General features: G+C 39.6%; 2 protein-coding genes across 7 annotated transcripts; one reads left to right on the top strand and one right to left on the bottom strand.

The window, feature by feature from the left end:
* Positions 1-3,141: 3,141 nt before the first annotated feature.
* On the top strand, positions 3,142-27,853 carry LOC109438109 (uncharacterized). 5 transcript variants are annotated; one of them, XM_019717715.3, is made up of 6 exons: positions 3,155-3,258; positions 4,899-4,990; positions 5,570-5,596; positions 10,244-10,370; positions 10,661-10,756; positions 23,934-27,853. In XM_019717715.3, exons 2-6 carry the CDS (start codon positions 4,982-4,984, stop codon positions 26,447-26,449), a joined length of 2,775 nt encoding a protein of 924 aa, XP_019573274.2. In that variant the 5' UTR covers positions 3,155-3,258; positions 4,899-4,981; the 3' UTR covers positions 26,450-27,853. The 5 variants fall into 5 exon arrangements, with proteins under 5 accessions (XP_019573276.2, XP_074190904.1, XP_019573274.2 ...); XM_019717714.3 differs by having other exon boundaries at positions 5,540-5,596; XM_019717717.3 differs by lacking the exon at positions 4,899-4,990 and having other exon boundaries at positions 3,142-3,258.
* Positions 27,854-41,104: 13,251 nt separating this feature from the next.
* Positions 41,105-71,845, bottom strand: LOC109438111 (uncharacterized). 2 transcript variants are annotated; one of them, XM_074334859.2, is made up of 5 exons: positions 71,497-71,837; positions 67,031-67,072; positions 62,573-62,699; positions 62,191-62,286; positions 41,105-45,059 (listed from the first exon to the last, which is right to left on the bottom strand). In XM_074334859.2, exons 2-5 carry the CDS (start codon positions 67,043-67,045, stop codon positions 43,108-43,110), a joined length of 2,190 nt encoding a protein of 729 aa, XP_074190960.1. In that variant the 5' UTR covers positions 67,046-67,072; positions 71,497-71,837; the 3' UTR covers positions 41,105-43,107. The 2 variants fall into 2 exon arrangements, with proteins under 2 accessions (XP_074190960.1, XP_074190963.1); XM_074334862.2 differs by lacking the exon at positions 62,191-62,286 and having other exon boundaries at positions 71,497-71,845.
* Between the last annotated feature and the right edge of the window lie 244 nt (positions 71,846-72,089).

Below are 72,089 nucleotides of genomic sequence, written 5' to 3'. Positions count from 1 at the left end.
GGGATAAGGTGGAAGGTGAGGGGATTAGAAAGCACCATCAGTGTGGTTACACGATTGCCACAGGGTTACGAAAGTCAATTTGGGGAATGTAATCAATAGTGTTGTAAGGATTTTGTAGGGTATCCGATGGACACTTGTCTCATTAGGGAGACCACCTCAGGGATGATGTGGATGCCTGATCACTGCACTGTACACCTGAAGCTGAAGCTGAACAATAATGAATGTCAACTACACGTTTATATATGTATATATATATGTATGTGTATGTGTGTATGTATATACACACATATATATATATATATTATGTATATAGTTACAAGAAGCAGAGTACCGCAGTAGGAATAGAGACAGTGGAAATGTAATGGTTGTATGTAATGTCAGAGGGGTAGTAGATGGCGGCGGAGGGGTATCACTGTGTGAGGGATATAAATGATAAATGTCTAACTATTAAATTGTTTTGTGCAACTGAAGCTAATAAAAAAGTTTTAAAAAATATATAAAATAAAAATAAGTCAAAAATTTATTTTAAAAAAGAATTTTAAGCAACTATATTATTTTGACACAAATCAGAAAACATTAGTTCTAAAATTTTATCAGTCAAAAGTGGACATGCAAAGTATTTTAATATGACATAGCAAGTGAAGAGTGTGTGGCTATTTTGGATATTTTATTACAATTCCAATGAGAACAGAAATGTGTGGGAAGGAAAAATCATGAAATAGTTGTGCAATAATTCCAAAATAAACATAGCATTTATACGTTGCTGAGGAATGGGACGACTTGATGGCAGTTTAACGTATTTTCTTGAGTTAAATATATCAATGGAAAAACAACAAACAGAGACACAGACCTTACACTTTCACAAATATTAACTCAAAATGGATCATAATCATCTTTGAAATGAATCACAAAAGTACAAAACTTCTAGAAGAAAACCTATGTGACCTTGAGTTTGGAAATCAGTTTTTAGATAACATCAAAAGTGCAATCCATGAATGAACAAGCTGATCAGCTTGACTTCATTAAAATTAAAACACCTTTCCTCTGTGGCAGAGTGTCAGGAAAATGAAAAGAGAAGTAACAGACTGAGAGAAAATATTGGTAGAAGACATATCTGATAAAGGAATTTTATCCAAAATACACAAATAACACATAAAACTCAACAATAAGAAAATGAACAACCCAAGAAACAATGGGTGAAAGGGTTGAACCTACACCTCACAGACGAAGATGTACTTATGGCAAATAAGCATATGAAAAGAAGCCTGGCATTGCATGTCATTATAGAATTGCAAATTATGACATACCAGTACATACCTGTTAGAATAACCGCAACCCAAAACATTGGCAACACTTAATACTGGAGAGGATATGGAGCAGAAGAACTCTTTCATTGCTGCTGAGAATGCAAAATGATACATTCACTTTTGGAAGACAGTGTGGCAGTTTCTAATAAAATTAAAACTAGTCTCTACTATACGACCTAGCAATTGCACTCCTTGGTATTTACACAATTGATTTGAAAACTTATGTTCATACAAAAGCCTGCACAAAATGTTTATTATTCCCAGTTGCAACCACTTGGAAGCAACCAAATGTCCTTCAATAGATGAATGAAAAAACAAACTGGGTACATCCGTACAATGGAATATTATCCATGGACTTTAAAAAAAAGAGCTATTAAGCCACGAAACGTCATGAAGAAAACTTAAATGTATATTTTAAGTGAAAGAAGCCAGTCTAAAAAGGTTACTTAGCATATAATTCTACCTATATGACATTCTGGAAAAGGTAAAATTATTGAGACAGTAAAAAGATGAGTGGCTACCAGGAGTTCAAGATTGGAAAGCAAGAGGGCAGTGGTTGGACAGACAGAGCATATGAGATTGTTAGGGCATGAAACTACTCTATGATAATGGAATGCTGAACATTATGCTAGATGACATTACGCATTAGGTAAAATCCATACAACCGTACAACACACAGAGTGACTGCTAATGTAAACTAGTTTGGACTTTAGCTATAACAGTAATAATATATCATTCCTTAATTGTACAAAATATACCACACTAAAGTAAGACGATAACAGCAGAAACTATGCTTGGGGTGATGAGAAGGGGTATTTGGGAATTCTTTGTACTTTCTGCTTAATTATTCTATAAACTTAAAATTGCTCTATAAAAGTCTACTAGAAAGAAAAATTATGTTATTGTGTCCATATAGCTCTAATTTGATGTATACGCACATTGAGTTTCAAGGACGGTTTATCTATGGACATGCAAAATTGATACAATAATAATTTTATTTAGGATTGCATGTGTTGTCAAGTGTTACTTGTGTCATTTGAACAGCTAGTTTATCACCTGCCCACCACCACCCTGCTGGTCACAGATGTTAGTTACTATTCTATGTTAATGCTGGCTCCATTTTGTAGTATCTATTGTATTACACAGCTGAGAAAGAGATGGTTGTGTTTGTGTACCTTTACTTCTCTTGACAGCTTGATACTTCTGGAGAGGCATTAAACTCTCTAACCTCACTCCATCCCCTCACATCCCAAGTATTTTCCTGCGTAGTAAAAAGAAATTAAAACACTCCGAATAGTAGAAATAATAAATAAGCGCCATATACATGTATTACATAGATTTCATAATTCTTAACTTGTTGCCATTATTTCCTTTCCCTAATTGCTTTGCTTAATTTTAAAAAAATAAATTACAAACTCGATTTCATAACTGTAAAGATACCAGTATATATCTTTAAAAAATAACAATTTCCAACATCGTCCAAATATTATCTCACCTTCCCAGGTAATGATTAATTTTCCTTAATATTTCTAATATCTAGGTCATATACATGTTTCCCCAATTTTTGGATCTTGAACCTGTTGTTTTTCCAACCAGGATCCGAGGGAGAATCACGTTGTGCAATGAGCTGTAAGGTCCTAAAGTTAAAGTCTAGCCCCAATCCTCCGTAGACCCTGGAAAATTTTCCAGGGATCAGGTCCAAATGTCGCGTCCTCCAACTGGCTAAAGAAGCTGAAACGCTTCAAAAATTACTTCCTGCGGTTTCAAGGTTTAATGGGAAATGTAGTCCTCAAAGTGTGGGCTTACTGCGAAGCGCTCCGGCAACGGGGCTTCGGCCGCCGCTCTGCGCATGTGCGCCCCAGTAACGCCTCCTCTTGTCCACTCGCTCGGGCCTGAGAGGCCTTCTCAGCGTCGCTGGATTTGTGCAGCAGCAGAGGCTGCGAACCCGGCGGTGAGTGCACTGGGCCCCTGCGGTCAGGTCGGCTGGTGTCTGGGTCACGGGAGGGGCAATCCCGGGGACCTCCAGTGTGTCCTCCCCTCCCCCTGCCCCGTGTGCGTGCGGGGTGGGCCCGGGCGGACCCGGCGGCGCAGTGGGGCTGAGCCCCGGTCAGGAGAAGGTGCTCGGTGCGGCGGGTGTGGGGGCTGCAGACGGCGGGAGGGGAATGCACCTTTATGACGTTCACATTAAACTTGAGGCTACTAATAGGGCATCGCATTGTGACTCTGAGAATTAGATAAGGTGTGATGTGCAATAAATACATTTTGTCAAATGCTTGTAATCACTGTGTAAAGTGCTACCAAAAGACACTTTGTTCCCTTCGTTTGTTTCATTTAACCGTCACAACAAGCCTACTTGTCAGTATAAACATGCCGTTTCCCACAGTGAAAGGACTTTCATGGGGTGAAATGATGTACCCCGAGGGCACAAGCTGGTAGGTGAGAGAGGTAGGACCAAAATACAGATTTTAACTACCCATCTCTTGCTCTTCCTAATATCCTCCCTGCCCCAAACCCAGAGCTCCAACCTTTGGGGCACTTAGCAGAGTAGCCTGTCCTCAAATTCCCAGAGACATCATTGTGAAGTAAATGCGGACAGAATCTTGCCACGTGGTAAACATATCCTGGGATGTGTGGGTTTTCTCCAGAGCCCCTGGGTGGGACTGTGAGGCTCTCGTGCCTTCCTGCACTGTCCAGGCTGCCTCCATCCTCAGAGGCCCAGTCTGACAAACCAGTGCAGTGCTGGCCGGTAGCAAGGTAATGCAAATGTAATATAAAAATATAATTTAGAAATGTTCAGTAACAAACAGTACAAAGAAGAGATGAAGCTGATTTTACTGATTCACTTAATGCAGTGCATTCAAAGTACTATTTTGACTCGTGGCACTAGCCACACTTCCGGTGGAGCAGCTGCGTGCAGGGAATGGGTACAGTGCTGCACAGTCCAGTTTTCATGAATTCCAAAAGGGTCAGGTTTAGGTGTTAGATAAAGGTTTCAAATGAAGTGAATTTGTTTCTCAGGCTCAGGTCCCAGCCCCTCTGGAGCAAAGTAACTCTTAAGTCAGGAAGAGGGAGGTGCCCCAGGAATAACTGCCCCTTGGGGGAACAGCTGTGCTGACAGACTTCTCACCAGAGCTGTAGAGTAGAGGCAGAAGTGTCTAGAAGGAGTAGGTCCTGATTTGCTCCACCAGAAGCAGTTCTTGATACCCGGGGAAGCCTGAGTCAGACTTGGGGTGTCACCACACCCAGAAGCCATCACAGACTGTGACGGTGGATACTGTGGACCAACTTGCAGAAGGTGGTACGTGGGGTTGAGAGGGATGGGTGCCTGCCAGGTGCACAGGAAAGGTCACCTGACTGGATGGCTGGTGAGGACTGATGTCCAGGGAAGGTGTAAGCAGCCAATGCTGACGAAATCCTAAACAGCACCTTATTTCCTTTGTTCTGTCCTCACTCTTTCCAGATTCTGAGCTGCTCTCACACCATGTCCATCCCCTCATGTTGTATCTAAACTTACGCTCATGCTCCCTCTTTCCTGAACGTGGAGTTAACAGAATCAGAGTACAAGAAGGGTTTTCTATATTTGCCACTTAGGGAACCCCCAAAATATTGGGCCCGCAGTGAATGATTTTTGTAGTCACGCCGGGCAGAACTGAACAATAAGCACACGGCTGTTTATGTCACCGGTAAGTTCCATAAACATCTTAACAGTTGGTTTTTAGAAACCACAACCAATTTAGAACAAAAGTTAAACAGTATACTTCTTGTATAAATTATCCCATCTTTATTTTAGTTGTCTGGGGAAACTGTAATTCAAGGTGTAAAGACAACAAGAACTTGATGAACAATCCAGCCAAGAGTCCTGGATTGACATTAGTTTTAATGAAGGTAGGGGGACTTCTGGCAGATCTGAATTTGTTTAACCAGCCCTCTGTTTTACTTACTTTTTTTTTTTCAATTAGTCAGAAGGGGACATCAATTGTGAATTCCTTGACAAAAAGCAGTTGACCTCCCTCGGTGAAAATGCAAGGTGAAGCCCACGTGCTCATATCAGAGATGCACGTGAGCAGGTGGTGCTGCTTCTTCCTGTTCCTTCTCCAGAATGTCAGAGGGACGTGCTCTCACATGGAGGCTTTTCCTCCAGGTGGTATTAGGAGATTTGTAGGCAGGTGAATATAGGAGTTGTAAGGAAGACCAGGTTTCTCATGACCCCATTTCACTTTCCTCCTCACCAGTGGAACCTTCAGTTTTTCATCTTCTTCCAGGAGCAGCAGAAAATGAACATGGCTCAGGTGAGTTCAGTTGTCAATACCCTGTTTATTAGTGGAAATTATAAAGGCTAAACTGTCTCTGTGTTAACATGGAAAAGTAGAAATAGAGATGGATGAGATGCAGTCAGAGAATTTGTAAAAATAACAGCAAAGGTAGCACATGGAAATATGCAGATTCTGTGATCCTACAAATTTACCAAATTGGAGCTTGAAATTTATTTTTGAGATTGTTCATGTATGTCAGTGTCAGAAAATACTTCTTTAAAGGCTGACATTGGTGAGAAGATAAAACAAGCTATTTCCTTATAGAATGTAAAGACAATTGAAGATAAAAAATATCTTTGTTGATTTCAAGTAGGTGATTTAGTTAACAGCTTTGCAGTAATAATCCTAAAATAATACAGAAATTTGCCTCTACTTGTTCTGCAATAAAAATAGGAAACTTAATGCTAACTATATACTTGGTCAATACTATTTTTCATAAACTCAAGCACGGGTTTAATTAAGACATTTTTGTGATGAATCAACTTGAATATCCTTTAAATTACTCTGCATAAATATTTCGAGTACCCATAATATTTAGGTTGCTCAGTAGACAGTTTAAAATTCTATTCTCTTTCACATATTCCAACACTTCCCACTCATACTTTAAACTTCTGCTTGATGCCTTGGTTTCTCTCCCCACTTGCCTGTGATCTTGTGATCAGAGACTTGATTATAATCAAATCCATTGGGGCTTGTCTAATCCTTTCCTTACTTGACTTTTCTGTATCAGTTGTCTCTTCTTCTCGCCTCTTTCCTTCTGGAAAGTTTGTCTGTTAGTGTCTGTGACACCCTTCACTGGCACTGCCCTCACCCTGCTGCCATCTTCATGGAGTCGTCATCTCTCCCTTGTCCTTACACGGCTCACCCACAGTTTCCATCCTTGGTCCTTTAGTCTTCTTTGTTGTCCTGTAAGGACTTCATCCTGTCTCATTTTTTTTCAAACAGCTTTATTGAGATTCATTCATGTACCATGCCATTCACCCATTTAAAGTGTAAAATTCAATAATTTTTAAAAGTACTCACAAATATATGCAAACATCACCACAGTCAATGTAGAGCATTTTCATCACCATAGAAAGCAATTCTGTAAACTTTACTGTCCCATCATCCTGTTTCCCCCTCCTAAGCCCCAAGCAACAACTAATCTACTTTCTTTCTCCACAGATTTGCAGAACTACTTTCTATGTTATTTCATATAGGTCAGTTTTGCCTTTGACATATTGTGTTTTTGTTTATTTTTCAAGGTTACAATTTTTACGTTTTTGCTGGGTATAGATTTCGTGGTTGACAAGAATTCTTTCTCTGTAGCTGTTGAAGTCTCTTTCACCACTTTGAATAGGTCACCTCACTGCCTCCTGTCCTCCATCGTTCTGATTAGACATCAGCTGTTACTGCTGTTGCACATGATGAGTCACGTTTTCTTGCTGCTTTTAAGATTGTCTGTCTTTTTGACGGATTGATTATCTGTTTCAAGGTATGGCTCTCTTCAAGTTTATCCTACTAGAAGTTTGTTGAATATCTTGGATGTGTAAATTAATGTTTTTCATCAAATTTGAAGACTTCTTGACCATTACTTTTTAAAATATTCCTTCAATCTATTTCTCTTTTCTGTCTGGGACTCTCATTGTGCATTTATTTGTAAACTTCATGCTATCCCGTAGGTATCTTTTATCATTGGTTTTCCTTTCTGTTTCGTACACTGCATAATTTTAGTTGACATATACAGTTTGTTCATTCTTTCACATGCTCAAATCTGCTCTGGAATTCCTCTAGTGAAAGTTTTGTTTCAGTTATAGTACTTTGCAATTCTTGAGTCTCTATTGGGTTCCTTTATATAATGAATATCTCTTTATTGATACTTTTTATTTAGTGAAATATTGTTCTTATACTTGCCCTTACTCGTTAGATGACCTTTCCTCAAGGTCAACTTCTTTGACCGTATTTAAAACAGCTGATTTAAAGTCATTGCCTAGTAAGTCCAACATTTGCTTCCTCAGGAGCAGTTTCTATTGATAACACTTTTTCCTGCATGTGGTCTTCTTTTTTCTCCTTGCTTGGCAGTTTTTGTTGTTGTTGTTGTTGTTAATAATTGGATGTTTCAAATAAAATAATGTGGCAACTTTAAAAATCAGAATTTCTCCCCTCCATAGGGGTCATTCCTGAAATGTATTTGTTTAGTGACATTTCTGAACTAATTCCATGAGCCTCTATTTCCTGTGCTCTGTCGCAGTTGAAGTCTCTTCATAAATTTCCTTCAATGCCTGGAATCAGTACGTGTCCCAGTCTTTGCTCTGTGCATGTCAGGCATTCCTTCAGCGGTCAGTCAGGCAGTTCACAAGTCTGCAGTAACCTTCACTTCCTTCTTATGCCAAAGCTCATGGTCACCTAGAGGTGACAGCTTAGGGTCATCTCACGTGTTTTCTGAGCATGATCTCATCCCTGGGTATATGTACAGCTCTATTCTTCTATGTAGCCTTGTAAATTCTAAGAAATATATCAGAGCGTTTCAAAATCTTAATTAACATCCCATTCCCCAGCATTTTCTCTTAAGCTTCTCGATTCTGCCATTTTTTGGCCCTGCTGTTATCCAGCACCTCAGATAGCCACTAAGTTAAACACATGCCTTTAAATGTTTTGGATTCTGAGGATGAGGCTTTTCACACATACTGTGTGAATCTCAAGTTACAGACACTAGTTTAGTTCAAATAGAGATCCTTCTAAGTAGGCTCTTTCAGAGAATCACCAACAGGTAAAATGACTCCAGCTTTATGGGAATGACGCTTTCATGGAACTTGAACGCAGTTCTGCCCCACCTGTAGTTGCCAGGCTGCTGGCTGCAAACCTTTGGTTCTCAAACTACCGCAGAGTTTGATTGGAATAGAGTAAATTAAAAGGATACAATGTCACTGTTTTTACTGTAATTCATTTTTCTTGCATATTTCTACAGATTGCCTTTGTTCTATGCTTTTTTCCAGGTGTTTTTTTTTTTCCATTGTTTCTGTAGTGGAGAGAATTTTCTAGGATCCCTACTTCAACATTTTCACCACTGTCACTTATTAGCTTAATTTATTTTAATCGAGTTTATTTTTATTAAACCAGATATTCAACATAAAACAAAAATAGAAAAGAATAACATTTCTTACTAATTTTTTTGTTTCGGAAAATATAAATTTTCTTTATTTTTTTAGATGAATGAAAATGAATTTAATGAAATGTGTTCCTGTTGTATTATTCATTTGTTTTAGTTCACTGCTACTAGCACTGAGCTGCACAGAGAGAAGGTTTTCACTCAGTAACACTGAAGACTTAAATGAACATATAAGTGGATACATAACACTGGAAAAAAACTTGTGTCTGTCCCCTATCTGTTAATCTGCTTTTTATTTTATATTTTCATTGTGATAAGAACAGTTGACATGAGATCTGTTCTCTTACAAATTTTTATGTGTCCAATTCAGTATTGTTAACTAGCAGCACAAGGTTGTATAGCATTTCTCTACAAATTAATATTTTTCTCAAGTGAAATTTTATATGGCAGCTCCCCACTTCTCCCTTCTCCCAGCCCCTTTGAAGTCTGTTGGTATGGAAACTTTCCCTTTCTCAGTTTCCAAGACTCTGACCTCTCACGGTTCTGTTATGACCTTTTAGAAAAGTTCTTCTCTGGCTTTGTGAGCTGTAGGTTTTCTTCCTGGCTCTTTAATATCCACGGTCCCTCCAAGACTGGTTTTGGTACTGTGCTTTCCGCCATCCCAGTGTGCTCAAGGTGCTGTCTGATGGCCTCTGAAACCTTCACTTACCACCCAAATCGCTCCTAACTCCTTAATGCTTGTCTTCATCCTGGACCCCCCTCTGTGTTCTACAACCATGTGTGTGCTAGTTTAAGGGACAGTTCCAGCTTCATGTTCCACAGACATTCGGTAGCAACAAGACCAGATCTGTCTCACTGAAAATCTACCACTGTTTTTTCATTTTATGTCCCCATATCAGTCTTTGCCCCCAGCATTGAAGAAGCTGCTCATGTTGCTTGACTGGGTAGCTGTATAAGAAAGTAGTTACCACATTGGGTGCTGCCTCTGCTCTGTGGTTCCATCCCTACCTTATATCCACTGCTGTTACTTCACTGTACACAGTTGTCTTATACAGGTTCTGTGATTCCAAGGCCTTGGTAAGTTGTGCTTTGCTCTTCATAAGCTCTAGATTTATATATTGTATGTTCATTTAGACAGAAGTTCAGTCGTGTATGTTATCTCCTGAGCTTCCATGTACCCCTTCCATGGCTCCCAGCATTGTTGGTAGTGGTGTCTATGGAGGGATTGAAAGTGCTGGAATTCTCTAGGATCGTCCCTTGGGATGTAGAAGAAGAGTTGTAGGAAGTCTGTTTATACTGAAATTGTTTTGCCTTAAAAAAACCACAATTCATAAATATATAGAAATTAATTATGGTATATTAAGAAGCTTTTTAACTAATTGAGAAACTCCAAAGTTTAAGACAATTTAAGTAAAAAATAGACATGCTTTATATCTATTTCTTTTAGAGCCTTAAGCGTAAGCAGGAAATAGTAGTTCAAAGGTATTTGCTCTGTCACCTAATTCTGAACTTTTGAACAAAATGTGTTACCACAGGGATCCCTGTCATTCGAAGACGTGACTGTAGAGTTCACCCAGGAGGAGTGGCCGTACCTCGGCCCCGCTCAGAGGGCCCTCTACAGAGATGTGATGCTGGAGAACTACAGCCACCTGGTCTCCGTGGGTGAGCAGACCTTACCATCTGACTCCCTGTGGAATACAATTCCTTTTTTTAAATTATCAAATCACATGCACCTTCTATAGAGATTAACGTTATTCAGGCTTTTGATTACATGGCCGAGGTAACTGAAACCTTTAGAGAAACAGAAACAATGTTTGTGTCATTACTTTCCCATTGAAAATAGTAAACGGGCGCTTTCATTTTGCTGTTGCTGCTGCATCTTTCTTCACAGTCAGAAACCAGAAAGCCCATGGATCGAGTCTACATATCCCTTCAAATTGTTATGTTCACAGGGTATTGCATTACCAAACCCCAGGTGATCTTCAAGTTGGAGCAAGAGGAAGAGCCCTGGTCCTTAGAGGAAGAATTCCTAAACGAGAGGTACCCAGGTGAGTGAGCACGGACAGAAGGAATCTCCAGGGGTAGTTAGACCTTAGAGGGAAACACTTCTGACAGTTGTTTTTCTCTTTAAACAGCTTTATTAAGATGTAAGTCACATATCACACAATTCATGCATTTAAGGTATATAGTTCACTGGCTTTTAATATATTCATAGGTATATATAAACATCACTACAGTCAGTTTTCTTCACCTCAGAGAGAAACCCCATACCGTTTAGCTGTCAGCTCCCTATGTCCTGTCCCCTCTAGCCCTAGCAACCATTGATCTTTCTATCTCCGTAGATTTGGCTATTCTGGGCATTGCATATAAATGCTATTATACTTTATGTGTTCTTTGGTTATTGGTTTCTTTCACTTTGCATTACAAGGTTTATATTATTGGATGTATTAATACTTCATCCTTTTAATTGTAAAATAATATTTCATTGCCTGGATATACCACATTTGTTTGTCCATTGATTTGTTGTTGAACATTTGGGATTCTACCTTTTGGCTATTATTGAGTAATGCTGATACAATCATTATTTACAATTTTTTGCATGTTTCCTTGTAGTTCATAGCTAGGAGTGGAATTGCTGGGTTCTCTGGTAACTCTGAGGAACTACCAGGCTGTTTTCTTGAGTTGCACCATTTTATATTCCTAATGACAGAGTATGAGGGTTCTGATTCCTCCACATCTTCACTAGCACTTACTATCTGACATTTTGATTGTAGCCATGCTAGTGGATGTGAAGTGCTATATCATTGCTGTATTAGTCAGCTGGGCTGGCATAACAGAATACCATACCCTGGGTGGCTTAAATAACAGAAATTTATTTCTTATAGTCCTGGAAGCTGAAAGTCTAAGATCAGGGGGCCAGTATGGTTGATCTCTGGTGAGGCATCTCTTCCATTCCATCGTAGGGAGCATCACACACACTATAGTCAGACTGCGGGCAATGTAGACACTCCACTTCACATAACATGTACATCTTAGGGTGTGAGAGGAAGCCAAAGTACCCGGAAAAACCCCACGCAGACATGCAGAGAACATGCCAACTCATCGTGGAAAGTGGCCCTGGCTAGGAATCGATTTTTTTGTTCTCATCAATGTTGCCACGAAACAAAATTTAATGAAAAGAAATTATTTGAGGACCTGCTATACTTCTTCTGATAAAGTAAGAAACATATGGATATTAAATAAGTATTCCTGTAGAGAATATAAATGATATTTGTATTAAAGTAAGACATATATTTATATATGTATATGCTGAAATCAAAGGACAAGCCTTTCAAATTCCCAAGGAACAATACGATTGTAAAAATACAGTTTTAGTCTAAATGAATACAGTAAATCCAACTAATTAGAATCACTGCAAATAATATTCTCTCAGCATACTTTGATAAATCTAGTAATTAATGATAAAATGAGTAAAAAAAAAAACTTTCAATATGGAAGTGTAAAAAATTATCTTTTAAACAAAGTATAACAAAGGAAATCCCAAAATTGCATGACATTTATAAAATAAGAATAAACGTGCATATTTGAAACCTTAGGATATACCTAAATTAGTGAATAAAGGTAAATTTTTAGCATTGTATTTATATTAATAAATTAAGTAAGAACAATAACAAAAATACTAATGAAAGGAGAAGAATTTAAAAGTGAAAATAATAAACTGGGAAACAAATTGTAGAATGTTCTTAGTATGAAAAACAATAAAATGGGTAAAACTTTAGCTTATGCTAACAAAGACAAAAGAAAAGCACTTTTTATATTAAAAAATTCAAGTGGGGATCCATTTGTAAACATTTAATGCATTAGCAAACTAAATCCAATTAATAAAATACAACGAACTTGCTCTACCACATATCAAGGATTTATGTAAATCTCTGAGTAGTTAAGTATTGTGCAGCTAGGAGTGGGATAGTTTAATAAATTAGTGAAACAGAAAAGAAAGCTTAAGAAAAACATGCTTTATAGACAATTGGTTTTTGACACATGGCACTATCCCTACAGAACAGTGGGGAAAAAATTCTGAGGAACCTTATGGATCAAAACCAAAAAACTGAATTCAGGTACCTAATCACCTGGTTTTCAAGGCAAAACTAGAGAGATTCTATATGATGATCAGGAAAACGTGTTCATGAGTGTGCTGAGGGAAGGAATTAATAAGATACAAAAAGGCTTAACCAGGGGAAAGATGGGGTAAATATATTCCTTCCTACTTCACCCACTAAGTTCAGTTAAATGTGTACTTGTACACGTAGTACATCTATACATATAGGTGTGAGTGTGTGTGTGTTTATATATATATATACATATATATGTATATATATATGATAAGATTCTGAAAGATGGAAAGAAAAGTGAAGATGAGTTAGGGACGTTGGCACCTGATGAAACACTGGGTGCCACTAGGAGGCCTGTGGGGGCCTGCTCTCACCCCTGCCCAGTGTTAAAGTGGCATCTTCTCCAAGTAGGGAACCTGGACTTCTCTCCTCACTTGGCAGTAGTGAGGCTGCACCCCACTTCTGTTGGCGTGGTTTCAGAGGAGGCTGGCTAAAACTGAACATCAACTTTGATACAGTCCAATTCTTTAATTTTCTCTAAGGACCATGGTTTTGTTGTCTGGTCTAGAAACATCAGAATTCAAAGGAACACAGATTATTCCTGTGTTTTTTCCTAGAATTTTTTAAATTTCACATGTTATGCTTTGTGATCTATTTGGTGTTAATTTTTTAGAAAGTGTGAGATATATGTCAAGTTTAAATTTTTGAAGCGGGAGTCCAGTCATTTACAACCATATGTTGGAAACATCATCGTTTTGCCATTGAACAGCATTTCAAAACCTGAGAAAACAGATGGGAATATTTGCATATTTCTGCATATGTATATATTTTACATAATTCTGTAAGTCTAAGATTATATATTTCTGTGGCATCTCTAGTCTTTTGATTCACCTACATATCCTTATGCCAATAGCACATTAACTATATAACGCTAGCTTATTCATTAATTCTTGAAATCACGTAGCGTGAGTCCACCAACTTCCATCTGTATCAGTTTTGTTTTGCTTTTTTTTTAAAGATTTTATTGGGGAAGGGGAACAGGACTTTACTGGGGAACAGTGTGGACTTCCAGGCCTTTTTTCCAAGTCAAGTTGTTGTCCTTTCAGTCTTAGTTGTGGAGGGCGCAGCTCAGCTCCAGGTCCAGTTGCCGTTGCTAGTTGCAGGGGTCACAGCCCACCATCCCTTGTGGGAGTCGAGGAATCAAACTGGCAACCTTGTGGTTGAGAGCCCACTGGCCTATGTGGGAATCGAACCGGCAGCCTTCGGAGTTAGGAGCATGGAGCTCTAACCACCTGAGCCACCGGGCCGGCCCTGTATCAGTTTTAAAATGAGCTTCTTCATTTGTCCATAAAAGCATCCTGGCCTTTCAGCATTGAAATCTATAGATCAAATTGAAGATAACTGACATCTTAATAATGTTTGGCCTTCCAGTCCGTAAATAACATATACCTCTCCATTTATTTAGGATTTCTTTAATTACAATTTGTTTCAACAGGAGGTTTCAGTACAGAGATACCTAGTGGTGTGTGTGTGTGTGTGTGTGTGTGTGTGTGTGTGTGTGTGTGTGTGTATATGTGTGTACTCGTGTGTGTGTATGGGCAGTTGTGCGCTATGGTAAATTATGATTATCTGATTTCAAATTCCAGTTGATCATATTTGTTATATTATTGGACTCTGTATATTGGCTTTGTATTTTGCCTTTGCTAAAAACACTTACTACTTAAGGAGCTTTTCTGAAGATCTTTTTGTGATTTTTCTGTGTAGACTTCCCCTGTATCTTTCATTTTTATTCTTGTCATATTTCATTGGTTGGAACTTCCACTACACGCTTAAGGAGAAGTGCTAAGAGTAAACAGTTCTGTCTTTTTTCTCAATCTTAGGGTTAAAGCATTCAGTCTCAGCTTTTTGTAGATTCGTTGTACTAGGTTAATGAATGAATTTTGACTTTAGTAAAATAATTTTTTACTTTATATGATTGTGTGGTTTTAATTCTTTAGACTGTTTATATGATGGATTAACTTTTTTTTTTTTATGGATTAACTTTTAAATATGTGAACAGTTTGCATTCTTGGGATGAATCCCACTTGTTCCTGATTTATTATTTATATTTACATATTGCTGTGTGCTTTTTTTTTTTTTAGTAAGTGACAGAATTTATTTACCGCCAGTGCGCTCTTTTTCTATTTTTTTTGTTTGCTTGTTTCAGGTGCATGAAACACTGTAAGAGTTACACATTTATCATTTATATTCCTCACACAGTGATAACCTCCCTTCACCCCATCCACTACCCTCTGACATTGCATACAGCCATTACATTTCTACTGTCTCTATTCTTAATGCTGTACTCTGCTTCTTGTAAATATATATATATATATATATATATATATATATATATATATATATATATATATATATATAAAATTGTAGTTAACATTATTGTTCAGCTTCAGGTGTACAGTGCAGTGATCAGGCATCTACATCATCCCTGAGGTGGTCTCCCTAATGAGACAAGTGTCTATCAGATACCCTATAAAATCTTTACATTATTGATTACATTCCCCAAATTGACTTTTGTATCCCTGTGGCAATCTTGTGGTTACTGATTGTGCTTTCTAATCCCCTCACCTTCCCCCTTATCCCCACCCCGCCTCCCATCTAGCAACCCTCAGTTTTTCCTCTATATCTCTGAGACTGTTTTTGAATATTTAATTCATTTATTCTTTTATTTGATTCCACATATAAGTGAGATCATACGGTATTTGTCTTTCTCTGTTTGATTTATTTCACTTAACATAATGTTCTCTAGGTTCACCCATGTCATTGCAAATGGCAAGATTTCATTCTTCTTTATGGCTGCATAATACTCCATTGTATAAATGTACCACAGTTTCTTAATCCAGTCGTCTACTGATGTGCATTGCGGTTGTTTCCATGTCTTGGCTATTGTGTATAATGCTAAAATAAACACAGGGGTGCATAAATTTTTTTGAATTAGAGTTTTGGATTTCTCCAGATAGATACCTAGGAGTGGAATTGCTGGGTCATAAGGTAGTTCCATTTTCAGATTTTTGAAATACCTCCGTATTGTTTTCCATAGTGGCTGCCCAATCTGAAATCGCACCGACAGTGCACAAGCGTTCCCTTTTCTCCAAATCTTCACCAGCACTTGTTTGTTGATTTATTGATGACAGCCATTTTGACTGGGGTGAGGTGGTATCTCATTGTGGTTTTTATTTGCATTTCTCTAATGATTAGTGAGGTTGAGCATTTTTTCATATGTCTGTTTGCCATCTGTATGTCCTTTTTAGAAAAATGTCTCTTCATGTCCTCTGCCCATTTTTTAATTGGGTTGTTTGTTTTTTTGGAGTTGAGTTGAGTGAGTTTTTTATGAATTTAGAATATTAACCCCTTATCGGATATATCTTTGGCAAATATCTTCTCCCATTCAGTAGGATCCCTTTTTGTTTTGCTGATGATTTCCTTTGATGTGAAAAAGCTTTTTAGTTTGATGTAATCCCACATGTTTATTTTTTCGCTTACTTCCCTTGCCTCAGGGGATAGATCAGTTAAAATCTTACTCCAGGTAATGTCTGTAAAGTTTCTTCCTATATTTTCTTCTAGGAATTTTATGGTTTCAGATCTCACATTTAAGTCTTTAATCCATTTTGAATTTATTCTTGTATATGGCATAAGGAGGTGGTCCAGCTTCATTTTTTTGCATGTGTCTGTCCAGGTTTCTCAGCACCACTTATTGAATAGACTATCTTTACTCCACCATAAATTCTTGCTTCCTTTGTCGTAGATTAAACGACTATATAGGCATGGATTTATTTCTGGGCTCTCTATTCTGTTCCATTGATCCATATGTCTGTTTTTATGCCAGTACCATGCTGTTTTGATTACTGTAGCCTTGTAGTATAATTTGATGTCAGGTATCGTTATATCTCCCACTTTGTTCTTATTTCTCAAGGTTGCCGAGGCTATCCGGGGTCTTTTATGGTTCCATGTAAATTTTAGGATTATATGTTCTAATTCTGTGAAAAATGTCCTTGGTAGTTTGATAGGAATTGTGTTGAACCTGTATGTTACCTTAAGCAGTAAGGACATTTTAACAATGTTAATTCTTCCTATATATAGCATGGTATGTGTTTCCATCTATTTGTATCTTCTTTAATTTCTCTCTTCAGTGTCTTATAATTTTCTGAATACAGAACTTTTATTTCTTTCATTAAATTTATTCCCAGGTATTTTATAGTCTTTGAAGCAATTGTAAATGGGATTGTTTTCTTAATTTCTCCATCTGATATTTTACTATTGGTATATACAAATGTAACTGATTTCTGAATATTAATTTTGTATCCTGCTACTTTACTAAATTCATTTATTAGTCTAATAGTTTTTTGGTAGAGTCTTTAGGGTTCTCTCTATATAGTATCATGTCATCTGCATATAATGACAATTTTACTTCCTTCTTACCAATTTGGATGCCTTTTATTTCTTTTTCTTGTCTGATTGCTATGCCTAGAACTTCCAGCACTATGTTGAATGGAAGTGGAGAAAATGGGCAACCTTGCCTTGTTCCTGATCTTAAGGGGAATGGTTTTAGCTTTTCCCCATTGAGAATGGTGTTAGCTGTGGGTTTATCATATGTGGCCTTCATTATGTTGATTTATGATCCCTCTATTCCCACTTTCTTAAGAGTTTTTATCATAAATGGCTGCTGGGTTTTGTCAAATGCTTTTTCTGCATCTATTGATATCATATGATTTTTATTTTTCATTTTGTTAATGTGGTGTATCACATTAATTGATTTGCAGATGTTGAACCACCCTTGCATACCAGGAACGAATCCCATTTGATCATGGTGTATGATCCTTTTAATGCATTTCTGAATTCTGTTCGGTAATATTTTGTAGAGGATTTTTGGATATATGTTCATTAGAGATATCGGCCTGCAGTTTTCTTTTTTTGTAGTGTCTTTGTCTGATTTTTGGATCAGGGTGATAGTGGCCTCATAAAAAGTGTTTGGGAGCCTTCCCTCCTTCTGGATTTTTTGGAAGAGGTTGAGGAGATTAAGTCATAATTCTTTTTTAAATGTTTTGTAAAATTCACCTATAAAGCCATCTGGTCCAGGGCTTTTCTTTTTTGGGAGATTGTTGATTATTGATTCAATTTCCCTGGTGGTAATCAGTCTATTCAGGTTTTACGTTTTCTTGAGTTAGCCTTGGGAGGTTGTATGCTTCTAAAAAATTGTCCATTTCTTCCAGGTTGTCAAATTTGTTGGCATATAGTTGCTAATAGTAATTTCTTAAAATTATTTTTATTTCAGTGGAGTCTGTTGTCACTTCTCCTCACTCATTTCTCATTAATTTGGGTCCTCTATATCTCTTTCTGATGAGTCTGGCTTAAGCTTTGTCGATTTTGTTTATCTTCTCTACAAAAAAACTCTTGGGTTCATTGATCTTCTGTATTGTTTTTCTGATTTCTATTTCATTTATTTCCACTCTGATCTTTATAAAGTCTCCTTCCTTATACTCCCTTTGGGCGTGTTTGCTGTTCTTTTTCCAGATCCCTTTAGTGTGAAGATAAACTATTGATTAGTGATTTTTCTTGTTTCTTTAGGTAAGCCTGTGTTGCTATGAATTTCCCTCTTAGTACTGCTTTCACTGCATCCCATAGATTTTGGGTCATTGTGTTTCCGTTTTTGTTTGTCTCGAGATATCTTTTGATTTCTTCCTTGATCTCATGGTTGACCCATTCGTTATTCAGTAACATGTTATTCAACCTCCATGAATTAGTGTGTCTTCCATTTAATTCCTGTAGTTGATTTCTAATTTCATAGCACTGTGGTCAGAGAAGACAATTGGTATGATTTCAGTTTTCTTAAATTTATCAAGACGTTTTTTGTGGCCTAATATGTGCTCTATCTTGGAAAATGTTTCATGTGCACTTGAGAAGAATGTGTATTCTGCGGCTTTGGGGTAAAATGCTCTGAAAATATCGATTAAATCCAAGTGGTCCAATGTGTCATTTAAGGCTGTCGTTTCCATACTGATTTTCTGTCTGGAGGACTTGTCCCTTGTTGTCAGAGGTGTGTTGAAGACCCCTACTATGACAGTGTTACTGTTGATCTCTGTCTTTATGTCAGTCAGTATTGTTTTATATATTTAGGTGTCCTATGTTCAGTGCATAGATGTTTACTAGGGTTATGTTCTGTTGTCGGATCAATCCCTTTATTGTTATCCCGTTAGTGCCCATCATTGTCTTTTAATATATTCTTCATAAAGTCTGTTTTGTAAGATATAAGTATTGCATCTCCAGTTTTTTTCTCATTTCCATTTGCATGAAATATCTTACTCCAACCCTTCACTTTCAACCTGTGTGTGTCTTTTGATCTGAGGTGAGGCTCGTGTATACAGCATATACAAGGATCTTGCTTTCTTATCCACTTAGCCACCCTGTCTTTTGATTGGCACATTTAATCCATTTACATTTAAAGTGATTATTGATAGGAACATAGTTATTGCCATTTTTTTTTTTTTTTGTAGTTAGATTGTTTTCATCTTTCTTCTGTTTTCAGAAGAAATTTAATTATTTCTTTTAATATTTCCTGCAATGCTGGCTTGGTGGTAATAAATTCCTTTAGCTTATTCTTTTCTGGGAAGCTCTTTATCTCTCCTTCAATTTTAAATGAAAGTCTTGCTGGATAAAGTGATCTAGGTTGTAGGCCTTTGTTTTCCATCACTTTGAGTACCTCCTGCCACTCCCTACTGGCCTGCAATGTTTCTGTAGAAATGTCATTTGATTGTCTTATAGGAGTTCCCTCTTATATAACCTGCTGTCTTTCTCTTGCTGCTTTTAGGATTCTCTCTTTGTCTTTAACCTTTGCCATTTTAACTATAATGTGTCTTGGTGTGGACCTGTTTGGGTTTATCCTGATTGGAACTCTCTGCATTTTTTGGGCTTGTATGTCAGTTTCCTTCATAAGTTTGGGAAGTTTTCGGACATTATTACTTAGAATATGTTCTGAGTCCCTTGCTCCCTCTCTTCACCTTCTGGTCTCTTAAACCATTTTCATTATTTTTAATTCTTTTTTCTTTTTGTTCCTTTTGAGTGATCTCTGCTATTTTGTCTTTTAAGTTGCTGATTCGATCCTCTGCCTCATCTAACCTGCTGATAATTCCTTCGAGTTATTGTATTATTTAGTTCTAACTGGTTGTTCATTATGATTTTTCTATCCTTTATGTCATCACTAAGCTCCTTAAACATTCTTATCATCAGTGTTCTGAACTCTGTCTCTGACAGGTTGGTTACCTCTATTTCATTTGGTTCCAATTCTGGAGGTTTCTTCTGTTCTTTTATTTGGGACATGTTTCTTTGTTTCCCCATTCTGGCTGACTCTGTGTTTGCTTCGATGTATTACATAGATCCCATAGGGTTCTTGGTTTTTGCTGGTTATCTTATGCAGTATGTGTCCTTTATATTTGACTTGCACCACTTCTTTCTTCTCCTGTGCGTGTGCTCCAAATGTGACTTTTGTGTTGTGTATATTGTCCTATTAAAATTTATCTTTAATTGCTTTTGGCTTGTCAGTTGATCTTTAATTGCTTTTGGATTGACTCCTAGGCTGACTATTTCTGAGACTTGGCTTTACCCACAGTGGATGTTCTGCTGCGTGAAGGTAGACCACTTAATGAGGCTTGGCCCCTATGGGCTCTTGTCCTTCTAGAGAATTCCCTCTGGATGTGTCACTTGTAGGTCAAATCCAGTAATACTCTGGTTTAGTCTGGAGTTGGCCTCTGGGTGTGTTGAATCTTGTGCCTCTTGAGCTAGGCCCTGGAGTAGGGCAATTTCAGAACAAAGCAAATCACCAAGCATAGCAACAACAACAATAACAACAACAAAGAAAAAACCAAATACAGTCGCATGTAGAAACAACCGATAACCCACACTCAACACAGGCAAAAATATCAAATATACAAAAACAAAACAAAACAAAACAAAAAAAGCAGTGCCAGTCTTCGCTTAAGCCCACCAAGTAATCTCCAGGTTGTCCTCTGCTGTACCAGAGTCCTCTGCGTCTTGTGCAGGCAGAGCTGGTCACCTGGTGCCCAGAGTGTCCCTGGGACTGCAGTTTTAGATAAGTGGAGCTATAGGGTCTTCATGGTGGTTTTTGCAAAGTCAGTGCAGTTTCTGCTCTTGCCTGCACATATGCACACTGAGAGTAACACAGCCAGCCCTGTGCCCAGGTCTTCTGAGTCTTAGGGCACTTCTTCTGTGTGTGTGTGTGTGTGTGTGTGTGTGTGTAGGGCGGGAGATTTCTGAGCTGCTGAAAGCCCAGAGCTGTGTCTGCCATCTACTGCTGACCCCTCGGAGTGTCTCCGTAGTTGTAATTGCCCTGCCCTATGCAGGCCAGAAAAGGTGGGGCTGGGTATGGAGGAGTCTTCTCTCCCAGCCCAGCAGTGTCACACTCTTCCCAGCCTCTTCCCTGGGTCAGAGCTGCAAGCTGGGTCTTCCCAGATCCTGAGTGCTACAGCTACTCTGTAATCTGACACTACTCAGTTCATGGGCAAGCTTGAGTCTCTGGAAGGGCTGGGGTAAGATTGGGAGAGTGGTGGGAGGGGTCCAGGTTTACGTCCTTTGTCCAATCTAGTGCCCAGCTGGAGGTCTCAGCCGAAGTTACTGCCTCAAGTGCTGGATATGCTGCTGTCTTGGCAGGAGAGATCAGCTGTGGGGCACAGGGAAAGAGCCCACCTCCTGGCTCTTGTGGTCTCTTGTCCTGGGACCCCCTGTGTCTCTGTAGACATGGATGCGGGCCACAGTCTCCACTCATCTCCCTTCGCTCTTCCCCTGCTCGCCCAATTTGCCCACCTTCAAGTAATCCTCGTATGAGTCTCTTGGCTGTTCTGTGTGATGAGTAGAGAGTCTTTTGATGGGTTATAGATTTTCAATTTGTGGTAAGTTCCAGAGAACTCAAGAAGACCGCCTCGTTGCTGCCATTCCTATGACATCATCCCCCCATTGCTGTGTTCTTTTAGCTTCTATTTTTTAGTGTTTTTATTTTTATGTCATGGGGAATATTGTATTCGTCTGTAGGTTTCTGGGTTGTTTTTTTTTTTTTTAATTTTCTTTTGTTTTGCTGTGAGGATAATACAGGCCTTATAAAATAATTTAGGAAATATGCCCACATCTTGAATGTTCTTGAGCAGATTATGTAAAATTGATATTATTTCCTCTATAAATGTTTGCTTGAATTCACTAGTTAATACCATGTAGTCCGGGACCTGCTTTTTTTTGACTACATATTTTTGACCGCATATTCAATTTTTTAAATAGATCTACATGAGTGACTTTGGTACTTTTTTGTTTTTAGGAAATTTGTCCATTTTGTGTAAATTTTCAAATTTATAGCATAGAGTTTCTCTTAATATTTTTTATTATCTCTGTAATATCTGTTGTTTCAGTACTTATATCCTGTCTTGATTTTATTTCTGATATTGATCATGTGTCTTCCTGTTTTTTCTGTGTTGGTTTTTATCATTGTCAGTTTTTTTTTTAATCTTTCCATAGAAGTAAGCTTTGGCTTGATTGATTTTTTTTTGTTTTCAGTTTCATTTTATTCTCTAATCTTTATTATTTTCTTCCTTTTCTATTCATTAGGTTTGCCCTCTCTTTGTATAGTTTCTTAAAGTGGAAGCGTAGCTAACTAATGAGAGGTCTTTTTTTCCTAATGTGATAGATTTAAGCTGTAAATTTATCTCTGAGTACTATATTAGCTGCATGCCACAAATTTCTGTGTTTTGTACAGTTTTTTGTTTTCGTTTACATCAAAATCTTAATGTTCTGTGAGACGTCATCTTTGACACGTGGTTTAATGGAACTGTATTAACCTACAACTATTTTGTATTTTTCCAGGTAACTTAGTGTTACTGATTTCTAGTATAATTTCTCTATGGCTTGAAATCATACTCTATGTGATTTCTCTTCTTTATAATTGTAAAGATTTGTCTTACTGCCCAAAATGTGGTCTGTTTTGATGAACACTTCATGTGCATTTGAGAATAATGTGGATTCAGCTTCTTTTTAATATATTGTGCCTTTAGGTTTTGAGAGCATGGCTTTTACAAGTGCTGCTTCATCTCTTCTAGCTGCATATTGGGCCTACTGTATCTTCCTGTCTCTTTTTTTAACTGTGCTTTTTTTGTTTTCCTTTTTATTTTCCTACATGCTATGAGTTGGCCAGGAGTGCCCTAAATGAACAGATGTGTTGCTCTTGCCCATGCAGATTTCATAGAGTAGATAGGAGTATGTTTCCAGGTGGAATTTTGGTGGTGACATCTTCCAGACATCTTCCAGATGTCTGAATGGGAATTTCTGAATGGAAATTTCTCAGGATTCTTCATGATCTTTCCGATGAGTTCTTGGTTTGCCTCAAGGATAGTTTTGAAAGTGTGTACGAATCCTTTTCTATCTGTATTGCAACCACAGAGAAAAGTTTTTGTTTGTCTTTTTTTTGTGTGAGGAGGTTGGCTTGAGTATGATGGATAGTGTCAAAAAGGTTTTCTCTTCTATTAGAGCACCTTTTTCTCAGATCTTTAGCTGGATGAAATAGGCTTTTCTTGGAGGTCTTTTGTCTCTGCCTCTTGTTGGCTTTGGATTGCAAGTTTCTCTAGCACTTGAGCACCCCATATAAGATATATGGGAAGCAGAAAGCAAATTGGAATTCTTTTCCATGTCATTTCTTAAGTCCAGGAGTCCACCGTCTTTCCACTGTGCAGCATCTTCGTTTCATAAATTTTTTGTTCCCCCATGGATTTCCAGTTGTAAGAGGGAGGACTTGAGAAGAATGGGGCTGCTCCGTCTTGGACAGCACTGGAAATAACTCGTTTTTTTCTTTTAAAACATAAGTAAATAAATAACAACATGGATGGTGTAGAGAGAGATAAACAGAGACAGACACTGACTGTGTCTGTCTTTCTGTCTGTGTGCATGAATTCTTAATTTTGGAAACATGAACTGAAACTTTATAACACATGACAAAACATTTGGCTATAAGCTCCTCTCAATAAGAAATGTAAGATTCATATGCTGTTTTCCATTTTTGTCATTTTAGGATATTACCAAGTTGATGTCCACATTGAGGGGAACCGGGAAAATCAAAAGAAACCTCCGTGGCAAGTAATATTCAGTGATAACAACACACTGAGTAAGAAAGGGCAGAAAGTTTTAGGAAAACCAGTTAATTTGGATTTAACTCCACATTTTTCAGGAAAAATGCCCTGTAAATGTAACTCTTGTAGAATGAATTTGCCACTTGTTTCTGAATTAATTGTTAGTGATACAAACTGTTCAAGAAAGAAGGCTGATTACATGAATGTGTATGAAAAGTTGCAGCTTGATATTAAACATGAGAAAATTCATACTGGAGATCGGTCTTGCAAATATAATAAAAATGGGAAAGCTCTCAGTCATACGAATAATCATCAGAAATTTCAAACTCTGGAGCAGCCTTTTGAATGCAATGAACTTGGAAAATTTTTACATGATGAGACTGTTCTATGTGTTACACCTCAGAGTTGTCTAACAGGGGAGGAACCTTGTCAGGATGATGAATTTAGGAAAAACTGTGATAAAGCAGTTGTATTTAACCAAATGAGAGCTGGCACAAAAGAGAAATGCTTTGATATTAATGACTATGGGAGATCCTGTGACAAAACCGCCATTGTGGAATACAGTGAAGTTCACAGGGCTATGACAAACTATGAATATAATGAAAGTGAATATAACTTCAACAGGCATTCACCCTGCACTCAACCTCAGCAAACTGTCATAAGACAGGGTGCTTTTGAAAGCAGTATATGTGAAGAAAACTTGAACCAGAGCTCAGTCTGCTTAGTACATCAGAAGATACAAACTGGAGATAAGTTCTATGTTTTTAATGGATGTACAGATGCCTTCTGCCAGGAATTAGACTTTACAGTGCACCAGAGGACTCAAACAGAAGAGAAATTCTACAAGTGTGGTAAATATGGGGAATATGGTAAATATGGGGAATGCTCGTATCAAAATTCACTTCTCAGTGTACATCAGGAAAGTTACACAGGAGAGAAGTCATTTGAAAGTAATGAATGCAGGAAATCCTTTTGTTCAAATTCACTCACTATTCATTATCCTGCTGCTCATATAAGGGTCAATCTCTGTGAATGTAATGAATGTAGGAAAACTGTCTGTCAGACGTCAAACCTCAGTGAACATCTGACAGTTCACACAAAGAAGCAACCTTATGATAACAATGGATGTGGGAAATCTTACAAGAAATCTGCCCTCTTAGTACACCAGAGAATACACACAGAGATGAAACCCTATCAAAGTAATAAATATAGGAAATCAATCTCCAAGATGGCACAGCTCAAAGAACCTCAGAGAATTCACACAGGAGAGAAACTCTATGAATGTACTCAATGTGGGAAAACTTTCTCCAAGACATCACATCTCGGAGCACATCGGAGAATTCATAGAGCAGAGAAACCTTATACATGTAATGAATGTGGGAAAACTTTTTCTCACAAGACACACCTCAGTGCACATCAGAGAATTCATACAGGGGAGAAACCCTATGAATGTACTCAATGTGGGAAAACTTTCTCCCAAAGGACACACCTGTGTACACATCAGAGAATTCACACAGGGGAGAAGCCCTATGGATGTAATGAATGTGGGAAAACTTTTTCCCAGAAGACACACCTCAGTACACATCAGAGAATTCATACAGGTGAAATACCCTATGCATGTAGTGAATGTGGGAAAACCTTCTCCCAGAAATCATACCTTAGTGGACATGAGAGAATTCACAAAGGGGAAAAACCTTACGAATGTCATGAATGTGGGAAAACATTTGTCTATAAAGCAGCCCTCATAGTCCATCAAAGAACTCACACAGGAGAGAAACCCTATGGATGCAGTGAATGTGGGAAATCTTTCTCCCAGAAGTCATATGTCAGTGCACATCAGAGAATTCATACCGGGGAAAAACCTTATGAATGTAGTATGTGTGGGAAAGCTTTTGCCCATAATTCAACTCTGAGAGTACACCAGAGAATCCATACAGGTATAAAATCCTATCAATGTAATGAATGTGGAAAAACTTTCTCCCAAAAATCACACCTATGTGCACATCAGAGAATTCACCGAGGGGAGAAACCTTATGGATGTAGTGAATATGGGAAAACTTTCTATAAGACATCACACCTTAGAGCACATCTGAGGACTCGCACAGGGGAGAAACCCTATGAATGTAGTATATGTGGCAAACTTTTTGCCCGTAATTCAAACCTTAGAGTACATCATAGAATTCACACAGGAACAAAACCCTATGAATGCACTGAATGTGGGAAAACTTTCTCCCAAAGGACACACCTGTGTGCACATCAGAGAATTCACACAGGGGAGAAACCCTATCAATGTAATGAATGTGGGAAAGCTTTTGCCCAAAATTCAACTCTCAGAGTACACCAGAGAATTCATACAGGGGAGAAACCCTATGAATGTAATGAATGTGGGAAAACGTTTGTCCGTAAGACAGCTCTTAGAGTACATCACAACAGAATCCACACCAAAGAGAAAAAATAATAAATCTGGGATATCCTAAAGGAACTCACAACACAGTGGAGAAGCTCATGGCATATGGACTGGCAAGTTGTTTAAATATTTATTTTTGTGCTAGGCACATAGCCTGTCTAAATTTCCCAGTCCAGGTGGGGCTGGTCATGGAATATGATGCTGTTACATTTAAGCTAAATCGGACCTTAAAAAGTCACCTTGTATTGTTCCTGTCTGTGTTATACTGGAATGTAGAAATTTCCATGGCAGACTTTGGTGCTGTGTATTGAACATAGAACAGCAGGTTTAAAAAGCTAGAGTCTGAATAATTGGGTGAATCAGAATCCCCCACTGACAGATCTTCACCAGTTTGTTTTGTTTGTTTTTTGTTTGTTTGTTTGTTTGTTTGTTTGGCAAGATTTAAGTTTCTGCTCTGTTGAGCTCTTAAAGATTTGTGTCTGTTGTTTAAATGCATGTAGTTTAGGCAACTCTGTTAAAGGGGTATGAAATGCTATAAATATAGTAAATGTCAGAAGACCTATCAGGAGTCAGCTTATCATTGTACTTCAGAGACTTCACATGAGAAAGAAAACTGTCAATGTTCTGAATAATTAGAAGACTTCGTTAAAAATCAGAGAAATCTGAAGGAAAAACAAAAGCCTTTACCGCCAAGTAAACTTCACTAAACATGAAATAATTAAGATTATGCTAAAACCTTGTATTTTGATAACTGTAATTTTTGAACATATACTGTTTGCATCAGAGAATTTTTTAAGGACATGTATCAATAAATTCTTCACCTAGAATTGATGTACCAAAACTTGTGATTTATATGTAATACTATGTTTTATAGTAAATACAGAAGAAAATATTTACATATGCACAAACACTGTGGAAAGTGAAGTTTTAAAGATGGAAGAATAATGTGAACTCTGTGGACAACACCAATAAATGTTTGTGACTAGTATGTGAGCTATGTGGTACATCGGTATGAGAATGTAACAGATTTCATTACTGCTTCTAGTAGGAGGCAGTAGCCAAAACTGCTCTGGACCTGGTCACTTTCTTTTGAGTGATAGTCTATGTGCTGCTTCTCTTGGCTTCCCTCAGCTTAGTGCTGTTAGACTTTCATCTGCCTGCTCTGTCTGAATATCAGTCTGGCCCTGTGTTTCTAGGACTTTATCAATCCATGAGATTTCTCAAGGATTCTTTGTGTGTGTATGTATGCGTGCACGCACGCGCGTGTGTGTATGTAGTGGATGGTGATTCTTACATGCTCTTTGGCCTTCATTTTACGCCTGCTAGTGGTTCATTTTGTGCTAATTAAATAGGAAGTCTTTGGGAGACAGGGGCTTATCACTTTGTGAGGGGTGTAAATGTCTATTACATTGTTTTGTGTACCTGAAGTTAATTAAATAAATAAATAAAAAGCAAGTTGTCTTAGCCCCCTTGTTTACACGTAGCCTGACAATCCTGTCTAGGATTTTTGCAAGCCCATGATGCTTGCTCACACTGCAACATTGCAAACCAGTTAATTTCTACCATTCTTGGATAGCAAGGTTTAGAATTGGAATAAAATCAGGGCTACTTTCATGTCAGAAGCACCACACTGGTATTGAAAAACACTCAATTTGGGGAAACAATGTAGTATAGTCTTAACCAAAGAAATACTTTGTCAGTCTGTCATCATTTCAGGCTACATGGTTTGGTCAGCACTGAGAAGTAACTGAAATTCTCCTTTTTAAAACCTGGACCATTGGGCCGGGCCGGTGGCTCAGGCGGTTGGAGCTCCATGCTCCTAACTCCGAAGGCTGCCGGTTCGATTCCCACATGGGCCAGTGGGCTCTCAACCACAAGGTTGCCAGTTCAACTCATTGAGTCCCGCAAGGGATGGTGGGCTCCGCCCCCTACAACTAAAATTAAACACGGCACCTTGAGCTGAGCTGCCGCTGAGCTCCCAGATGGCTCAGTTGGTTGGAGTGCGTCCTCTCAACCACAAGGTTGCCGGTTCGACTCCCACAATGGATGGTGGGCTGCACCCCCTGCAACGAGCAACGGCAACTGGACCTGGAGCTGAGCTGCGCTCTGCACAACTAAGACTGGAAGGACAACAACTTGACTTGGAAAAAAGTCCTGGAAGTCCACACTGTTCCCCAATAAAGTCCTGTTCCCCTTCCCCAATAAAATCTTTAAATAAATAAATAAATAAATAAATAAATAAATAAATAAATAAATAAAACCTGGACCACTAAAAACTCTCAGCCGTGGACATGTTGTTTACTGCAAGTATGATCTGATAGATTCAGAATGTGGAAAATACTCAGGTCAGCGGATTCCCTGAGTAAGTTTTCTATTCCCTATTTTGTGTTGATATGGTGAGAGGAAAAATGATGATATAACTTTAGCACTAATTGAAGAACAGGTATTTCTTTGACAGTGGCTTATCAGCACTTAACTTAGTGGCATCCCTGCCGAAGGAAAGAGCCAGGAGTGAGAGCCCACTGCTGGATGAAGGCTGTATCATGGGATCTCCAGGGCTGGCACATGCACCACAAACTGAATCAGCATTCCTTTTTTCTTGAAAGTTCCAGCAGCTAAGAAAATGTTTGCCTCTCAGTCTCTTCAAACCTTGAAACAATGTGAGCTTATAACCAAAAGGGAAATAAAAGTCAAAAGGCATCTCTTTCTACATGCTTGATTTTTCAGAAAACTGGTGATTTACAGAAAACTGAAGGAAATGATCTAACCTGGCGTACTTTAATTTTTTTGTAATTCACTTCAGTTTAGAATAGTTGTAGATTTAAAGAAAAGTTACCATAGTAATTTCCTATATATTCCTCACACAGTTTTTTATTACACTGGTACATTTGTCATAACATTGATACATTATTAACTAAACTTGAATGATGAGCGGGGAAAAGAAGGAGGGACACAGGCTAGAATGAGGCTAATTAACTTACTTAGTAATATCTAATCAACTTATTTAGCAATATGCAATAGCAAAAGACAAAGGGAATTAATAGACTGTTAATGACAGAAAAATAAAGGTGGTTAAGACTAAACTATATACACTGATACCCATGTCATGTTAAAGGAGTACACATACTTACAGGTTTAAGAGATCCCAACATATGTTTACTATTGATCAAAAAAATCACTCGGCTGAATACACAAATAACATCAGTAAGGAGTATCCAAAAGCAGTAATAAGTTCTATAGGACAGTAACTATTATAGTAGATGTCAAAAGCTCACCTAACCGGGGGAGAACAGTGTTGGAAAGTCATAAAGTAAAACCTTGTCACATCTGTAGCTGAGAAAAACTCAGGCGTCTCCCACACCGCTGTTTGTTAGTTTCTAAGAATGCTGTCTTTGTTAGAAGTCAAGGCGTCTTCTGATGTTAAAAGCTGCAAACTATGTAAGTTTTCAAGGTGTTAATCTGAAGAATGTTGCTGCTGTTGTTAGAAGTTAGGACGTCTTCTGATACTGTAAGCTGCAAGTTATATGCAAGTTCCCAAAGATGCTAGAATGATGACAATTCACCAACAAAAGAAGTCTACTGTCCATTGAGGCAAGTTCTGATCTCATACTCTGAAACAATCCAATCCTGAAAAGCAGTCCTGAAACAGCAAATCTTTTGAATAGTAATTTCCTGAAACACAATCAATCCAATATCAATCCACCTGAGGTCTGTCTTATATATCTGTTTAGATGCACCCCAGAGCCAAGTTTTATATTCCTGCTTCCCCTTTTAAGGAATGACCAGTTCCGGGAGGGTCTGGCAGTTACTGATATGAATTGTCCATCCAGCCAAAGGGCCAATTCATCCGGATAAGCAACATCTACTATTCTAGTTTGGGACCTTCAGCACAAGGCCTTCCAAAGCCTGGCAACATGCCTGTCACGTCATCCCGATATAACTTAGCTACTTCTTTACTTCATCTGCTGATGTGGGTGAAACAGACAGAACAAAGAGGGAATTCTCCCAACCCCTCATCAAGAATTTCTTTAACCCTAAGCTAACCATCACCTCACAACACGGACAGAACACCAAACATTATAACTCCTCCACTCAAGAGAATGATACCAAACAGAAAACCTCATTTCATGTCTCCCCCGCTGGAGAGAATGAGACCAAAGGGGGAATTTACTCAACCCCTGATCACAGTATAGAAATCACCTCACATACAGGAACAGACAAAAGCTAATAGACAAAAGCTCACATCAACCAATGAAGGTAAAATTTTTTTTAACAAATCTTCCCTACATAAACACACTATTTTTCAGTTTTACTAGTTTTTCTAGTGTTTTTGTATTCCAAGATTTTATCCAGTATACCAAATTACACTTAATTGTGTCATGTCTCCTTAGCTTCCACTGGTCTATGACAATTGCTCAAATCAAAACAATTGCTCAATCTAAAACAAGGTAATTGTTTTTGATTACCTTGACAGTTCATGAGTACATGTCAAGTATTTTGTAGAATGTCTCTCAGGTTGGGTCTTCGATATATTTGTTTTTTTTAAAGCACTGAAATTACAGGCATTTTTGTAGGAAGACCATATAGGTAAAAACAGAACAAATTCTCATTCTGTAGTACGTGCTGTCACCATGAATGATCACGGACACTGCTAAGCGTGGTCACCTGGCTGAGGAAGTGTCCCTCAACTTGAAAGCATGTATAGCAAACACAACGCTTGGCACTTGGTAAAGATTTCTTTTATAAATCATTAGTTGTATCAAGTTTACACATAGTAAGAATACTTTTTATATAATTCTGACTTTAATGTTGGAAACAATATAAATAGGTTAAAAACTAGAACACCTAGAATTTAAATATCACTTTAAGTGAATCCAGTTCATAGTCCAAATTTTTGGTTTTTAGTGTTTATTGGGATATGAATGAATCATGGTCCTTTTCTTTGTTCCCCAGGATTTCACTTCAAGATTTTATTTATCTTCACATCGTGTGGTTAGAGTGATGCCCAGCTATTCTATACCTCTTAATCCATGGAGATTGGACTTGGAGTAATGAAAGGACTGAAAGTTTGTCTTCATCTTATGAGCCAATCAACACAGGGGTTATTACATTAACCCAGATGACAAAAGGAGATACAAAGAATGAACAGCCATGATAACTAAGAAATCTATGATGAGAGGAGAAATAAATTAAGTCAGGTTTCAGAACAAGATGGGGTACCAAAAGCCAAATGCCTGCATAGCGTTTTTTAAAAGCATCGATAAATTGTATGGTACTAGTAGGAAGCTTTAAAAGTAATGGGTAGGTAGAAAGTTAAGTTTGGACATGTAGGCCACAGGCAGATGACATAACGAGAAAGAGATATAAAGGATTAGCAGCAGGTGGTCACTCCCAGATCACAACAGTCAAGCCAGGGAGGGATCACAGAGAAGCAAGTGAAGGAAGAGCACATGGGCATGTGTTATCGCACACATACAGTGCATCTCATCAGACGTCAGTGTGCATGAAAATAGGAACTTCTATCAAGGCAACACCTCTGAACTATATTGATTGACGTACATGTGAAAAACAGGTCTGTTGATTAAAACAAACATGCTCTCAAAACAGGTATGCATCTCTGATGAACAATAATAACAGCACAGGTAGAATGTAATTGTCTCTACTGTGAAAAACAGGAAGAAGACTATTGGACTGCTCAGGAAATCAGAGAAGATTGTTGATGCCAGCGTGCACTGAATCCAAGAGAAATAGAAACCAACAAGCACACTGAGAAGAGAAAAGGAACAAAAGGGACCACTGAATAAACATGAAAAAAGAACTAGATTATACATGCCTTATGGATAGATAACTCACAAGAGAGAAAAAGGTTACACTTGAGGAAGGGCCACACCCAGACAACATAGTGCACTAACAGTGACAGCTAAATAGGGTGAAATTTCTAAAGACTCATGAGACCCAAAATGGCAATGCTTACAAATCTGCAACTTATTAAGGGGAATGGGTGCCTCACAGCACGATGTTTGGATAAAGGCCAGAGAGGAGCTCCCAGTTTTCTTCATTGAACATACATAATTTCACTGTTAGGTGAGAACCATCGAGCACAGAACTGGCCAGAAGTCAAAAATGTATTCATTGCTGAGGTTTCTTATACCATGAAGGATACTAGGCATGTGCTTGCTATGTACCCGTCCCCAACAGCAGAGGACTATGAAGGTCTCAGTGAGAACAGGTGTAAATTATCAGTTGCACTATTATCCATAAACACTGTTGATAAGCTGTTAAAACCTGTCCCCATACATCTTGGATCTATGGTTACAAAGCAACACTATTAGTCAATGCATTTCATTCCTTGAGTAATGACTAGTTATGTACAGATACTTTAGCTCAGGCCTATTCCAGATCTGCTGAACTTAACCGTCACAACACAGTTCACCCCCTTGTTCCTGGTAAAAGCGTTTTACAAAAAAATCACTTAGTTTAACAGCAGCCAGTTATTTGCCTTTCAACAGTGTATAATCAAATAGACAATCAAAATGCACTTACAGGTTTCATTGAGTTGTAATGAGATGCCCCAAGAGGCAGCTCAGCCTAAGCTAAGAGAACATATTTTTCACTTGCTCTGAGCCTCTCTGAAGGCACCAATGTGATCTTAGATGATTTGTTTTTATAACACTCATTTATTGACTCCCCTCCACTCAGCAACAATCTCACACATGGCCCCCATTTATATTAATTTTAAAATCAATCTTTTCCCTTGAATCAGTAATTCTGATGTTACCAAGATGAAACGACCAGGGCTTCCTTTGGGGGTCATTTCCAGTCACATAGAGTTGGGTTGAGTAAGTACAGAGAAATCCGGCTATCCCATCCACTAGGCAACAAAACATTTGCATAGTCAGGGCCAAATAGATGAAATACAGAGAGATTAGCCATCCTGTCAATCCCTTTGGCATTCATGACATTCATCAGAATAATAAACATAGTCTCTGGTTTTGGAATGTTTCCAGACTCTTAGACCTTAATTTGAGTCCCATTTTAGGGCTTCCAGAGCTGGTATTGAAAAAGAAAATAGGGATGTGTTCTTTGTGAATTCCTTTTTCATCCCGTGCTATAGACTGAGTATGTTCCCCCAAATTCATATTTTGAAGCCTGACTCCCCGTTATGAATGTATTTGAAGTGTGGGACCTTGGAATATTTATAATAGTGAGCATTTATTAAACACACACATAAGAGACCTTATACAAAGTACTGGGAATGTGTCCTGCCCACGTGGAGCTTATAACCTACCTGGGAAAACAGTATCAGTGTAGAGCTGGCTGTCAGTGAAAGAGATACTGCTCTCAAATCTAATAAGATTTGGTATATTTCAGTACAACAGTGGAATTAAATTAGAAGCCAATGATGGAAAGATCTGTAGAATTTCCTTACATACTTGAAAATCAAGTAAAACACATATATGTAACTCAAGAGTTAAAATAGAGCCAAACAATTAAGTAGTATTTTGAGTTGAATGAAAATGAAAAAATACTTCAAGATTAGTGGGACCTACCTCATTGAGAACCTAGAGGGAAGTTTAATGATTATATTAGAAAAGAAGATTTCAAATCAAGGACCTCAGCTTCCAACTTGATAAAAAAGAGCAAATAAAACCAAAAGTATGCAAAATAAAGGAAATAAAAAATATCAGTGTGGAATTAACATAATAGAAAACAAGCAAAAAAATAAATAAATGAATCTGTTGTTTTTTTGTTTGTTTTAGAAATCCATATTTTTTATAAACATGTATTCAGGCTGATCAGAAAATAAAAGAGGCCATAAAAACTAGTATATCAAGAATAAGAGAAGTAACATAACACATTCTTCAGATATTAAAAAGATACTTATGAACACATTATTCCAACAGATTTGATAACTAAGTTCAAAAGGACAAATTCCTCAAAAGAGAAACTGATTTCACTGGATAACAAATAGCCAGAATAGTCTAACCATGGCCTTTGATCTTACTTGGCAGGACAATCACATCATTTTAACCACCTGCTGCTCCTTAGAAGAGAAGAACCATGTCTGGGCTCTTACCCAAAAATATGCAAATTAGGTAGCTGCTCAGAACCCAGGACAGTACAGAGTTGAGGCTGAGGCTGTTCCAAATCATGACACTGATTGGAATTATCAGGCTGGCCAACAGGGCCAGAATAGACGAGACCATATGGTCACCTGTCTTATTGAGGGCAGGAAGAAAGGCATTATTATCCCAGTGAAATAAGAGAACCAGAGGGATAAAGCAAAAAGAGTTCAATTAATGGCTGTTGCCCTTGCCAGCACCCTGCCCTCACAGCCTTATGCTGATTTGGGCCCATGAGGAGGGAGGTCACCAAAGACAACTGTCATCAGAAAGGACATTGGAGTAAGGTTTGTCCTCACCTGGCCAAGAGGGTACTCCTTGTCCCTTGTCCCTTTTGCAATGAGGAAGGGCACTGGAAGAGAGACTATGCCTTCTTCTCTTCTCTTTTAGGAGCCATTCTGACTCCTAAAACGCCAACAGGGCGGCTTCTCCAACCAGCTGCCAATGTCAGTGATCGTGAACTCTGAGCCAGACAACTGCCACCTCAACTGATGGGCCTGGGATTTGTCCAGGCTCCCCTCCTTAACATAGATGTCAAACCCAGTGTGGGGACAGAGCCAGGAGTGCAGTTTCCAGGCTCTCAGCCTCACATAGAAAGGTGCTGGCTCAGGTAGTAAATGGCCATCAACTGTGATTGGATGGCCATCAGCTGTGGCTAGTTGGCCGTCAGCTGTAACCAGTGAGCCATTGGCCACTAATATAACTGCCGTGGCTACACTAGCAGAAAATGGGGGCTCTCAAGAAGGTGGTGGCTGAGCTAACAAGAGCGGATTGCAGAGAGGCGGATGCCACCAGAGAGAATATAGTGGCATGACTCCCCTACTTATGGCTCCGTGGGTGTTCCTTTTTGGAGTCACCATATCCTGCATTCTTATGTGGGGAGCGGGACCAGAGACCCCGCCGGATGCCCTGCACGACACCCAGGATAATGCCTGACGTGGCAGGTAAAAATGTAATCTTTCTTCTTGATAAGGAAGCCCCATTCTCTGCTTTAATCCATCACCCTGGCCCTACGCTTCCCTCCAACTTCCTCCTAACAGGTACTGAAGGTAATCCCACCACTTGCAGATACAACCTACTTTACCTTGTGAGTTTGGGCCCCTTGCTTTTACACATAGCTTCCTAATTATGCCTCAGTGCCCTATGCCCCTTTTAGGGTGAGACATTATGCAGAAGCTACAAGCTTCCCATCAAATCTTTCCTAACCCACTCTAATAGTTGCTCTACAGCATAGTTTCCCTTCTCAAGCGTGTAACCCCGACCTGTCTACAATCCTGTGTGCTGCAGAACCTCAAGGATTATATATGCTCACAGTCTCCCAATGGGGTGTCTGTCTGATGTTACAAGATGAATGCTGTTTCTGGGTAAATAAGACCAAGGTGGTTCAAGCCAACAGAGAAACTGAGAGATCGAGCCTCTAGATTTAGGAAACCAGTGGACTACGGATGGACAGCCTAGGCTGGCACTTGGTCCTCCCAACATACCAGAGCTCGAACTCCCAGCCTGGAGCCCCCAGCTCAGTTTAGTCCCAACCCTGTTTCCCTGAAAATAAGACCTAGCCAGACAATGAGTCTAATGAGTCTTTTGGAGCAAAAATTAATATAAGACCCAGTATTATATTAATTATATTATGTTACATATTATATTATAGATCCGGTCTTATAGTAAAATAAGACTTGGTCTTATATTAATCTTTGCTCCAAAAGACACATTAGAGCTGACTGTCCGGCTAGGTCTTATTTTGGGGGAAACGCAGTAGACGATACTGCCTGGATTTTCCAAGGCCCAGTCACTCTCCCCCCTCTCCGACCAGCAATCTCTTAGGTAGCTACAGCTCTATGCCCCTACCCAGCTCTGAAGCATTTACGGAAGATGGATCACATCCCAATTTCCAAAGATTTATCATTGCCAGTCAGAGATGGGGGAATGTGACAAGTAAAGAGTTAATTAGAGCGGGCTTGTGAGCTGGCAGGATGGGACAGGCAAAGAGTTAACAAGAGTGAGCTTGTAAGCTAGCAGGAACAAGATTAAAAATTAACTAATGGGCTCTGAATCCGCTGGCAAGCACTGCACCTGCAGGCTGACAAGCACTGTACATCCATCATAGGTGGGAAGAGAACAGTTCCCAATTGCAACAAAATCCCCTGCAAACTAACAAACACCCATCACAGATGGGAACAGGACAGTTCCCAGGAGAAGACAACTGTAATGGCAGCGCCCCTGCAAGCTGACAAGCACTCTACATCCTGCATGGAATAATAAAAACGCAAGCACGCCTCATCGATGCAGCTGTCCCTATCAGGCTCTACCCTGGTAAACTTCCCTTTGCCAGTATTTCTATTTCAAACAAAACTCGCTTTCTCTGCCTAACTTTTCCTTTCTTTCTTTTTCTTTCTTTCTTTCTTTTTCTTTCTTTCTTTCTTTTTCTTTCTTTCTTTCTTTCTTTCTCTCTTTTCTTATTAGTTTCAGGTGTACAAAATAATGTAATAGACATTTATACCCCTCACAAAGTGATAACTCACCTCCCCCAATCTACTATCCCTCTGACATCATATATAGCTGTTACAATTGCACTGAGTGTATTCCCTATGCTGTACTCCACATCCTGGGACATACATACACACATACACACACACACACACACACACACACACACACACACACACACACACACATAATTATAGTTGACATTATTATTCAGCTTCAGGTATACACTGCAGTGGTCAGGGACGTGACGGGAGACATAGGCACATATCCTGACTGACCCAATCTCACCCTCCCAGGGCTACAAACATACTCCAGAAGAAACAGTAGCAGTGTCAGATGAAAAGAACAGAATATTTACAGCTCTGAGAACTGCAGCTCCCGCAGCCCCAGACTCAGGTCGCAACTAATTCCGGTGAAAGGGAAGGAAGTATAGGGGCAAGATAACTGTGGACTGGTAGTCACCATTGCTCAGAGCCATCCCTCACAACCCACCATTCCCCCACCTCCACCTAGCTGGGTGGATCCAGGCAGGGGGAAACAGAAGTGCTGAGACATACAAGCTCTGAATCTGGTTGCAGGAAGAGCTTTGGGACTTCAGAAGCTCTCCACATCCCACCTCCATTGAGGTGGTTTTCCAAGAGCCAGTCAACCTGCTCACAGAGGAGAAACCCACCACTTTCCAGAGACCTCCCCCTCCCTCACCATCGCATGAGAAGCTGGAACAGTGCAAGAGAAAATATAATCTACAGTATGAGAATAAAAGGCTGCAGTGGGAGAGACAATAAAACATTCCACCAACACCTACTGGAAAGCAAAAGAAAGGCCTCTTAATATCAACCTGTTGTAGAACCCAATCCTGTAGCTGCCCAGGAAGAGGAACAATAATTCACTAATTGGTGTGACTAACCAAGGTTAACAAGGCAGCTCAGAAATAAAACGAAAAGTCTCCAGAAGATGAACTCAAAGACATGGAAATATGTGACTTAAATGACAGAGAATCCAGGATTGCAGTTCTGAAAAAAATCAATAAAATGCAAGAAAACAGACAGGCAGTTTAATGGACTCAGAAACACAATCAAAGAACAAAATGAACATTATCCCAAAGAGATTGAAATTTTTAAAAAGAACCAAATAGAATTTCTGGAGATTAAGAACTCAATAGAAGAAATTAAGAATGAAATAACCAGCTTAGGTAGTAGAGTTGACCAGATGGAGGAAAGAATCAGTGACATCGAAGATAGAAACCTGGAAATTACACAGATGGAAGAAGAAAGAGTCTTGAGACTTCAAAGAAATGAAAGAACTCTACAAGAACTTTCTGGCTCCATCAGAAAGAGCAATATAAGAATAATGGGCATACCAGAAGGAGAAGAAAGAGAGAAGGGAACAGAGAATATATTCAAACAAATTGTCGATGAGAGCTTCCCAAACTTGTGGACAGAACTGGACCCTCGAATCCAAGAAGCAAATAGAACACCTAGTTACCTCAATCCCAACAGGCCTTCTCCAAGGCACACTGTATTGAAACTGTCTAAAATCAACGACAAAGAAAGAATCCTCAAGGCAGCCAGGGAAAAGAAGACGGTAACTTACAAAGGAAAGCCCATTAGATTATCATCAGATTTTTCAGCAGAAACTCTACAAGCCAGGAGACAGTGGAACCAAATATTCAAACTACTGGGAGAAATTATGAGCCAAGAATAGTCTATCCAGCAAAGATATCCTTTAGATATGAAGGAGGAATAAAGACCTTTCCAGACATACAGAAACTGAGGGAATTTTCTAACACATGACATGCACTACAAGAAATACTGAAGGATTTCTCTGAAGATTAGTGATATTGAGCATACTTTCATGTCTATTGGCCATTTGTATGTCCTCTTTAGAGAAATGACTGTTCAGGTCCTCTGCCCATTTTTTAAATTGGATTGTTTTTTTGTTGATGAGTTGTACGTGTTCCTTATATATTTTATATTTTGGATACTAGCCCCTTATCAGAGGCATTGTTTGCCAAACAATAAACTTAAAAAATAAATGGGACTGTGAACTGAATCCACTTAAAGTGAATCTTGCTTTTTTCAATGTTTAAGACAAATCTTTAACGCTTCCCTGCACAGCTTTGCCAGTGAACTTCAGGTAAATAATCAGACCCTCTCAAGCCTGAGGAAAGATATGTTGTCACTCCTTTTGTAGTGCTTGCCTTCCTGTATTAAAACCGCATCTCAAATTATAAAGTAGGATAAAAAAATTTTAAATGATTTTTAAATACTGAGGGTTCTAGTTTTTAACCTATTTATGTTGTTTCCCACATTAAAATCAGAATCATATAAAAAGGATTCTGATCTTAGTTTGTGCAAAACTTCGTACAACTAATGATTTACAAAAGAAATCTTTGTCAAGGCCAATCGTGGTGCTTGCTATACATGCTTACAAGTTGAGGGTCACTTCCTCAGCCAGGTGACCATGCTTAGCATTGTCAGTGATCATTCATGTTGCCAGCACTACTGGTAGGATGAGAATGCTTTTTGTTTGTCTCTTTATACCTATGTGGTCTTCCTACCAAAGAAACCTGTAATTCCAGTGCAATCATTTAAAAAGAAAGAAAAAGATATCTGGGGCCGCCCCAGTAGCTCAGGTGGTTGGAGCTCCGTGCTCCTAACGCAGAAGGCTGCCAGTTAGATTCCCACATGGGCCAGTGACAGATGGCTCAGTTGGTTGGAGCGCATCCTCTCAACCACAAGGTTGCCGGTTCAACTCCTCGACTACCCGCAAGGAATGGTGGGCTGTGCCCCCTGCAACTAAGATTGAGCATAGCACCTTGAGCTGAGCTGCCGGATGGCTCAGTTGGTTGGAGCGCATCCTCTCAACCACAAGGTTGCCGGTTCAACTCCTGCAAGGGATGGTGGGCTGTGCCCCCTGCAACTAGCAACGGCAACTGGACCTGGAGCTGTCTGCGCCCTCCACAACTAAGACTGAAAGGACAACCTGACTTGGAAAAGTCCCGAAAGTACACACTGTTTCCCCAATAAACTCCTGGTCCCCTTCCCCAATAAAGTTTTAAAGTAATAATAAAAAAAAATATATCAAAACCCAAACTGAGACATACTCCGCATAATACTTGACAAGTATACTGACTAAATGTCAAGGTAATCAAATACATGGAAGGCATGAGCAAATGTCACAGACCAGTGGAAGCTAAGGAGACATGACAATTAAGTGTAATGTGGTATACTGGATGAAATCTTGGAATACAAAAACACTAGAGAAAAACGGGAAAAACCCGAAAAATGTTTAGTTAATAATATATCAATGTTAGTTAAGACAAATCAGTGTATCAATGTAATTTAAAACGTTAATAAGGGGAACTGTGTGATGAATTACTGTTGTAACTATTGTTTAAATCTACAACTATTCCAAACAAAATCAAAATAAAAAATATTTAAGTACTCCAACGTTAGATCATTTCCTTTCAATTCCTGTAAACCAACAATTTTCTGAAAAATCAAGCATGTAGAGATGCCTTTTGACTCTCATTTCCTTTTTGGTTGTGCAACAAGCTCTCGTGTATCAACGTGTCAAGACACTGAGGAGAGGCAAACACATGCTCTTAGCTGCTGGAACTCTGCAGCCAGGACTGCTGGCCCAGTCTGTGCTGCCCCAGCCCTGGAGATGCCATGACACAGCCTTCATCCAGCTTTGGGCTTACTCCTGGCTCTTTTCGTTGGCAGGGAAGCCACTAATTACTGGTAAGTCAGTGTAAAAGAAATACCTGTTCTCCACTTAGTGTTAACAATTATACCATCGTTTTCCCTCACACCATATCAACACAAGATGGCGAATAGAAAACTTACTCAGGCAATCAACTGACCTGAGTCTTTTCCACATGCTCTATCAGGTCATACTAGCAGAAAGCAACATGCCCAGGGTTCAGAGTTTTTAGTGGTCCAGGTTTTAAAAAGGAGAATTTCAGTTACTTCTCAGTGCTGACCAAACCATGTAGCCTGAAATGATGACAGACTGACAAAGTATTTCCTTGGTTAAAGAAATATTGTTTCCCCAAAATGTGTTTTTCAGTATCAAAGTGATGCTTCTGACATGAAAGTAGGCCTGATTTTATTCCATTTTAAAACCTGCTATCCAAGATAAAAGGGTAAAAATTAAGTAGTTTGCAATGCTGCAGTGTGAGCAAGCACCATGGGGTTGGGAAAAGATCATAGACAGACAGGATGCTCAGGCTTCATGCATACAAGAGGGCTAAGAAGACTTGCTTTTTAATTACTCCATGTGAAACAAATGATAAATGGCATAAAATGAAGGCCAAAAAGAACATGTAGGAATTACCATCCACTACACCCCTCCCTCCCACACACACACACTCACACTCTCACATAAGAATCATTGAGAAATCTCATGGATCAACAAGGTCCTAGAAAAATGGGGCCAGACTAATATTTAGATATGGCAGGCAGGCCAAAGTCTAACAGCATCTAGCTGACGGAAGCCAAAACTTACAATCACTCAAAAAAGGAAAGTGACCAGGTCCAAAGCATTTTTGGCTACTGCCTCCTACTAGAAGCAGTAATGAAATCTGTTACATCCTCATACCGATGTACCACATAGCTCACACACTATCACAAACATTTATTGTTGTCCACAGAGTTCACGTTATTCTTCCATCTTTAAAACTTCACATTCCACAGTGTTTGTGCATAGGTAAATATTTTCCTCTATGTTTTCTATAAAACTTAGTATTACACATAAATCACAAGTTTCAGTACATCAGTTCTAGGTGAAGAATTTATCATCAATTTTTAAACTGATACATTTCTTCAGGGAAAAAATATCTAATGCAAACTCAGTACATACTCAAAAATTATAATTATCAAAATACAATATTTCAGTCTAATCTTATTTCATCTTTAAGGAAGTTTGCTTGGTGGTAAAGGCTTTGGTGTTTTTCCCTGAGATTTGTGATTTTTTTTTTTAATTAAAGTTTATTGGGGTGACAATTGTTAGTAAAGTTACATAGATTTCAGGTGTAAAATTATGTAATACATCATCTATATCTTCCATTGTGTGTTCATCACCCATACACAGTTCTCTTCCCATTACCATATATTTGACCCTGTTTAGCTTCTTCTACAACCCACTAACCCTCTGGTAACCACTGAACTATTGTCTACGTCTATGAGTTTCTGTTTCTTTATTTGTCTTGTTCTTTTGTTGTTTTCACTTATACCACATATCAGTGAAATCATGTGGTTCTCTACTTTTTCTGACTTATTTCGCTTAGCATTATAATCTCAAGATCCATCCATGCTGTCACAATTGGTACTATTTCATCTTTTCTCATGGCAGAATAGTATTCCATTGTGTACATATACCACAACTTCTTTACCCATTCATCCATCGAAGGAAACTTTGGCTGGTTTTTAATGAAGTTGTCTGATTATTCAGGGCATTTGACAGAAGTCCTCTTCTTCATGTGTAGTCTGAGACGTAGAATGATAGGCTGAGTTCTGACAGGTCTTCTGACATTTAATTATATTTATAGCATTTCATCGCACTCTAACATAGTTGCCTAAACTATATGCATTTAACCAAGACAGAAATCTGTAGGAGCTCAACAGAGTACAAACTTAATTCTTGCTTAAACATAGAAACAAACAAAAACCTGGTGAAGATCTGTTAGTGGGGAATTCTCTTTCACCCACATATTCAGACTCTAGCTTCTTTAAGCTCATGTTCTATGTTCAATACACAGCACCCAAGTCTTACATGGAATTTTCTCCATTCCAGTATAACATAGAAAGCAACAATATAAGGTGACTTCTCAAGGCCAGATTTAAATGGAATAGCACCATAATCCATGAGCAAACCCACCTGGACAGGAAGATTTAAACAAGCTATGTACCTAGCACAAAAAGAATAAAGGAAAAAATCTGCCAGTCTATGTACCATGAGCTTTTCCACTGTGCTATGAGTTCCTTTGGGACATCTTACGTTCGTTCCATACAAGGATTTTCTCTCTGCTGTGCATTCTGTTGTGATGTGCTCTAAGAGCTACCTTTTGGACAAAAGTTTTCCACATTCATTCATTCATAGGGTTTCTCCCGTGTGAATTCTCTGATGTGCATTCAGGTTTGTCCTACGGGAGAAAGTTTTCCCACATTCATTACATTCATAGGGTTTCTCCCCTGTGTGAATTCTCTGATGTCTTCTAAGACGTGAATTGTGGGCAAAAGTTTTCCCACATTCATTACATTCACAGGGTTTCTCCCCTGTGTGAATACTCTGATGTACATACAGGCTTGCCCTTCTGGAGAAAGTTTTCCCACATTCATTACATTCATAGGGTTTCTCCCCTGTGTGAATTCTCTGATGTATTCTAAGACATGAAATGTCAGCAAAAGTTTTCCCACATTCATTACATTCATAGGGTTTCTCCCCTGTGTGAATTCTCTGGTGTACCTTTAGGGTTGAATTAGCAGAAAAAGTTTTTCCACATTCATGACATCCATAAATTTTCCCCCCTGTGTGAATTCTCTGATGTACACACAAGGTTGTCATTTGGGAGAAAGTTTTCCCACAGTCTTTACATTCATAGGGTTTCTCCCCTGTGTGAATTCTCTGATGTACACACAGGGTTGTCCTTCCGGAGAAAGCTTTCCCACATACATTACATTCATAGGGTTTCTCCCCTGTGTGAATTCTCTGATGTGTTCTAAGGCCTGAATTTTGGGCAAAAGTTTTCCCACATTCACTACATTCATAGGGTTTCTCGCCTGTGTGAATTCTCTGATGTCTTCTAAGACGTGAATTTTGGGTAAAAGTTTTCCCACATTCATTACATTCATAGGGTTTCTCCCCTGTGTGAATTCTCTGATGTACACAGAGGGTTGTCCTATGGGAGAAAGTTTTCCCACAGTCTTTACATTCATAGGGTTTCTCCCCTGTGTGAATTCTCTGATGTCTTCTAAGACGTGAATTTTGGGTAAAAGTTTTCCCACATTCATTACATTCATAGGGTTTCTCCCCTGTGTGAATTCTCTGATGTACACAGAGGGCTGTCCTTTCGGAGAAAGATTTCCCACATACATTACATTCATAGGGTTTCTCCCCTGTGTGAATTCTCTGATGTCTTCTAAGACGTGAATTTTGGGTAAAAGTTTTCCCACATTGATTACATTCATAGGGTTTCTCCCCTGTGTGAATTCTCTGATGTGTTCTAAGGCCTGAATTGCAGGCAAAAGTTTTCCCACATTCACTACATTCATAGGGTTTCTCGCCTGTGTGAATTCTCTGATGTATTCTAAGACGTGAAATGTGGGCAAAAGTTTTCCCACATTCATTACATTCATAGGGTTTCTTCCCTGTGTGAATTCTCTGGTGTACACACAGGGTTGTCCTTTGGGAGAAAGTTTTCCCACAGTCTTTACATTCATAGGGTTTGTCACAGGATCTTCCACATTCATTAATATCACAGCATTTCTCTGTTGTGCCAGCTCTCATTGGGTTAAATACAGTTGCTTTATCACAGTTTTTCCAAAATTCATCATTGTGACAGGATTCCTCTTCTGTTAGACATTTCTGAGCTGTAACACAGACAACAGTCTCATCATGTAAAACTTTTCCAAGTTCATTATGTTCAAAAGGCTGTTCCACAGTTTGAAATTTCTGATGACATTCCTTACACCTGACAGCGTTCACATTTTTATTATATTTGTAAGTTTGCTCGCCAATAAGAGTTCTCTCATGTTTAATATCAAGCTGCAACTTTTCATATACATTCATGTAATCAGCCTTTTTTCTTGAACAGTTTCTACCACTAACAATCAATTCAGAAACAACTGGCAAATTCGTTCTACATGAGTCAGGGTTACAGGGCATTTTTCTTGAAAAATCTGGAGTTTTATCCAGATTAATTGGTTTTCTTATAACTTTCTGCCCTTCTTTACTCAATGTTTTGTTGTTACTGATTATTACTTGCCACAGAGCTTTCTCTTGTTTTTCCGGGTTCTCCGTAACGTGGACATCAACTTTGTAATGTTCTAAAATGACAAAAATGGAAAATATTGCATGAATCTTACATTTCTTACTGAGAGGAGCTTACAGCCACATGCCTTATCATGTATTGTATGGTTTCTAGTCATGTTTCTAAAATTAATAATTCATGCACACAGAGAAAAAGGCATACAGTCAGTATTTCTGTGTGTGTGTGTCTCTCTATCCCCCTTCATCCATGTCATTTAAAACAAAGAAACAAACATACAAACGTAGCCGTTATTTCCAGTCCTGACCAACATGGAGCAGCCCAACTTTACCCAGGTCCTCCCTCTTTCAATTGGAAATCCCTGAAAAAAAAATTAACAAACAAATGAAGATGCTACAAAATAAAAGATGGACTCTTGGACTTAAGAAATGACAGAAAAAAATGCCAAACTTTTCTTTTTACTTCCCATATATCTTATATGGGGTGCTCAAGTGCTGGGGAAGCCTGTGATCAAAGCCAAAGAGACACAGAGACAAAAGAGCTCCAAGAAAATATTGTATCTCCTAGCCAAAGATCTCAGAAAATGGTGGTCTAAAAGAATAGAAAAACTTTTTGACAATACTCGCCACACTCAAGCTCTGCCCTCCCCCACCCCCAAAAAACAGAAAAAAAGAAACACTCTTCTCTGTGGTTCTACCACAGATATAAAGAATTTCTATACACTTTGTATATAAAGGATTTGTATACAGTTAAATTTCATTGCCAAACCAAGAACTCATAGGAAAGATCATGAAGAATCCTGAGAAATTTCCATGCAAAAGACATTCTGGTAGTTGGCCCCAGAAGACACTGCCAAAATTTCACCTGGAAACATATTCCTATCTACTTTATTAAATCTGCATGGGAAGAACAAATTTGTTCGTTTATGACACTCACGGACAATTCACAGGAGAACAAAAGAAGGAAACAAAACAGCCAGGAAAAAGAAAAGAGGCAGGAAGTCATGGTAGGCCCCATATTACAGCTAGAAGAGATGAAGCAGCACTTGTAAAAACCATATCCTCAAAACCCAGAAACAATACATTAAAAAGGAGCTGAATTCACATTATTCTCAAATGCACATAAAGCATTCATAGACAGACCACAGTCTGCACTGTAACACAAACCTTTACAACTATAAAGATAAATCATGTACTGTGATCTCAAGCCACAGAAAAATTATAGTAAAAATCAGTAACACCAAGTTATCTGGAAAAATACAAAACTAATTCAATATTCATACAGTTCCTATGAAACCATGGATCAAAGCGTATGTCTCACAGAACCTTAAGATATTTTGGGGGGCACTGTGTCACAGAAATGGCGGCATGAGGAGTGCTACTTGAAATCTCCTCTGGAAGATACAACAAAATGGACGGCTATAATTCAACAAAAGTTTCTGTGCGCAGCACACAGGCACATCTGAGAGACCCACAAATTGAATCATCTAAAGGAGAGCAAATTATGTGTATAGCGGAGGATGGAAGGGCGAAGTGCTAGAATGTGGACCACAGGTCGCAGGATGCAGACCGGAGCTTGCTGCAGCCTCAGGAGAGAAAATAATTTGAGCTGCAACTGAACCCCCTATACACACAGTCCTCACTGAGGGATCAGCATAATACGGCTGAATCCAGCATATGCAGCAGAGAACTCAGAGCAAAGACTGACTACTCATACAGAAGGGTGAGAAAGGTGGTTTAAGCCCTCACTGCCAGGCAGAAAACAGAAAACAAAGACACGGAGCCTGACCACCTCCTGCCCACCTTTCCAAAGTTTGCCTCACCCCCACCCTCCCAGTATTAGAAGCAGGCTACAGAAGAAACAGTAGAAGTGTCAGATTAAAGAACAGAATATCTACAATCCTGAGAACTGCAGTCACGCAGGTAAAGATTCACAGCGCAACTAATTCTGCGGAAAGGGAAGGAACTGTAGGGGCAAGAAAACTGTAGGTGAGTAGTCGCCACTGTTCAGAGCCACAAGAGAATCAACCACCTCTCACAACCTACCCCACCCCCACCTTACTGGGCGGATCACGGGAGGGGCGGATCACGGGAGGGGCAACCAGAGCCACTGAAACACACAGGCTTTGCATCTGGCTGCAGGGGGAGCACTGCGAATTCAGAAGCTCAGAACTGTATCACCTTCTACATTCCCTGATGGAGGCGGTGCCCTGAGATCTCGTGACCTACTCACAGGGAAGCCCACCTTCCAGGGAACCCCACATTATGTGAGAAGCCAGAATAGTGCAAGACAAAATATAACACTACAACATGAGAGAAAATAAAGGCTGTGGACAGACGGAAAATAAAACATTCTACCAACACCTACTGGAAAGCACAAGAAAAACCTCTTTATATCAATGTACTGCAGATCCACTCCTGCAGATGCCCAGGAAGAGAAATAATAATTAATTAATTACTATGAACAACCAAGGTAACAAGGCAGCTCAGAAATAAAATGAAGAATCTGCAGAAAATGCACTCAGAGACATGGAAATTTGTGACTTAAATGACAGAGAATTCAAGATTGCAGTTCTAAATAAACAACAAGATGCGAGGAAACACAGACAGGTAGTTTAATGAACTCAGAAACACAATCAAAGAACAAAATGAACATTACCTCAAAGAGATTAAAAATTTTTAAAAGAACCAAATAGAAATTCTGGAGATGAAGAACTCAATAAAAGAAATAAGAATGAAATAGCCAGCTTAGATAAGAGAGCTGACTAGTTGGAGGAAAGAATTAGTGACACCGAAGATAGATATCTGGAACTGATGGAAGAGAGAGACTTCAATAAAAAAAAATAAAAAAATAAAAAATGAAAGACCTCTACAAGAACTTTCTGACTCCCTCAGAAAGAGCAACATAAGAATAACGGGGATAGCAGAAGGAGAAGAAAGGGAGAAGGGAACAGAAAGTATATTCAAAAAAACAGTCGACAAGAACATCCCAAACTTTTGGAAAGCACTGGATCCTCAAATCCAAGAAGCAAATAGAACATCTAATTACCTCAATCCCAACAGGCCTTCTCCAAGGCACACTGTGTTAAAGCTGTCAAAAATTAATGACAAAGAAAGAATTCTCAAGGCAGCCAAGGAAAGAAGATGGTAACCTACAAAGAAAGCCCATTAGATTATCATCAGATTTTTCAGCAGAAACTCTACAAAGCAGGAGGGAGTGGAACGAAATATTCAAACTATTGAAAGAGAGAAATTATGACCCAAGAATAATATATCCAGCAAAGATGTCTTTTAGATATGAAGAAGAGATAAAGACATCTCCTGACATACAGAAGCTGCAGAAATTTCCAATACATGACCTGCATTACAGAAAATACTGAAGGAGGCTACTTCTCCTGAAATAAAAAATAAAGAATACAAAACCATGAGTAGTATTATGAAAAGACAGAAAGAAGTAGAAAACGGCAACCCCTACACAAAATACAGCACTACATATACACTTAAACATAAATGGTAAAGAAGGAACATTTAAAAAAAGGAATAAGAATAAAAGACAACTTGCTACTGCAACACAGAAATCAACTCATAGCATAAGTAGGGATAACTTGTGACAACAAAAACATAAAAGGGGAGAGAGTAAAGGTCTGAACCTACAAAGGAGAATGGAGATAAAAAGCATGCTGCAGAAAAAGGACTAATGTAAATATGAAACTTGCTTTCATGTAAATTTAATGGTAACCACTCAAAAATTAAAAAGTCCAGAACTGAAACATGTAACATAAAAACAGAAGAAAACAGAGGGAAAAATCATAGAATATCACACACTGAAATACCAGACAGTAACGAAAAAGCAAAGAAACAATGGAGACACCCACCCATCCGAAAACAAAAGATAGAATGACAGGAAATCCTCACATACCAATAATCACCCTAAAGGTAAACGGACTGCACTCACCAATAAATAGGCACAGAGTAGCAGATTGGAATAAAAAACAAAACCCATCCATATACTGCCTCTAAGAGATGCATCTTAGCAACAAGGACAAAGATAGACTCAAAATGAAAGGGTGGGAATTGACAGCGCAAGCAAATGGTAACCAGACAAAAGCAGGTGTACCACTCTTATATCCGACAGTCATCAATATTTATGCCCCCAATCAGGGAGCACTAAAATATACAAGGCAACTACTAACAGAACTAAAGGGAGAAATTGACCAAAACACAATTATAGTAGGGGACCTAAATACATCATTGACAGCTATAGATAGATCATCCAAACAGAAAACAAAGAAAGAAATATCAGTCCAAATGACACACTAGATGAAATGGACATAATTGACAAGTATAGAGCACTTCATCAAAGAACATCAGACTATGCATTCTTTTCTAGTGTACACAGAACATTCTCAAGGATAGACCACATATTGGGACATAAAACTAGCCTCAGGAATTTTAAGAAGGTTGAAATCATACCAAGCATATTCTCTGACCACAAGGTTTGAAACTGGACATCAACTGCAAAAAGAAAGCAGGAAAAACCACAAACATGGAGATTTAACAACATGCTTTTAAAGAACGACACGGTCAAAGAAGAGAGATAAAAAGATACATGGAAACAAATGAGAAAGAAAATACATCCTATCAAAATTATTGAGATGCACCTTTACCTGGAGGGACAGATCTTAGTGAAGTTGGGGAAAGAGTCTTAAGAAGAGTCCATCAGAGAATGGTTATGGCCACAGTGGCCTCTTTGGACTAAGACTTATCTGTAGCATTCTTATTCTTTTGGTATCAGATTTTGTGTATTGGGGCAGGGGAGGGGGACATCAGGAGACAAGGACAGCCCCTGACTCTCTGGAGTTGATGTTAGATAAGTGCTTAAAAAAAAAAAAAAAAAAGAAAAGGAAAAAAAAGCCCTAGCAGTGCCATGTATTGGAAAAGCAATCAGATGTTTGTGTGCAAAATAGAAGAAAAGGACGTGCTGGAGCTGGCAATTCCCTTTGAGAAGGTGACCAAGCCAACGCCTTGCCAGACCAGCTGAATTGCAGTTTACTTGAAATGTGACCTGTTTCGAATCCTAAACGAGGTTCAGAAATCACCTATAATGGCCTCATCTTCAGACGTGGCTTTTCTTTTTTTTTTCATTACGGAGTAGTGTTAGTCAGTAATCATTGCCTCCCTTCTGCACAAGCTCACTTAACCTGGGGCATGGAGACTGTAATTTGGGAGATGAAGCCTCCAGCGTAAGGCAGCCTTGGGTACATGTGAGTCGTGCTTTTGTACTATCTGCCGAGGTGATCAGTGGTGGTCCGGGAGAGTAAGTTGGGAGGTTCAAGAGGCTGTCTGATGGGACCAAACAGAGATGAGATTTCTTGTACCCCACCACCCGGGGATGCTTCCCTGCCCTAAGGCATGCCTTCTGATGCAGGGAGGTCCACACTACAGTGGGCACACAGTAAAAGCGAGAAACATGGCTTCCAGATGGCCCTAGAGGACCCAGAGTGGCCAGAAGGGCTATTTTACTTCAAGTTCCCAAAGAAGCAAATCCCAGGGTACTCAAGTCACAATGTTCGTCGAGTAGATGGGGGAAACTGACAAGCTCTCACATCACTCTGGAGGCAGGACGTTATGCAGGGTCTCAGCTCCCACTCCCTGCATATGATCACAGGAAAGGGTGAGGCCAAAAAGGAACACCAACGGAGCCATGGATAGGGGAGTCATACCACTAATTCTCGCTGGTGGCTGGGTTGGAGACACAGGAAGCAGGAACCACACGATCCACAATCTGCCATCAACTTCTCGGCCAACCAACCAACCCCAGCTGCTAGCTGCAATCTGCCGTCCACTTCCCTGCCTGCCAACCAACAAACCAAGCAACCAGTGTAGCCACGGAAGTTATATCAGTGGCTAATTGGCTAACCGGTTATAGCCGATGGACATCTACTACCCAAGCCAGCACCTTTACACGTGAGGTCAAGAGCCTGGAAACTGCTCTCTGGGACTCTGTCCCCATACAGGACTTGTGGTATCTTGAGTTCTTAAGTTTGAATATCATCTGGAGCCTGTTTATGCGACTCAGGGGGACCTGCACCAGGGACCGCTGACTTTGCTCCGAAGCTGAGCAGGGAACACCCAGCTAACGGGGAGCTTTACTGCTTAAACTCCCGATGTGTCTGTGAGGAAGCGGCCTCTATGAGCTGGGTACCGCAGAGGGAGTGCACCCGAGGGTCTTGGCAGAGGGCCAGGGTACTCCGGCTTTGGACCAAATCTTACCAGGTGCTGCCAGAAGGAGAAGGAGGGAGGCCAAGAGTCTGAAAGGCAAAGGTGTGGGCTGCTCAGGTTTGCACCCCCACCTTCCCACTAGAATTTTTGTAATAGAAGGCAAAAAATGCCCAGAGAGCCTGCACTTTCATTTAAGAACAAAACTCTAGCAAAGACTTGGAAACACTTCAGTAATGTGCATTGTTACTTCAAAACATTTTGACCGAGGTTGGGTTAGTTTGTTAAATGGCATAAATGAAATTCAGCTGGATATTTGCCATTACTCGATAGGATTATTGAGCTAGATAAAAATAATCCTTTAGTAGCTTAAATGTTGACTTACTGAGCAATAAGTGCCAATTTACAACTTAAAGAAACGAGCTCTAATTGCTGCAAGTTTATGAAAGAGCTGCTGGCTTCCTTAATCTGAAGGATTTTCTTTCAAATTGTCATTTGAATCAAACACCGAGCTTCTTAAATCCTGCTGTAATTAGCTTTCAAGTATACTATTAAACCTCTTCAACTTTCAGGACATCCAATTTAAAAAGCCCTCTTTAAAAAATACATGTATGTGTGGCTTTTTAAATTTAGGTTATTAAAGAAATCAGGTTTCTTCACCCTACCCCCCCCAAAAAAAAAACATGGGGTCGCAGTGAAAGCAGTAATAAGAGGGAAATTTATATCACTACAGGTCTATCTCAAGAAAGTAGAAAAATCCCAGACACACAACCTAACGTTACACCTTAAAAAACTAGAAAAACAACAAATGGAACCCAAAGTCAGCAGAAGGAAAGAAATATTAAAAACCAAAGCAGAACTAAATGAAATAGAGAATGAAAAGACAATACAAAAAAATTAATGGAAGAAAGAGCTGGTTCTTTGAAAAGATTAATAAAATTGACAAACCGTTGGTTACACTAAGATAAAACCAGACACAAATAAAATCAGAAATGAAAGCAGAGAAGTTACCACGGATGTCACAAGAAATACGAAGGCTAATCCAAGAATACTTTGAAGGACTATTTGCCACCAAATTCAATAATAATAGAAGAAACGGACAACTTCTTAGAAACATATAGTCTCCCTAGACTGAATCATGAAGAACTGTAAACTCTAAACAAACCAATCAATAGTAAAGAAATTGAATCAGTTATCCAAAACCTTACGAAAGCAAAATCCCAGGCAGGACCAGATGGCTTCACTAGTGAATTCTACCAAACATTCGAAGAGGATCTACACCTGTCCTCCTCAAACTCTTCCCAAAAAATGAAGAAGAGGCAATATCTCCTAACTCATTTTATGAGGCCAACATTACCCTGATACCAAAACCTAGTAAGGAAAGCACTAAAAAAGTAAACTACAGATCAATATCTCTGATGAATACAGATGAAAAAATGCTAAACAAAACTCTAGCAAATCGCATACAACAATGCATTAAAAAGTATATATATCATGATGAAGTGGGTGGGGTTCACCCCAGGGACACAAAGATAGTTGAACATAAAGAAATTGATCAATGTGATACACCAAAAAACAAACTAAAAGATAAAAATCATATGATTAAATCAACAGACGCAGAAAAAGCATTTGACAAGAGACAATATTAATTTATATTTGAACAATAAAATTGGTATAGAAGAAAATACCTTCACATAATAAAGGCCATATATGACAAACCCTCAGCTAATATCATAGTTTATGGTATAAAACTTAAGCCCTTCACTCTACGTTCAGGAACAAGACAGGGTTGTCACCTATCACCACAGTTATTCAACACAGTATTGGAAATCCCAGCCAAAGCAATCAGGCAAGAGAAATAAATAAAGGCATCCAAATTGGGAATGAAAAAGTTTAATTGTCACTTTTTACAGATGACATGATGCTTAACATAGAAAGCCCTAAGAATTCCACCAAAAAAGCTATTAGAAAAATAAACAAATACAGTAAAGTTGTTGGCTAGAAAATCAATGTACAAAAAATCCTTTGCTTTCCTATATATTAAGAGTGAAATCTCAGAAAAAATTTTTTTTTAAAATTCCCTTTCCAATTGCAACAACAAAGAAAAAAATAGCCAGGAATAAACTTAAGAAATGATGTAAAAGACCTACGCACTGAAAATTATAAGACTTTTTTTTTTTTTTAATTGGGGAAGGGGTACAGGACTTTATTGCGGAACAGTGTGTACTTCCAGGACTTTTTTCCAAGTGACGTTGTTGTCATTTTAGTCCTAGTTGTGGAAGGTGCCGTTCAGCTTCAAGTTGTTGTCCTTTCAGTCTTAGTTGTGGAGGGCGCAGCTCAGCTCCAGGTCCAGTTGCCGTTGCTAGTTGCAGGGGGCGCAGCCCACCATCCCTTGCGGGAGTCAAGGAATCAAACTGGCAAACTTGTGGTTGAGAGCCCGCGCTCCAACCAACGGAGCCATTGGGGAGGCATCTCAGCTCAAGGTGCCATGTTCAATTTTAGTTGCAGGGGACAGAGCCCACCATCCCTTGCAGGATTCGAGGAATTGAACTGGCAACCTTGTGGTTGAGAGCCCACTGGCCCATGTGGGAATGGAACCGGCAGCCTTTGGAGTTAGGAGCATGGAGCTCTAACTGACTGAGCCACCGGGCCGGCCCATATAAGACATTTTTAAAGAAAGTAAAGAAGACAGAAAAAAATGGAAAGACATTATGTGTTCATGTACTGGAAGAATCAACACAGTTAAAATGGCCTTATTACTCAAAGCAATATACAGATTTAAAGCAGTCACTATCAAAATCCCAATGGCATTTTTTTAAAAAAAGAAAAAGTCAGCAGATTTCTATGGAACCGCAAAAGACCATAAATAGCCAAAACAATCCTAAGAAAAAACAAAAATACTGGAGGTATCACACACCCTGGCTTCAGCTTGTCCTACAGGGCAACAATAATCAAAACAGCATGGTATTGGCAGAAAAACGGACACATAGACCAATGGAATAGAACTGAGAACCCAGAAATAAAACCACATAAATATGGACAGATAATTTTCGACGAAGGAGACAAAAACATACAACGGAGAAAAGAAAACCTCTTCAATAAATGGTGTTGGGAAAATTGGAAAGCCACGTGAAAAGAATGAAACTAGACTGCTATCTGTCACTATTTACCAAAATTAACACAAAATTGATCAAAGACCTAAACATAAGACCTGAAACAATAAACAGCATAGAAGAAAGCATAGGTACTAAACTTATGGACCCTGGGTTCAAAGAGGATTTTATGAATTTGACTTCAAAGGAAAGGGAAGTAAAAACTAAAATAAATGAATGGGACTATATCAAACTACAAAGCTCCTGCACAGCAAAATAAACCAAAGGCATAACAAAGAGGCAACCAACCAATGGGAGAAGATATTTGCAAACAATGCCTCTGATAAGAGGCAAATATCCCAAAATACAAGGAAACTCATACAACTAAACAAAAATACAAAAAAGGCAAACAATCCAATTGAAAAAATTGGCTGAGGACCTGAATAGACATTTCTCCAAAGACGACAAACAGATGGCCAATAGACATATGAAAACATGCTCAATATCACTAATCATCAGAGAAATGCAAATCAAAACCACAATGAGATATCACCTCACCCCAGTCAGAATGGCTATCATCAACAAGACAAACAATAACAAATGTTGGAGAGGCTGTGGAGAAAAAGGAACCCTCATACACTGTTGGTGGGAATGCAGACTGGTGCAGCCGTTATGGAAGGCAGTGTGGAGGTTTCTCAAAGAATTACAAATAGAATTGCCATATGACCCAGCAATCCCTCTTCTGGGTATCTACCCAAAAAATCTGAAAACATTTAGAGATAAAGACACGTGTGCTCCAATGTTCATTGCAGCTTTGTTTACGGTGGCCAAGACATGGAAACAACCAAAATGTCCTTCGATAGATGAATGGATAAAGAAGTTGTGGTATATATACACAATGGAATACTATTCGGCGGTAAGAAAAGATGATATAGGAACATTTGTGACAACATGGATGGATCTTGAGAGAGTAATGCTGAGCGAAACAAGTCAGACAGAAAAAGCAGAGAACCATGTGATTTCACCGATATGTGGTATATAAACCAAGAACAACAAAAGAACAAGACAAACAAATGAGAAACAGAAACTCATAGACACAGACAATAGTTTAGTGGTTGCCAGAGGGTAACGGGGGCGGGGGGTGGGGGGTGGGAGATGAGGGTAAGGGGGATCGAATATATGGTGATGGAAAGAGAACTGACTCTGGGTGGTGAACACACAATGGGATTTATAGATGATGTAATACAGAATTGTACACCTGAAATCTATGTAATTTTACTAACAATTGTCACCCCAATAAATTTAATTAAAAAAAAAAAAAAAAAGTATCACTTCACAGCTGTTACAATGGTTTTCATTAACAAGACAAATAATAACAAGTGTTGGAGAGGCTATGCAGAAAAAGGAACCCTCATACACAGTTGGTGGGAATGAAGATAGCTTTCCCATTAGAAATAAAAGACCTCCAACTAGTTCCTAAGCTCCCACTTAAGAAAATATACAAAGAGAAGGTAAATCAAAAGAAAATAACGATTAGAGAATAAAATTGAAAACAGAGATGAATTAAGCAAACCAAAGCTTACTCCTTTGAAAAGGTTTTTTTTTAATGATAAAAACCAACACAGAAAGAAATGAGAAAACACATGATCAGTATCAGAAATAAAAGAAGAGGGGATATAACTCCTGACACAACAAACATTAAAGAGAAAATAAAGAATATTAAGAGAAACTCTCGTGCCATAAGTTTGACAATATAGATGAAATGGACACAGTTCCTAAAAACAAAAACCTACCAACATATCTCAGGCAGAAAAAATAACCCAAAGAGAATTGATAAAGAAATTGAGTATGTGGTCAAAATTATGCAGTTCAAAGGCAGCTCCAGGACTATATGGTGTTAACTAGTGAATTCTACCAAACATTTAAAGAAATAATGCCAATTTTACAAACTCTCTATGAGAACATTCAAGATGTGGTAATATTTCCTAAATCATTTTATAAGCCCAGTATTACCCTCATTTCAAAACCAAAGAAACAGAATCCAAGGGAAAAAAACAAAACAAAAAATCCCTACAGACAATATCCTTCATGATATAAATGTAAAAATACTGAAAAACAGTAGCCTAAACAACACGGCAACATATAAAAATAAATAAATCAGTATGAAGTGGGATTTATCCCAAGAATGCAAACTGTTGCAATATTCAAAAGTTAATCCATCATATAAATAACGGAAAGAATTAAACCCACACAATCATATATATTAAGATAACAAAACATGGCACTAAATTCAAAATCCAATCATTAACCTAATAAAAGAAATCTACGGGGGCCGGCTGGTGGCTCAGGCTGTTGGAGCTCCATGCTCCTAACTCGGAAAGCTGCCGGTTCGATTCCCACAAGGGCAAGCAGGCTCTCAACCACAAGGTTGCTGGTTCAACTCCTTGGCTCCACAAGGGATGGTGGGGAGCGCCCCCTGCAAGTAAGATTGAACATGGCACCTTGAGCTGCGCTGCTGCTGAGCTCTGGGATGGCTCAGTTGGTTGGAGCAGGTACTCTCAATCACAAGGGTGCTGGATGGATTCCCCTAAGAGATGGTGGGCTGTGCCCCCTGCAACTAGCAAGGGCAACTGGACCTGGAGCTGAGCTGCGCCCTCCACAACTAAGATTGAAAGGACAACACCTTGACTTGGAAAAGGTCCTGGAAGGGCACACTGTTCCCCAATAAAGTCCTGTTCCCTTCCCCAATAAAATCTTAAAAAAAAAAAAAAAGAAATCCAAAATAAGCTTATAGCTAACATCACACTTAAAAGTGAGAGACTGACTGCCTCAACCCTAAGACTGGGAAAACAGGATGTTCACGCTCAGCACTTCTACTTAAGAGTGTGATGGAAGTTCCACCAATGCAACATGACAAGAACAAAAATGAAAGATGCAGAGTAAGTCTAAACAGAAAAATTCCAAAAGCATCTTTTAAAAAAGCCCCTTGAACTAATAAGTGTTTTCAGCAAAGGCAAAATACAAAGCCAACATACAGAAGCCAATAACATACAAATATGACCAATTGGAATTTGAAATCAGATAAACAAATAATTTACCATAACACACAACATGCACACACAAGCATTCTCTCTCTCTCTCTCTCTCTCTCTCTCTCTCTCTCTCTCTCACACACACACACACACACACAATCTTGGTATCTCCATGTTGAAAACTACTGATGAAAAAAATAATGAAAGAAATCAAGGAAATCTTAAATAAATGGAGAAGTATTTGTTATTTAGGGATTGTAAGGCCATATATTATTAAGATGTCAATTCTCTTTCATTTGATCTATAGATGCAATGCAATCCCAGCTGAAAGGCCAGGATGCTTTTTGGAAATATCGAGAAGCTCATTTTAAAATTGATGCAGAAGAAAGTTGGTGGATTCATACTATCTTTTCAAGAATTAATTAATTAGTTACTGTAATGTAGGTAATGTGCTCTTGGCATAAGGATATGTAGATGAATAAAGAATAGAGATTCCATAAAAATGTACAATCTAAGACACACAGTCTTATACATTATATATTTGTATACAAATATATACATAGGCAGAAATATATAAATATTCCCATCTGTTTTCGAAGATCTTGCAAATGCTGTTCAATGAAAAATGATAATCTTTTCAACATATGGTGTACAATAACTGGATTCCCTCTTCAAAAATTTATACTTGACATATACCTCATACTTTCGATAAAAATGAACACCAAATATCACAAAAGATAAAATGTGAAATTTAAAAATTTCTAGACAAAAATATAGGAATAATCTGTGTTCCTTTGAGTGCTGATGTTTCTAGACGGGACAACAAAACCATGGTTCTCAGAAAAAATTAAAGAATTGGACTTTATCAAAATTGATGTTCAGTTTTAGCCAGCCTCCTCTGAAACCACGCCAACAAAAATGGGGTGCAGCTTCACTACTGCCAAGTGAGGAGAGAAGTCCAGGTTCCCCACTAAACCTCTGTTGACACCCTGGGAGTTGGAGAAGATGCCACTTTAACACTGGGCAGGGGTGAGATCAGGCCCCCACAGGCCTCCTACTGGCACCCAGTGTTTCTTCACGTGCCAATGTCCCTAAATCCCTGCTCTTCTTTCCATCTTTCAGAATCTTACCATATACATTAGGTTGGTGCAAAAATAACTGCGGTTTTCGCAATTGAAAATAATTGTAAAAACCGTAATTACTTTTGCACCAGCCTAATACACACACACACACACACACACACACACACATAAATGTTTAGATGTACTGTGTGTACAAATACACATTTAACTGAAGTTAGTGGGTGAAGTAGGAAGGAAATATATTTACTCCATGTTTCCCTTGCTTAAATCTTTTTATACCTTATTAATTCCTTCCCTAAGCACAGTCATGAACACGTTTTCCTTGTCATCATATAGAATATTTCTAGTTTTGCTTTGAAATCGGGTCAGTAAGCCACCTGAATCCAATGTTTTGGTTTTGATCCAGAACGTTACCTCAGAATTCTTTCCCTACTGCTCTGTGGGGCTAGTGCCATGTGTCAAAGACCAATTGTCTATGAAGCACGTTTTTTTCTTGAGTTTTTTCAGTTTCTCCAATTTATTAAATTATCCCACCCACAGCTGCACACTACTTACTTAGAGCTTTACATAAATCCTTGAAATCTGGCAGAGCAAGTTCACTCTATTTTACGATGGGATTGTTTGACATTGCATTAAATCTTTACAAATATATCCCCACTTGAATTTTTATATAAAGTGCTTCTTTTGTCTTTGTTGGGGTTATCTAAATTTCACCCATCTTATTGTTCTTTATTCTCAGAGCATTCTACAATTTCTATGTTTTCTAGTTTATTAATTTCACTTTTAAATTCTTCTGCTTTCATTAGTATACTTTTGTTATTGTTCTGACTTTATTAATATAAATACGACACTGCAAATTTATCTCTTCACTTATTTAGCTATATCTTAAGGTTTCTAATACACATATTTATTTTTATTTTATACATGTCATGCAATTTTGGAATTGATTTCTTTTGTTATACATTGTTTAAGAAACAATTATTTACATTTCCATGTTGAAAGTCTTTGTTTACTCATTTTATCATTAGTTACTAGATTTATGAAACTAGGTTCAGAGAATATTGTCGTGATTCTAATTTGTTGGGTTTACTGTTTTTTAGCTTAAAACTATATTTATACAATCTTATTATTCCATGGGAATTTGAAAGGCTTGTTCTTTGATTTCAGCATACACATATACAAATGTTTCACTTTAATACAAATATCATTCATAGCCTCTATAGACATAAATGTTTAATATCCACATTATTTCTTATTTTATCAGATGAGGTACAGCAGGTCCTCAAGTAACTTCCTTTCATTAAACATCATTTCGTGACAACACTGATGACAACAAAAACACTGATTCCCAGCCAGGGCCAGTGTCGGCGCTGAGTGGCCCCTTCTCCCCATGTCTGTGTGGGGTTTCTCTGGGTACTCTCGCTTCCTCTCACATCCCAAGATGTGTATCTTATGTGAAGTGGCGTGTTTACGCTACCCCCAGTCTGACTGAGAGTGGTGTGTGTGATGCTCCCTACGATGGAATGGCGTCCTGTCCACGGTGGGTTCCAACCTTCAGTCCTGAGCTGCCGGGATAGGATCCAGCCACCTTTCCAAGCAGGTTGGAAAATCATCTTTAATCTTTCTTAAATCTATGTATAGCTCTCATTTCATGAATGATTAATATTAGAAGTGTTTTGGATCTTTATGTAGAAGTTTGATGTTTTTGATCTAGGCACTTAACCATTGTTTATATTCATTAGCCTATGAATAGGTGGTTTCATTATAGGTCATTTCACTTAAATAGTTTTTAAGAACCTATCGACATCATTAACAGAAGACTTACTGTCTATTACGATCTCCTAATTCAAGTGAATTTTAAGTTCTTAGAAATTCATTACTTTGCGTTTTATGATCGTTGATATTATATAGTTTGATGCAGTCTTTCAAATGTTTACAGGTTCACGTTAACCTGTGCTATTGGGATAGAAGGTCTTTTAAGTTAATGAATATATTGTGGAAATTCAAACCTGAATGATAACACAACACTAAACCCTAAATTATTTTACTTTTAGTGATTTAATAACTTTACTATTCTTTTATTACAATCTTTCTAAGATACTTATTTGGGGATATCCTTTTTAGTCAATAACCATGAACCAATCATTTCTATTTAGTGACTGTGAAATGTGCTTGATCTAAGTTAGTCTATCTTTATCACCCTGTTTAAATGGCTTCACAACAAAGTTTCAGTAAGAAAACTTATTTAAGATGATTTTACTTTTTGTTTGAAAAATTATATTGAAAATATAACTTTTGAAATTCCTGGAATTCTTTTATTAGTTTAAACCAGGTGTCCAAACTTTTTTCAACGGTTTTCACCAAGGGCCATATGTGGTAAAATACACAAACAGCCGGGCCACTCAATCGAGGTGAAGTATGCATTGCCTCACCTGGTTTATTTAAGTAAACTAAATATATTTTTGGAATTTGCTGCGGGCCAATTAACAGTGGATTGCTAGCCGCAGTTGGCCCGCGGGCCACAGTTTGCACACCCCTGGTTTAAACTAATGACAATAAGCACAAGAAAAGATGAGTAACATCATTAGTGATCGGAAAATTGTTATGGACTAAATTGTGTCTTCCCCAAGCACTTATTTTGAAGCCCTAGCCCCCAATGCAACTGTATTTGGAGATGAGACATTTAGGGAGGTAATGAAGGCTATGTGAGGTAATACAGATGGGTCCCCAATTCTATAGAACCGGAGTCCTTATAAAAACAGGAAGAGTCATCAGAGCTCTTTCTCTGTCCATGCGTGCACAGGGGAAAGGCCATCTGAGGACATGGTGAGACAGGACGAGAGACCTCACCAGAGATCAATCATGCTGATCCCCTGATCTTGGACTTTCAGCCTCCAGAGCTGTGAGAAATAAATTTCTGTTATTTAAGCCACCCAGGCTATGGTATTGTGTTATGCCAGCCCAGCTGACTAACACAGAAATGCAAATCAACACCTCAGTGATACAGCCTCTCACATCCACTACTACGGCTAAAATCGAAATGTAAGATAATAAGTGCTGCCGAAGATGTGGAGGAATCGGAACCCTCACAGGCTGTCGTAGGAATGTAAAATGGTACAGGTGAGGAAAACAGTCTGGCAATTCCACAGTTAACACAGAACCCAGCAATTCCAGTCCTAGCGAGGAACTCAAGGGAAACAAAAGCATATGGCCACGCAAAAAGTATGTAAATGAATCATATCAGCTTTACTCAATAATAGCCAAAAGGTGGAATCCCAAGTGTCCAATGACTGATGAATAAACAAACAAATGTGGTATATCCACATAATGAAATTTCATTTTGCAATTAAAAGAGTATTATTTTGCAATTAAAAGAATGAAGTACTAATACATCCTATAACATGAACCTTCTAATGCGGAGAGAAAGAAACCAGTCACAAAAAACAAATAATATGTAATTCCATTTACATGAAATGTCCACAATAGCCAAATCTATAGACACAGAACGATCGATGGTTGCTAGGGCTGGAGGGGACAGGACATAGGGAGGTGACAGCTAACGGTGAAGAAAACTGATTGTAGTGATGTTTACATATATCTATCAATATATTAAAAGCCAGTGAACTGTATACCTTAAATGGGTGAATTGTGTGATATGTGAATTATATCTCAATAAACCTGTTTAAAAAGAAAAACAACTATCAGAAGTGTTTCTCTCTAAGGTCTGACTACACCTGGAGTAGCCTTCAGTCCGTGCTTACTCACCTGGGTACCTCTGGTTGAGGAATTCTTCCTCTAAGGACCAGGGTTCTTCCCCTTGCTCCAACTTGAAGATCACCTGGGGTTTGGTAATGCAATACCCTGTGAACGCAACAATTGAGGGGATATGTAGACCCAATTCATAGACTTTGTAGTTTCTGACTGTGGAGAAATATGCAGCAGCAACAGCAAAATGAAAGCACCATTTGCTGCTTTCAATGGGAAAGTAATGACAGAAACGTTGCTTGTTTCTCTAAAGGTTTCAGTTACCTCGGCCATGTAATCAAAAGCCTGAATAACATTAATCTCTATAGATGGTGCATGTAATTTGATAATTTAAAAAAAGGAATTGTATTCCACAGGGAGTCAGATGGTAAGGTCTGCTCACCCATGGAGACCAGGTGGCTGTAGTTCTCCAGCATCACATCTCTGTAGACGGCCCTCTGAGCGGGGCCCAGATACGGCCACTCCTCCTGGGTGAACTCCACAGTCACGTCTTCAAATGACAGGGATCCCTGTGACAACACATATTGTTCAAAAGTTCAGAATTAATTAACTGACACAGCACATACCTTTGAAAACTAGTATTCTGCTGTTTACACTAAAGGCTCTAAAACAAATACACATAATGTTGATGTTTGACCTAATTTGTTTTGAACTTTTGAGTTACTCAATCAGTTAAAAAGCCTTTTAATGTAACATACTTAATTTATATATATTTATGAATTGTAGTTCTTTAAGACAAAAAACTTTCATTATGCAGACTTCCTACACCTCTTCTTCTACATCCCAAGGACTGTCCTAGAGAATTCCAGCACTTTCAATCCCTCCATGGAAACCACTACCAACAATGATGGGAGCCAAGGAAGGGGTACATGGAAGCTCAGGAGATAACACACACAACTGAACTTCTGTCTAAATGAACATACAATATATAAATCTAGAGCTTATGAAGAGCAAAGCACAACTTACCAAGGCCTTGGAATCACAGAACCTGTATAAGACAACTGTGTACAGTGAAGTAACAGCAGTGGATATAAGGTAGGGATGGAACCACAGAGCAGAGGCAGCACCCAATGTGGTAACTACTTTCTTATACAGCTACCCAGTCAAGCAACACGAGCAGCTTCTTCAATGCTGGGGGCAAATACTGATATGCGGACATAAAATGAAAAAACAGTGGTAGATTTTCAGTGAGACAGATCTGGTCTTGTTGCTCCCGAACGTCTGTGGAACATGAAGCTGGAACTGTCCCTTAAACTAGCACACACATGGGTGTAGAACACAGAGGGGGGTCCAGGATGAAGACAAGCATTAAGGAGTTAGGAGCGCTTTGGGTGGTAACTGAAGGTATCAGAGGCCATCAGACAGCACCTTGAGCACACTGGGATGGCGGAAAGCAAAGTACCAAAACCAGCGTTGGAGGGACTGTGGATATTAAAGAGGCGGGCAGAAAACGTATAGGTCAGAAATACAGAGATGAAGTTTTCTAAAAGGTCATAACAGAACTGTGAGAGGGCAGAGTCTTGGAAACTGAGAAAAGGAGAGTTTCCACAATAACACACTTCAAAGCAGCTGGGAGAAGAGAAAAGTGGGGAGCTGCCAATAAAAGTGTATAAAGTTTCACTTGAGAAAAGTATTAATTTCTAGAGATCTGTTGTACAACCTTTTGCCACTAGTTAACGATACTGAATTGGACACGTAAAAATTTGTAAGAGAACAGATCTCATGTCAAGTGTTCTTATCACAATGAAATAAAATAAAATAAAGCTAGATTAAGAGATAAGAGGAGAGAAACAAGTGTTTTTTTAGTGTTATGTATCCAATTACATGTTCATTCACGTCTCCAGTGACACTGAATGACTACCTTCTATCTGTGCAGCTCAGTGCTAGTAGTGGGGAACTAAACTAAATGAATAATAAAACAGGAACACATCTCATTCAAATTATGTTGATGTAAAAAAATAAGAACATTTAACTATATTTTCCAAAAGTTACAATTAGTGAGAAAAGGAACACTAGTCTTCTTTTATTTTTGCCAATCTCTTTCCTAAATGGCTGAATAAAAATCTGCTGCATTAAAAGAAGTTAATAAGTTATGGAGGTGAAAATGTTGAAATAGGGATACTGGAAAATTCTCTCCTTTTCAAAAACAATGAAAAAAATTATAGAAGTTAACAATGGCGATCTGTGAAAATATGTATGGCAAACGGCTGAATCACAGTAAAAACAGTGATACTGTGTCCTCTTAAGTTACACTGTTCCATCACTCTCCCTCTTCAATTTTGTGGTAGTTTGAGAACCAACGGTCTGCAGCCAGCAGCCTGGCAACTACAGGTGGGGCAGAGCTGGGTTCAGGTTCCATCACAGCCTCGTTCTCAGAAAACTGACATCATTTTGCCTGTTGGTGGTTCTCTGAAGGATCCTACTTACAAGGATATCTCTATCTGAGCTAACATGGAGTTTGTAACTTGAGTGTCACATAGTAGCATGCATGAAAAGCCTTCTCCTGAGAAGCATTTGTCGAAACATTTAAAGGCATTTGTTTATCTTAGTGGCTAGCTGAGGTGCTGGATAATACCAGCGGTAAACAATGGTGTGATCAAGAAGCTTAAAAAGAAATGCTGGGGAATGATGTTAATAAAGATCTGATCTATTTGTGAGAATCTAGAAGGCTACATAGAAGAATAGAGCTGTGCATGTACCCAGGGCTCAGACCACGCTCAGGAAACACGTGAGATGGCCCTAAGCTGTCACCTCTAGGTGACCATGAGCTTTGGCATAAGAAGTGAAGGTTACTGCAGACTTGTGAACTGCCTCACTGACAGCTGAAGGAATGCGCTGACAGGCACAGAGCAAAGACTGGGACACGTACTGATTCCAGGCATTGAAGGAAATTTCTGAAGAGACTTCAACTGCTACAGAGCAAAACAAATACAGACAGAAAGTAGAATCGTTGTTGCTTGGGGCTTGGAGGGGAAATGGGATGATGGGATAGTACAATTGAGTTTAGAGTTGCTTTTTAAGGTGATGAAAATGCTCTACATTGACTGTGGTGACGTTTGCACATATCTGTGAGTACACTTTAAAAAATCATTGAATTTTACACTTTAAGTGGGTGACTGGCAAGGTACGTGGATTGAATCTCAATAAAACTATTTTTTAAAAAAATGAGAGGGGGTGGCCCAGTGGCTCAGGTGGTTGGAGCGCCATACTCCTAATGCTGAGGTTGCGGGTTCGATTCCCACATGGGCCAGTGAGCTGCGCCCTCTGCAGCTAAGATTGTGAACAATAGCTCTCCCTACAGCTGGGTTGCTATGAGCAGCTGGAGGTTGGCGTGAGCTGTGGCGGTCTGCTGTGTGCTGGCGTGATCTACTGTGTGCAGCCCTGAGTGGCCGGCAGCCATGGTCAGCTGCTGTGTGCTGCTGTGGGCTACCGTGAGCTGCCATGAGCTGCTGTGAGCGGCTGACCGACGTTGACCTCCGCCTGGTGACGGATGACTGTAGACCGACTGCCTCAGCCGGAGGGGAGCGCAAGGCTCATAATACCAGCATGGGCTAAGGAGTTCTGTCCTACACAACTACACTGAGAGACAGTGGCTTGAACCGGAGTGGGTGGGGGGAGGCAGAAGAAAGGAGAAAAAAAAATGAGAGGATGAAATCCTTACAGGACAATAGAGCAGACTGAAGGGCCAAGGATGGAACTGGGAGTGAGCCGTGTGAAAGGATAAAGGAGAGAAGATGACTCCATGAAGACGGCAACAGGGCGAGGGCAGTGCCAGTGGAGGATGCCACAGACACTAACAGAGAAACTTTCCAGAAGGAAAAGAGAAGTAGAAGCAAGAGATATAGAAAAGTCAGGTAAGGAAAGGATTAGATAAGGTCCAAAGGATTTGATGATAATCAAGTCTCTGATCACAAGATCACAGGCAAATGGGGAGAGAAACAAGGCTTCATGCAGAGGTTTGAAGTATGAATGGAAAGTACTGAAATATTTGAAAGGGAACAGAATTTTAAACTGTCTGCTGAGCAACTTGAATATCATAGGTACTTGAAATATTTACAAAGGGTAATTTCAAAGATATCCAGTTGATTCATCAAAAAAATGTCTTAACAGTTTAGTGGTTGCCAGAGGGTAAGGGGGGCGGGGGGTGGGGGGTGGGAGATGAGGGTAAGGGGGATCGAATATATGGTGATGGAAGGAGAACTGACTCTGGGTGATGAACACACAATGGGATTTATAGATGATGTAATACAGAATTGTACACCTGAAATCTATGTAATTTTACTAACAATTGTCACCCCAATAAATTTAATAAAATAAAAATTTAAAAAAAAATGTCTTAATTCAACCCATGTTTCAGTTTCTGAAAAATAGTATTTACTGAGAATGTATTTAGCATTAAGTCTTCTACCTTTATTGCAGAATAAGTAGAAGTAAATTCCGATATTATCTTAGGGTTATTACTGGGAAATTGTTAACTAAATCACCTACTTGAAATCAACAAAGATATTTGTTATCTTCCATTGTCTTTACATTCTACAAGGAGAGAGTTTACTTTTATCTTCTCAGAAATGTCAGCTTTTAAAGAAGTATTTTCTGACACTGGCACGGTCATCAAATATCTCAGAAATGAATTTGAAGCTCCAATTTGGTAAATTTGTAGGATCACAGCATCTGCATGTATCCACATGCCCCCTATGCTCTGCAGTTCATCTCTATTTCTACAAATTCTCTCAATGCATCTGATCCATCTCTATTTCTACTTTTCCATGTTAACACAGAGAAAGTTTAGCCTTTATAGTTTCCACAGTAAAATAAACAGGGTATTAAGAACTGAACTCACCTGAGCCATGTTCATTTTCTGCTGCTTCTGGAAGATGAAAAACTGAAGGTTCCAATGGGGAGGAAGAAAGAGAAATGAACTCATGAGAAACCTGGTCTTCCTTAGAACTCCTATATTCACCCGCCTACAAATCTCCTAACACCACCTGGAGGAAAAACATCCCCATGGGAGCACGTCCCTCTGACATTCTGGAGAAGGAACAGGAAGAAGCAGCACCACCTGCTCACATGCGTCTCTGATATGAGCACGTGGGTTTCACTTGCATTTTCACTGAGGGAGGTCAACTGCCTTTTGTCAAGGAATTCACAATTGATGCCCCCTCTAACTAATCAGTACCAAAAAAAGGAAAAAAATTAAATATGCAAGTAAAACAGAGGATTGGTTAAACAAATTCAGGTCCGTGACAGGTCTCCCCACCTTTTACAGCTAGCGTCAAAACACGACTCTAGCGGATTGTTCATTAAGTTCTCATTGCCTTTACAACCTTGAGTTAAGAGTTTCCCTAGAAAAGCGAAATAAAGATGGGATACTTTATGCAAGATCTATATTGTTTAACTTTTTGCTCTAAATTGGTTGCAGTTTCTAAAATACATCTGTTGATAACATGTTTATAAAACTTACCTGTGAGAGTAAACACCTGTGCTGCATGCTTGCTTCTGCCCGAGGTGACACAACCTAAATCATTCATTTCGGGCCCAATATTTTGGGGCTTCCCTAAGTGTCCAAAACAGAAAACCTTTGTTCTACTCTCATTGTGTTAAGTCCATGTTCAGGAGAGAGGGAGCATGAGCTTAACTCTAGATACCACATGAGATGATGGACATGGTGTGAGAGTGGCTCAGAATCTGGAGTGAGAGCAGAACAAAGGAAACAAGGTGCTGTTTAGGATTTCGTCAGCTCTGTCTGCTTACACCTTCCTGGGACATCAGTCCTCACCAGCCATCCAATCAGGTGCCTTTTCCTGTGCAGCCTGACAGGTACCCATCCCTCTCAACCCCACATACCACCTTCTGCAAATTGGTCCACAGTATCGACCGTCACAGTCTGTGATGGCTTCTGGGTGTGGTGACACCCCGAGTCTGACTCAGGCTTCCCCCGGGGATCAAGCACTGCTTCTGGTGGAGCAAATCAGGACCTACTCCTTCTAGACACTTCTGCCTCTACTCTACAGCTCTGGTGAGGAGTCTGTCAGCACAGCTGTTCCCCCAAGGGGCAGTTATTCCTGGGGCACCTCCCTCTTCCTGACTTAAAAGAGTTACTTTGCTCCCAGGGGCTGGGACCTGAGCCTGAGAAACAAACTCACTTCATTTGAAACCTTCATCTAACACCTAAACCTGACCCTTTTGGAATTCATGGAAAACTGGACTGTGCAGCACTGTACCCATTCCCTGCACGCAGCTGCTCCACCAGAAGTGTGGCTAGTGCCACGAGTCAAAATAGTACTTTGAATGCACTGCATTAAGTGAATCAGTAAAATGAACTTCACCTCCTGTTCTTTTTACTGCTGCTACTGAACACTTTTCAATTACATTTTTATATTACATTTGCATTACCTTGCTACCGGCCAGCACTGCATTGGTTTGTCAGACTGGGCCTCTGAGGATGGAGGCAGCCTGGACAGTGCAGGAAGGCACGAGAGCCTCACAGTCCCACTCAGGGGCTCTGGAGAAAACCCACACATCCCAGGATATGTTTACCACGTGGCAAGATTCTATCCGCATTTACTTCACAATGATGTCTCTGGGAATTTCAGGACAGGCTACTGTGCTAAGTGCTCCAAAGGTTGGAGCTCTGGGCTTGGTGCAGGGAGGATATTAGGAAGAGCAAGACACCAGGAGGAAAATCTATTATTTGCGTCCTACCTCTCTCACCTACCAGCTTGTGCACTTGAGGTATTTCATTCCCTCACATGAAATGGCATGTTTATACTGTGGACAGAAAAGAGCCCACATACTAAACCTGAGAAGCTCAGGGAAGGTCCACCTGGCAGGCCCTACAAACTCAGAGACTGAAATTAACCACACAGGACAGTCTGAACATAAAAATTCCTAACTGAAAGCGGTCCTGGTCCATAGTCCTGTCCTTGGCCTGTAGATTCCTCGACAAAGGTCAATCTTTTACCTTAAACAATCCTACCTACTGTCTTTTCTGCTTCTAAGATAACATGCCCTTGGGATGTCACCATAATCCCTTTTACTGGACCCCCAACAGGGCACAACCTGCCTCACCAGAGCAGGAAACTGCAGAACCCCTTGTTCAGCTGGTCCCTTGATTACCATCTCTATGTGCTGTAAAGTGCTATTAACTATCCAGTCCCCACCAATGTAAAAGAAGTATCTGTCTCTCCAATTGATTTTTTATCCAATCCCAGAGATATCCCTGCTTTGCCCTCTCCCACCCCCGTAATACAGGACCAATCCATTTCAGGTAACCCTCCTCCTTAGATTCTACTGTGTAAAATAAATTGCAAAAGCACTGTGGGGACAGAGCCCCAGAAAGCAGTTTCCAGGCTCCCGGCCTCACATAGAAAGCTGCTGGCTCAGATAGTAAATGGCCATCAACTGTGATTGCATGACCATCAGCTGTGGCTACTTGGCCGTCAGCTGTAAGCAGTGAGCCATTGGCCACTAATATAACTGCTGTGGTTACGCTAGTAGAAAAATGGGGGCTAGCAAGAACATGGTGGCTGAGCCTGCAAGCAGCGCAGTAAGGGTTGCGAACAGTGTGGCTCCTGCTTCCTGTTTCTCCAACCCAGCCGCCAGCGAGAGTATAGTGGTATGACTCCCCTACCTATGGTTCCGTGGGTGTTCCTCTTTGGCCTCACCATATCCTGCGTTCTTGTGTGGGGAGCGGGAGCAGAGACCCCGCCTGGCACCCTGCACAACAAATGGCGCAGCGAGCAGGGTACGGTGCCGGCCAAAGCTCCCCGAAGGATGGTGGAGCAGTTTGTGCGTATGAACACCCAGTCTCTGGAAGACCAGGAGGAGCAGCTGCCGGAGAGCTGGACCCCCGTGGAGGGGTGGGAAGATGTGGACGGTTCCCCAACCAGCATAGGCCGGAGAAAGCAAAGGTCTTTGCGGCCCTGTGGGCTGGGAAGTGCTTGCTGAGGCAGCCCGGATGCAGGACTTGTAGTCCCAGGAGGAAACACTTGCTGAGTCCTCCGTGGGAAATGAGGGTGAGGTCCAGGTCGTCCCTCACCCCCAGGACAGCCCTGGCGAATGACTATGGACTATGGGGAATTGCCTTCCATCCCTAATTTAATGGACAGCTTGACTGTTTGCTTGGGAACACACCACCATGTAGTGGAACTGGGGGATATTAGCTTTTTTGTGTCTTGACTGGCCGCCATTGAGAATATGTAAGCACCTTGATTGTGAGTCGCTGTTGTTCCAGCAGGGTACCCCGAGAGGCCCAGAGAGAGTGGCAGTGCCCTGAGAGCCCTGGCTGAGTCCAGGATATTGCATTCACCTCCAGGCTCCTCGCACAGGGCCCCTCGCGGAAGACAGTTGTCCCGTAGATTGTGAGGCGAGAGCCTGTAGGGGTGGAGTGTGGGGACAGAGCCCCAAAAAGCAGTTTCCAGGCTCTCGGCCTCACATAGAAAGGTGCTGGCTCAGGTAGTAAACGGCCGTCAACTGTGATTGCACGGCCATCAGCTGTGGCTAGTTGGCCGTCAGTTGTAACCAGTGAGCCATTGGGCACTAATATAACTGCTGTGGCTACGCTAGCAGCAAATGGGGGCTAGCAGGAAGATGGTGGCTGAGCTAGCAAGCGCGGATTGCAGAGAGGCGGATGCCACCAGAGAGAATATAGTGGTATGACTCCCCCATCTATGCCTCCATGGGTGTTCCTTTTTGGCCTCACCATGTCCTACGTTGTTATGTGGGGAGCGGGACCACAGACCCCGCAGGCCTCCCTGCATGACAAGCACCATTTTCCGGAGTATTTACTCAATCTGTTGAAATTTTGTTTCCGTTCAATTGTCATCAGTTTAGCTCAAGTAAACTCTTATGAGTTTTCTCCTAGGCTAGATGTCTTTTCACAGACAATACCGACAAGTAGACATTGTGAGGGTCAAATGAAATAAATGAAGGGAACAGTGTCTTTTGATAGCAGCTTACACAGCGATTATAAGCATTTGGCAAAATGTTTTGCAGATCACACCTTATCTAATTCTCAGAGTAGAGTAACTACGCAAACCACTATTACTAGCCTCAAATTTACCGTGAACGTCATAAAGGTGCACTCCGCTCTGGCCGTCTGCAGCAACCCCCCACACCAGCTCCCACCCCCTCTACACCCCCACACGACCGCATCCAGCACCTTCTCCTGACCAGGACTGGGCCCCACCTGCACCGCCGGGTCCGCCAAGTCCCCGGGCAGACCCCGTATGCACATGGGGCTGGGGGAGAGGAGCGCCTGCCAGGAGGTCCCCGAACTGGACCTCCCGTGGCCCCGCACAGGCCTACCTGAACGCAAAGGACCAGTGCAGCCTCTGCTCCCGCAAAACACAGAGCGACCAGGAGATGCCGTGCTTCTTAGCCTGGGGAGGGCCGACGGGAGGAGGCGGGACTAGCGCGCTCATGCGCAGAGTGAGACCCGTTCCCAGAGGGCTCCGCGGTAAGCCCACACTTTGAAGACTACGTTTCCCATGGAACCTTGAGGCCGCAGGAATCATTACTTGAAGCATGTCGGTTTCATTAGTCAGTTGGCAGGCGTGACAATTGGACCTGATACCAGGGGACTTTAACTGGGTCCCCAGAGGTTTGGGTTTCGACTTTAACTCGAGGATCTAACAACATGTTGCAAAGCGTGGTTCTAATTTGGATCCTGGTTGGAAAAACAACACCTGCAAGAGACAATAATTGGGGAATCAGGAATATGAACTAGGTATTAGAAATATTAAGGGAAATTAACCATTCCCTTGGAAAGTGCGATAATGTTTGGAAGATGTAGGAAATTGTTACTGTTTAACGATATATACTGATATGTTTACAATTATGAAATCATGCTTTTTAAGAATTAAGCAAACCAATTAGGGAAAGCAAATATGGCAACAGGT

The sequence above is a fragment of the Rhinolophus sinicus genome, chromosome 17 (genome assembly GCF_057876585.1).
Source record: "Rhinolophus sinicus isolate RSI-liver-muscle chromosome 17, RSI-T2T, whole genome shotgun sequence".
Taxonomy (NCBI): Eukaryota; Metazoa; Chordata; class Mammalia; order Chiroptera; family Rhinolophidae; genus Rhinolophus; species Rhinolophus sinicus.
Note: the sequence above shows the minus strand (reverse complement) of the source record. Positions and strands in the feature narration are given on the sequence as shown.

Bases quoted from the DNA above. Each gene is read 5' to 3' on its own strand.
- LOC109438109 (XM_074334803.2), top strand. From the start codon at position 3,157: ATGTGCGCCCCAGTAACGCCTCCTCTTGTCCACTCGCTCGGGCCTGAG. The intron at 3,259-5,539 runs GTGAGTGCACTG...CCTCCTCACCAG, and splicing joins CAGAGGCTGCGAACCCGGCG to TGGAACCTTCAGTTTTTCAT. The intron at 5,597-10,243 runs GTGAGTTCAGTT...GTGTTACCACAG, and splicing joins AGAAAATGAACATGGCTCAG to GGATCCCTGTCATTCGAAGA.
- LOC109438111 (XM_074334859.2), bottom strand. The intron at 62,287-62,572 runs GTGAGCAGACCT...TTGCGTTCACAG, and splicing joins CAGCCACCTGGTCTCCATGG to GGTATTGCATTACCAAACCC. The intron at 45,060-62,190 runs GTGAGTAAGCAC...TTGTCATTTTAG, and splicing joins CCTCAACCAGAGGTACCCAG to AACATTACAAAGTTGATGTC.